This window comes from Anguilla rostrata, chromosome 17, assembly GCF_018555375.3.
Source record: "Anguilla rostrata isolate EN2019 chromosome 17, ASM1855537v3, whole genome shotgun sequence".
Classification (NCBI taxonomy): Eukaryota; Metazoa; Chordata; class Actinopteri; order Anguilliformes; family Anguillidae; genus Anguilla; species Anguilla rostrata.
In genome coordinates this window covers 9,331,783-9,403,871 of record NC_057949.1, presented here as the reverse complement: position 1 = coordinate 9,403,871, position 72,089 = coordinate 9,331,783, and the positions used below count along the sequence as shown (strand labels likewise).

At 43.5% G+C, this 72,089-nt stretch overlaps 1 protein-coding gene and 1 long non-coding RNA gene across 14 annotated transcripts in view; both read right to left on the bottom strand.

Annotated features, from left to right (window-relative positions):
- Positions 1-21,970: 21,970 nt before the first annotated feature.
- LOC135243907 (uncharacterized) lies at positions 21,971-26,803 on the bottom strand. Its single transcript, XR_010326833.1, has 3 exons — positions 26,686-26,803; positions 23,688-23,753; positions 21,971-22,083 (listed from the first exon to the last, which is right to left on the bottom strand). It is a non-coding gene; the product is annotated as an uncharacterized LOC135243907 (long non-coding RNA).
- A 36,184-nt stretch (positions 26,804-62,987) lies between these two features.
- Positions 62,988-72,089, bottom strand: part of rbfox1 (RNA binding fox-1 homolog 1) — a 398,869-nt gene continuing 389,767 nt past the window's right edge. For 12 of the 13 annotated variants that reach the window (XM_064314523.1, XM_064314524.1, XM_064314526.1 and 9 more), the window contains 2 exons: positions 67,644-67,719; positions 62,988-65,951 (listed from right to left, as the gene is read on the bottom strand). In XM_064314523.1, coding sequence (XP_064170593.1) covers positions 65,829-65,951; positions 67,644-67,719 — 199 coding nt within the window. In that variant the 3' untranslated portion in view covers positions 62,988-65,828. Of the gene's footprint in view, positions 65,952-66,021; positions 66,141-67,643; positions 67,720-72,089 lie in introns of those variants that run through there. The other variant, XM_064314522.1, reaches the window with a different exon arrangement.

The following is a 72,089-nucleotide window of genomic DNA, read 5'->3' as shown; positions in this document are numbered from 1 at the left end:
ACCGGACTGTTTGGAGCCTGCCCCCGTCTCCCCTCGCCCATCAGTACAGACCGAGATTCAGCACAGTGGAAGGGTGAAAGTGTCCGGCCCCTTATTTACAGCGGACGTGCGATGGGGAGAGGAGAGGAACATGGGAATTTTGCCCCACAGAGGCCACTCTTGTTTGAGATTGAGTTACATTTTCAGAGAAGAGAGTTACGTTTTCAATGTATCAAACATGTCAAACTTGACCAATTGCCAACAGAGCAGTACATATCACAGAAATTCAAATAAGGCTCAGCTTTACTTTTACTCGACTAACTGTGTTTTAGCATTTACTTTATTCGCCATTAAACTGAAGTTCAACTAAATTCATTGACCTTCAATCTCTTTTTGTCCATAATGCCATCCAGCAGGGATGGTTTGCAGTCAGCAGGGGGACTGTGCTGCTGCGACTGCTCTGATTGGTCAGGAGCCACCGGTCCGCCTGCACCGGCTGCGTCTGCTCTGCAGCCCTCTGATGCATTGACTGCACAGCAGAGTCAGAAGCACAGAAGCACAGCACAGAAGTGAGTCAGAAGTGCTGGCTGCACCAATTTGGGAAGATGGGAAAGCTAATTTTTGCCAACTTTTCCCTGTTGATTTCAAGAATGTTATTAACAATAATAAAAATAATGTAGCGATGTGCTCAACATCTGAAACAAGAAAAATAGGGTGACAAACCCCCCCCCCCCCCTAAAAATAGATAAATGGATAAATGACAAATGGAAAAATGGGACCGCACTCAGGGGAATGTCCGAGGCAGTGTGAAAGACCGTTTCCATTTGTCATTTATCCGTTTATCTGCGTCTTCTCGGACACGGCTGAGCGCACCGATGAAGGCAATCGCCAAAATGCGCGCACCGTGCCCATGCACTAACAAGAGCAGAAACTTAGAAGTATTCTAGTGAGTGACTTTTCCATGAATAATATTAAAAAATCTATTTTAATTCACCATTTAATTGAGCCCAGGGCATTAGCCGTGGTATAAACACAAGAAAAAAACGAAATGGAAGAGTGCATTTAAGTTCTGGCTGAATAAGATCTCCCCGTTTCCGTGACAGCGATGATGGCCCACACTCAAGCAATCCCTCTTGGATACAAGAGGCAGAACCCTCAAATCCCTCAAAGAGGAGACTCTCTGTGTCAGAAGAGGAAGGAGTGGTAAACACATCTACTGACCCCCCTCACCCCCTGACAACGTGTCAATTCCACCACAAGATGGCCTTTCGCCTCCCCAGATTACAGTGTTTTCGAGCTTCCGCCCACAGGGCCTGGGGGAGTGGGGGGGTTGCTGCAGCCTGCCCTTAACGCAACCTTGTGACACCCAGAACTCAAGAGGATTTTCACAGGACAATATAATTCTGCCAAACGAGAAATGACACCGAGGAAAAGACAGACAAACAAACAAAGCTACGATTCTTTTGAATGCCCGCATTCGTGAATACAACCGAGGTCAGAGAATGCACAAATAGAAGCCTGTTGTGCATGTGCGGTATATGAGATGTTACATAACATAACATACAACATAACATAACACACAACACAATGGCTATATATAACGTTTGGCTAACAAACCTGAAAGGCCTTTTTAAAATACAGCACATTCCAATTTTGTTCCTCCCATAAAGTAATCCTGCCTAATGTTTTTAGTTCTCACATGCAGGACTTTACATTAGGATATATTGAATTATATTGAATTTTATTTGTCAGGTTTCCGCCCACGTCTGGATTCGATTTAAATTTTCTTAGATAACTTGAGTTGATTCCAAACCATTTGTATACAAGCTATATGCACACACACACACACACACACACACACATATATATATATATATATACTGTATATGTATATAATTTTATTCCTTCTGAAAAATCATTGAGTACTCTCACACAATGCCCAATAAATAGATATTTGGTTGTCGCACGGTCAATGACATATTTTGACTAACAACAAAAATTAAAAATCTAAATAAACTATAGTCAGTTAAAGGCTGCCAACTGTTCCATTTCATATTTCATTCAGCGTCTACTTCAACAGCTACCCAGTACTCCGTAAGGAAAACTGCTTCTGATCAGCACACAGGCCCCGTTCAACACTGGCTCCAGGTAAAGCTGGGAATTAGCCGTGTCAGTTGCATCTTAGTTTTCCTGTCAAGTTAGTTCAATTATATTATCCACCAAAATAGACAAAGTAGACTTACTTTTAAAGTTTTACCTTTAGGGGTCACAAGGGGCTGGGGGGGGAGGGATTTATTCAAAACTTTTTTACCTTAAAGAAAGTTAGAGAGATTTTTTTGTGTGTGTGTTATGTGCGTGCGGGTGTGTGTTTCTGCGTACTCCTGAGACAAAATCATTAACATGATGAAATCTTATTTCACATGACTGTAATTTGTTCTGAATCAAAGATCAAAAAAGTTGATTCACCACATCTCAATGATTCTGTTTCTATCAAAACTGTGAAATATCTTCTCTTTGGGGTATGCATCTCCTACTGTGTATTTTGAGTTGTTTACCAAATAAACCTACAGTGCCATATTGATAAATCAAACTCGGGGTGCTGATCTAGGATCAGTTTTGCTCGGATGTTTGTGTCACAGATGAAACCCGGTTCAAAATCACAATTTCTGCTATGAAATGCTTTATGAATACTGGCTCCGGAATGTAGTATACTTTTAGATGTTCACAATTATATTTTACAAAAAACGTAGGCCCTATATTCAGAAAAACAAAATAAAGTATAATTAAATGACCACTACATATTTTCACATAACACGTTACATGGGCCTTCATGAAACATGCATTTGTTTATGAATGATTATTAATATGTTATGACACGTTAATAAAGGTGTTGTATATGCTTCATAAAGATTTTAGTTCACTACATTCATTAAAGTGAAACTGTGCTCTGCGGCCATTCCTTCGTTAACTTGACAATATAAAACGCTATTTGGCTTACTGATTGATATGTTTACATGCATAGTTTATTATTTTTCGTTTTTGGAAAATGTACAAGGCTGCCAGTAAGTAACAGCTTGCAAAGCTGTACCAGAAGGCAAACACAAGAAGTAAAACATTAATATTAATGATGACTCATCATTGTTTATGCTCTCCTCTGGTCATATGACACAGCCAGAGATCACTTACCAAGCACGATAAAACGTAAAACAGTCATTAGCGGGTGGTGGAGGTTTGGTCGTTAAACAGAGAGTAACACAACCCCAGGGCAGAGCCATTCACTATGCTCATGGCTCTCCTTGGCTTCACGCAAGAGGCTAAACTGATCCATTTCTTAACACAAGCTGGTCAGTGTGCTATGCTCTTAAAATAACGTCCCGTTTTGTTGTTGAAGACACCCCACAAAGGCGGCAGATTGAGATGCATTTCAGAAGCCTAAACCAATCAAAAATCAAAATAATCCAGCACACCAAATCGCTGATTTGGGACTGAGTTTTTGGGACCCGACTGGCCAATGCAGGGCAGCTGGAAGTGAAAGAGATTACTCTGAAGTGGTCAAAGGACCCTCAAAGGTTGGCGAGGAAGAGCATTACTGGGCTTGGCTGGAGATAGTGATTAAGGGCAATGATCTCTCTATGATAAAAACTGGGAGCTAACAAAAATCAGTCCATTTCCTATCTGCTTCCACTCCTTTTCATGCTGAAGTCCAGCAGCTGAACTGCACGGACACAAACACTGCAAACACGGGGGGGGAGGGGGTGCTATCCTGGTCTACATATACTGTAGCATGAGCCCCTGGGGTCCATCCACATATTACAACAGTTTAACAGGATGAGCCACCCAGAAGTCACACTAATGCACTTCAGATCAACAGCCCATGCACATTAAATATCTCAATAACACGGCGTAATTCCATTAATGATTCATTCCATTGAGCCAAAGTCAACGACCCCTTCACTCAAACTCAATTTACATTGGCAATGATGTCACCACATGCACCGGACATTAGTCTGTAATGTGGCAGGTACCGTCTTGGGGGAAACAGGTTAATTGACGTGGCGCCAGACGGCCAATGAACCGTCTTAATTAAAGATATGTCCAGTTTGGTTCAAGCCTAAGATTCTGTTCTTACAGGATTATAGCATTCAACTGAAAGCTTAAAAGCTGCCTTTCTCCTCTTAGCTGTGTAAGTGATGAATACATAAAAGGTCCAGGAATCTGGATTCAAATTGTGCTTACAGTATATTCCCCAGAAATGACAATTGATTGTCTTCATAATATTTCTTTCTTTTTAACCCAGTTAAAGCCATCAATTTCGAATAAACACTATTAGATTATTGTGACCTGTTCAGCAGGGACAAGGACAAGGGTGGGCGTGTATCCTGCACTCATTAACATTCACATCTGTAAGACACGTCATATGTAAACCATTTCTTATTGCTAGATTAGAGCCGCGTAGAGCAAATTGTCCCCTGCAGTAACATTACACTACCAGACAAAACGAAAGGAAGCAACTTAAACTAGGCTTTACCATCATATAGTTAAACCTGAAGATTATTCAATGTGCAATAACTTTGTAACACCAAACTACTGTGCAGTAACTTTAGACTCTACAGTGGTCGGAAACTCTGGACATTATCCCCCAAGAAAAGGCTTTGATTCCACATGTCTAAGCTTGAAATTTATTTAATTATCGCTAGCTAATGGTGGCCTACTTACCGATCCACCACGCGTCCATTCTACGACGTCTAAGTTTCGGGTGAAAATGGGAACTGACAATACTAACTGTAAGGGTTGTTACAATATCGCAGTGACTGTGGGCTCCAGAAATTAAACCCATTTCTCGTGGGTCTCTTCATTTTTGGGAAGAGAAAAAATTGAATTGTTTTCCCTGCATCCAGAGAAGGGGCAATGCTTTGGCATTTTCACCTTAGCTTGCCTTTACCGCACAAAACAGAGCATCATTTACATTACATGTAGGAAGGATTTCACTGGGAGTAGTGTTTTTGTTATGTAACTAACACCCGGTTAACCCCACCCACTGAAAATCCACTGTTTAACCAATGGGAAAAGCAAACCAATTTCAGCACAAGCTTCTATACATTTCAGAATATATCTGAGTCATTTGAGAACGCAAAAAAGTACTGAAACAACACAGCAGCAAAGAATTCACAGATTTCCTGGACCTATAAGTGCATTATTATTATTATTATTATTTTTCAAAATAAAACTTGAATGCCCATTACTTGGTCAATAGGTTGAACTCAGAAAGCTTGGAAGCACTGCCTTATGGGAACAATTATGATAGGAATAGTTTATCCCTCATTCTACTCCTTTCCCTAGTTATGCTTTTCCCCTTTCTGATTCCCCTCAATCACGTAACATCATTCTCCCCAACCTGTCTACAACATAAAAACTTTCTTTAATAATTAATGGATGACATGTTACACAAGCACTCTTTGCCTGTGGGTAACTTCCTGCCCTGAATTAATTATTATTAATAATAATAATAATAATAATAATAATAATAATAATAATAATAATAATAAAATTAAGAAAGGATTTCCGTCACTGAGTGACAAAACTCATCTTCAACACCTACTGGCCCAATTTGGTGTTGTGCTTTACCAGAAGCATGACTTCATGACTTTACCACTCAATCAGTAACTGAATATTAGTTAATCTGGTTTGCTTGCTTCCATACACTGCTTCCCTACATGCAGTAGGTGAAAGTTGTCAGCGCCCTGCCACGCCCTGTGTACATTTGATTCCATCCATAGTTCAACTGAGGTTGCCCTTTCTGGCTCTCTCTTTAACCAGTGGGCTTTTAATAATATGAGAATTTCCCGACAGCCAATCAAGTGGTAGATCTACGCGTCAGGCGAGGCCAACCGCAGAGCTCTGTGAGGTGCTGCGATCGCACAGCGATTGGGCAGCTCTGAACAGGAAAATCATACACCCAATGGTCAGTGCTACAGATAGCAAGTTATACTACCACGTGATTGAATACAGTCCAGCAAGGCTGCTGCCGGGGTGTCTGCTACAGTGTGTGGCGGCACCACCAGTCGTAGGCGTGAAAAAACATGGGAGGTTTCTCAAAACGCACTTCTGCGGGGAGATGTTGGCATTTTGTGGCTGGGAGATAAAAACAGTTTATAACAGGACTGGAAAAAGAATCCAGATTTAGAATTTGGACTTTAGCATACCGTGTCCTCCTCCCTCTGAGGCCAGAACCACAGAATACTTCTTCCCCCGGCCTAGTGAGGCAGAATTCAGCCTTTCCCCTCATAGCACAAAAGAGAACGAGCTTTGTGGCTACTGAAATCAATGCGGCTTATTCAATAAGGAAAATAAACCTCTTACTCTACAGCGCTAGCGCACAGTGAAAGGGGATCCTTTTCAGATTTCATACCAACTCTTCTTCTTTTAAATATCTTAGAATTTAATCTACCCAAACATTTCTCTGGCCTTTTATGAGCTACACGCTGCAGACTGCGTACGCATCTTTGGCGAAAGCGTGATTACTGCAGTCACTCAGTCGGCACACGCACGCACCGGCCCTCCAGACCTGCGCAGGTCAGTTGTGCTGAAACAGAGGACGGAGCTCAGTTTATTTTGCCACTAGCGGAATTCACCCATGCCGTGCCAAGTCTGGGTTTGAGTTCCAGACATAAACCTGCTGGGAAAGTTAAGTTTGTATACGTTTTCTTCTTCACTTCGGCGTCTGAGTTGGTTTTGCCCGTAAGGTGCTTTTCCAAGCGGCGGCGTCTCTGTCCGATTGCTTCATGCTGCACTGTACTCTCCCCCATTCATTTTTCATGTGTTGCCTAATCCCACATCAATAATTTACACCTAATGAGTATGCGCACTCGCGAACACTGTTGACGGTTGCCCTGGGGCAGAAAAATTACAGCTACTAATTTTCCCCGAAAAAAATAATTATATTTCTGCTGAAACTGACCACATAGGGTCTTATAAAAAAGAGTGAGGCATCAACAGCTCAAAAATGGCAGAGCTGTCATGTGCTATCAATGCACCGATTTTAACCATTCACAGCGTTTTGCTACGGATTGCAAAGTCTTTTCGCTGTTTTGTACAACTCACTGTTGACAGCACAAAATAGTGTATCCCCACACCCACCACAGGGTTCATGAGCCTCACCTGAGGCTAACAGAACAGGGATGAGGCAAAGTGATGTCACCAAGCTGGCAGAAAACACAGAGGCTTCACCAATCGTGCAACAGAAGCAACAGAACAGTGTTGACAGCGATTGGTGGATATTTATTAGGAATACAGAGTACTAGCAGGAAGCAGTACTCACCAGTCACCATCGATGTCATTCCATAGGCTGGTAGCTTACCAATCAACTCCATGACTTGAGGAACTCTGTTTTATGAAAGTAAGATGACTTACACAATTTTATTATCCCTGACCCTCCAATCTCTCAGTACCATCCCAAAGACTGAATTTTTGTTTTCAGTAACATGATGGTTTGAATAAAGTAAGGGAAGAGTTGCAGTCAAATTGGGGAGCTGGTTGCAGTGGAGTTCCCAACATTAAAGCCTGCACATCACACTTCATTAGCAAGGTGTGGGGCTGGGGAAGATTGGGGTTTCCAGATTGGGGACCTCTGACCCATTTAGTTGTATGGAGTGGTGCAGTGATTCCCCAAAGACTAGAAACTGTCAGCATGAATTATTTAGTTTTGTGTCTCAGAGATCTCCATGCGATCCCCCCTTTTTCTCACTGTGTCTCACTGCAGTGTCCGGTTACTGTGGACTGGGGTGAGCTTTGAGCCCCATTCACAAAACCGTGATGTGTTTTTTTTAAATTAAAAAATACTTTATGGGTGTTCCAAAGACGAACAGGAGTCAAAGAGGAAATCTCAGGAATAGCTGAGATAATTTTTACATTGACAATACATAGAATATCAGTGTATGAAACAAAAGAAACGAAGCAACAAACACTGAGCATGAACAAGAATTTTTCATGACACCCATAAAACCATCAGGCTTGAACCGATGATTGGATTCAACCTGAAATATTGATCAGATCAGTCTGAAGAACTGCCAGAAAAGAAGGAAAGCTCCAGAGAGGAGAATCACTGTCAAAATCCTGTGGACGGCGCTGCAGCCTCCACACAAACCACAGTGCTTTTAGGCCCGGCCCCCCTCTTCCACATCTATGAGCAGTCCAAATACTGCCAGCGAAATCCTCCCCCCCCCCGAATCCATCTTTCATTTTCTTTATTCCTAAATTGCAGCACCGCTTGGACTGCTCAAAATTCAAAAATCATTTAGAAAAGCAACTGCCGGGGAAAAAAAAAAAAAGCAATGCAGTGCAAAAAAACGAACATCTTGAGGAACCGACGCGTCCGTTCTTTCGCCAAATTAATAAAATGAGCTCAGCGCAATAAGGGGAAAACACTCGAGTCAGCAGGCGCCTGAAAAATGCAAATACTTCACTAGCAGCGGCAGGAAAACAAGGCCATTCCGTCCTCTTAATTGTATCATGTATGTTGGAGCCCAGATAATGCATAATTAGCTTGTTTCTCCATTCTCACCCTCTTCTTCTTATGATAATTGCGAAGTTGTGCTAATCTCTCCTTCCCCAACCTGTTTGTTTTTTTTTTTTTGCTTACAGAACAGATTAGCGAGAAGACGAGGTTCTTGCCTCATTACGTACGGAGAACCGTCAGAGGAGAAGAATGAGCAGACAGACCACAGACAGGCTGAATCATATCAGGGCCCAACAGGCTTGGTGCAATACGGCGCACTCCCCCACAGATGTGGTCAGAACAAAACACAAAAGCCGCACGCGCAAAATTGTAAGTGACAGACCCTGCAGAAGACTGAGGGATCTTTGGATTCGCCGTTGGGATTTGTTTGTTGCTGCCTTTATGTGTGCTGCGCGCTGTCTCTGTGCGTAGGCGCTGGTTCTAACGGACACTTGCATTGAAAACCCACACACACACACACACACACACGCACATGCGCACACACACGAGCGCGCACACATAGAAACACACATGAACACACAGAAACACACACACACACACACACATACATAAACAAACAAAAGACCCCCACCCCATACACAGAAGTGTTTATATACAGTAAAATATAGGCAGGCAGGCGTAAAGAATACGATTGGGGTTTTGCTGCAAAGCACAGATGAATAGTCATGTGGGGGTGACGTGGCGATTTGCGGAACCCTTCGGAAATCGATGGCCATTTTAACAAGCTTCGATCACACTTTTGCCAAGTCAACACATCCGAACGAAGACAGCCAATTTCAGTGCCTCTCCGCCCCAGTTCAGCATTCCAAAACACCCAAAAACTGTCTGCAATTCTGAAAAGGAGCCAATAGGTGGCAGCAAAGCCATGGAGGGAGACACTGCACGATGGCCTCCACAGCTGCAGCTCGCAGATCATTCTCGCTCTCCCTCTCGCTCTCTGTAATATCTGACAGGCCATACCAGCATACAGTTCCCATTGCTTTCACCATTCCTGCTCATTTGCTATTATGGCTGTGTATGCTGGCTTCTGTTGCTAGTGTAGATCCCTACTCCCCGATATTTTCCTGTGATACAGACTGCTCCCTCATGGAAACATTAGGATCCAATGGCACTTTCACTAGTGTGGCAGTACACACCGTATATAACATATACACCAGCCATATACTGTATACCTCAACCACACCAGCCATATACCTCAACCACACCAGCCATATACCTCATCCACACCAGCCATATAACTCATCTACATCAGACATATACCTCATCCACACTGGCCATTTACCTCAGACGTGACAGAAAATTATGTTCATCATTGAACATTGTGTTGTTTCCCTTTTGCTTTTTAACAAGCGAGCAATATGTCCCTGCCTCAAAATGGTAAAGGGATTATCAGTATGGTCCTAGGCTAGCTAAGTTATAGTCAAATCGCTTAAAGAGTAGCAAGCAACAAACAGCTTACATCCAAACGAAATTGTTTTACAAGAAGTAAAATGGGACAAACAATTAAGACATCCAGAGAGCTGCAGGGTGAGAACAGCTGGTCTTATCAGTGGGTGACGTTTGTTTTCCTGTTTGGTGGGGAGGGGGTGGGGGGTGTCATCAAATTGAACCATTATCATTTCAAAAAATTGGGTTGAGAAACATTCCCTTAAACTGCACAGAAGAAACTAGCATGTGCGATCACGGCAACTGATGGTAGAAGCTAGCAAGACGGCTTTATGAACGCAAAGCTCCATGTAGCCGAGTGCATTACTGCCTTCTGTTAGGGCTGGGGAAGAGAGGGGAAGGACTGCCTGACGTACCGCAGAACCAGAGACTGGGACTGAACAGTCCCCCTGTCACTTGCAGCTTGAAGCATCTATCCTTGGACTGAGGGGGAGGGAGGGGCCACGCTACCTGTGAAATGTGCCACCCCGAGGTAACGATCCCGGGCATGCTGAGAGAGTAATTAAAAAGAAACCTTCAAACAACAGATGACAGTTACATCACTTATCACCCGTAAACAATGCGTTTCTCATTTCTGTGATATTTTTCATTATCCTACGGCAAAGCTACCTAATTAAGGACACACGTGAACACACACACACACACACACGTACAGATGCATCACACACGTGTGTGTGTGTGTGTGTGTGTGTGTATATATATATATATATATATATATATATATATATATGGCTGTGTTAAAAAGAGCTAGATGCACCAGAGGATGCTTCTCCACCATCTGACAGGCAATAATCTGTCAGAATGAAGAATTAACTGCAGCGTGCTTAATTCATCATCCTCCACCCTGTTCCTATTAATGGGTTTTTTAATGTGCGTCGCTCCTGCGGCTGGGAGTCCGGGGGGCTGCTGGGGGGGGGGGGGGGGGGGTAAACAGATCAGCTGACTGCTCACACGCATGTGAAAGCGATACGTTATATATATTTCAGGGGGGGGGGCGGGTGAGCGGCGTGTTTTATTTACGCGGCCGGTATCCAGAGCGCCGGGGTGGACCGCCGAGCGCAGGCGCGGTTCGGCGCCTTTCTGACGGGCGCGTAAACTCTCACCTCACTTCCTGTCCCGAATAAATCCCGAATCGCGCTTTTTAATTTAAATTTTTTTTTTTTTTTGTTGTTTTGTTTCTGCCGCGCTGTTGCCTGGTAATCTGCGGGCACCACGCTGAGCCCTGTAAACGGTCTTCTGCCGGAGCCACTCCAGGCGCTACGGGAAGGAGAAATGGAGCGCGTTTGAGGGGTTTCAGTGGATTACACGCGCCTCTGGTCTCAGATGGACATGGACTGGTGGAGGATAAAATGAGGACAAAAGATTTGCTTTGAAAACAAGCAGTGGTTAAACACTGTAAATATAAAAGAAAACGTGTTTTAAATTCCCATTCCTCACTAGCCAGTCCGAAGTACAACAATACACACTTTAATTATATAAACTGCAATATGACCATGGGGCATTTCATATGTCTAAATTAAATTACAGGGATGCAATAAGAAACTGTGACTCCAGGTGATTCCTGCCCTAATTTGATAACTGTCATTGTGTTTGTCACTAATTTAATCAACAACTTTTCTGAAGTAGTTGATACTTCTGGCAAGCGTTTATGAACTTAAAAGCTCGCTCATGTGTGTGGAGTGAGCAAATTATATGTATTAAAATAGGGGAATAGGCAGCAAAAAAAATAAACCACAGAAAGGTTTTTCGTGGTCATCGGTTAAGCTGTACATGCATGTTGTATTTTGACTGACTATTGTTTAATAGGGTGTAATTTTGCCTACGGTTCTGGACTTACATCATACCCGCTATACTGCCCCATTTAATCTGTGATCGCTTGCTTACAATCTGTCAAGCACACACGGCTTAAACAAACTGACACATGCACACACACACACACACACACACACACACATCCTTACAAACGCATCCACAAACAATGGCCATGTCGGCACGCTCTTCATCATCGTTGCCGAGTGACCTTTGCCTATTCCTGTAAGAAGAAGCAGAGCGTAATGCACTTTCCCCACACAGTGCTGCTCTGCTGGGGAGCAGGACGGGTTACTCTCAGCAGCGGTAATGGCCTGATCCAGGCGTGCGATACGGGGACCTGATTCCGTGCAAGGCTCGGCACGAGCAGGCTGGGTCACCCAGGGAGGAAACGCGTGTCACCCGTTCCTCCAAGGGTCCCCTTTACAAAAGGTCTCTGTAATTGAGATTTGACAAGAGGGCCTGCGAAGTGCGTCCCCAAGCTCCCCCCCCCCCCACCCTACCCCAATGCTATCGCCTGTCCCAGGTGGCAATAAAATGGCCCCTTGAACTTTTTAAATGTCAATTAATTTGTATGATGTTCCACTAACCTTTTGAAACATGACAAGGTGTTCATTAGTATTTATGCATGTTGGGAAATGCGATGTTGTGAACTGAGTGTCCACTACCACGCAACACCCCCACCCAAACTCACACTGGGCCCCACTGAGATGACATTTATTTTGTGACTCCCTGTGGTTGAGTACAACTCAAATTATCCACTATACATAAACCAGAGAGGAGAACCCTGACCTCCATACAGTCTGATGTTATACTCTGGCCACCAGCAATTTCTATATATTACCCTTTGTTTGTTTATACCTCATTTGTATTTGGGATTTCTCCTTTTCTCCGAGCCAGAAATAGGCAGTCACAACCACAGGCAGAACTCAAGCACAAGATGAGCACAAGCAGACAGCTGCTGCTTCTGTGCACTGTCCACACGCTGAGCTGGGCTGTCTGAGCATCTCCAGGATCCCCGAGCAACTCCACAATCACGATTCACTAAGATATGATCATCTGGACCAAGCAAGTTCTCTTCACCATAGCTTGATAGGTGTTATTGGACACCTCACCCCAGGTCAACTTGGACTGCAACAGACACAACCAAAGAAATCAGAAGACATTTTTTAGCAAAGGCCTTTAAAGATTCAGAGCCTGTTTCACCTACAGGCATGTATTCTGGCCACTGAATAGATGACTGGTAGCTGACAAATCATACTTTTGGTCAAAATATCTTTCTTTGAAGCATAGCCGCAATGCAACAGATTATATAAACAGCAGCCATTGTGAAATGGCGCATTGTATCGATGAGAGAATTATCAGTAGGCAGTGGGGGGGTGGAGGGGGGGGGGAGAGGGATGAAAAAATACAAACAAAAAGAGCTCAAAAGATGCATTACAGAGAGCCGGCTTTATTGGCAGCTATCCCAGAATCCACTTCAGGTTTGTATAGCAATGCTGAACAAGTCCCAGAGGGAGTACATTATTCTTCTCAAAGGCAGGAGCCATGGAACTAATTGCCACAAAAATAATGAATCAATTCTGCAAGGTAAAGTGTATTGCGGTAGTTTACAGAAACTTGTGTGTGATTGAAACTCGCATATTTCAAGTTATAATAGGGGAGTGAGATGGAGGAGGAGACGCTTCATTTTCCCCATGCAGCAGACACAATTTATAAGTCTTCAGTTCCAAGCAGATAACATGATAGGGCTTATTAGCAAGGTCCATTGCACTGACCAGCACTACTATACTGGGCAGAATGGTCAAGCTTTACCAGCAGCCATACTACCACATGGCCTTTTCATGCTAATTGGGGTTTGGCGTCGTTAATGCTTGTACTCAGGAGAACTCCTGAGAAAACCAGTGTTGGAAGTGGTGCTGGCCGACCAGTAGGGGGCGCTTTTCCTTCTGGGCCAAGTACAATCCAACGCTGCCGTGCAGATTGTGCCAATAACAGAGGTCTAGACCCACTGCACCAATTAAAGGTCTAATTAAGCTGTTTATTGGGAGAGCAGAGAGTTGACCAAAATCATCTCCCTTAGCCTGACCATATAAAGTCCAAAATGGTAAAATGGACTGCATTTATATAGCGCTTTTATCCAAAGCGCTTTACAATTGATGCCTCTCATTCGCCAGAGCAGTTAGGTGTCTTGCTCAAGGACACTTCGACACGCCCAGGGCGGGGTTTGAACCGGCAACCCTCCGACTGCCAGACAATCGGTCTTACCTCCTGAGCTATGTCGCCCCATATAAGGAAGACATTTAAACAACTGTAATGCATGAATGTGAAAATATATACACTTTAGCCACTTACATGTCTGCTATTTTATGCATGAATAGAATCACGTACGATTATAATGAAATAGGCAACAATAAATCCAAAAGGGCATGTATGAATCCAGCGTGATTGGTCCTTTTCAAACTATATGCTTATTTTTACGTATTTTGACAGATCATGCAAGATAAATGCTATCATAAGTTTGTATTCCTCATATTTTTGATTTAATGTTTTACCAAACTGACATCTATTACTTTTTCATAATTTTGAAAAGACTACTTCAAATGCTCCCAGAAAATTTTTAATTGAATATTGACGAGCTTATGAAAAATGGATAGTAAACACATTCAATATTTAGTGATTCAAATGAATAAAATAAACGTAATTCATGCAGGCTGTCACAATAGGTCTCATCCATTTAAATATTAGCATTATTATTGTTTTACTGCCTCTTGAATAAACCATAAAACACAATGAACAATTTCTTTTAAAGGTCAGCATTATCAACTTGCTCAAATTCAAACCCTCCCTCCACAGCAGCAAATCATGAAAATCAAATGGAGTGTGGGGGGCTTCAGCATTGCACTGCATTCCTACTTTTTAATTACTGACAATTCCGCCAATAATTTTATAATTTAAAATGCAATATCCTAGCAGCTATGACTAATTTACCACCTTGGTAAGGATGGTGTGTAGTCTGACTGGGCTGCGATTTTACACAGCACATGCCCAATTCATCTCCTCCTCTGTGCTGTCTATCCAGACAAGGCCGTCGAGCCAGTGATGTAATACACGGACAGGGTGGGGTTCTGGGGATGGTGGGGATGTGGGGTTGGGGAGAGGGGCTTGTGTTAGGCAGTGGAGGGAGGATTTGGGGGGATGTGGGGTTGGGGTTGGTTGGGATGGTGGAGTCAGTCAGGCGTATATCTGTCGGGACAGCAGACACTCGTAATGAATTCATGCTTATAAAAAGTGCGGGGAGGGCACATGGAGGGGTCACACAGTCATCACGGAGTTTCCACCGCAGAATACATGAACAGAGAGACACACTCAGCCCCTTCTGTTCCCATATGTGCCACCAGGAACTCAAACCTCCCGGCAGGAAATGTTGAGAAAGGCTGGATGCGTCTTTGAAAAAAACTTTTCCCACACACTAGGAGTGGAGTGTTAAAAATAATGCCAAACAAGTTTCAGCCCAGATAATAAGAGAATACTTAAGAGGCGCTTCGCTGCCAGGACAGTCCAAAATGCATAAAGACAGATCCTTACCCAGAATTACTTCACAGGGACTTGCCTGAAATAAGAAAAACTGGAATGCGCAGAGCTCAGAAAACTAAACACCTTTAATAAAACAAGGTGACTATGCTTCAGCGTCTGGGACATCTTCCACAGAGTCAACAGCAGGCAAAAAATAAAAATAAAAAAAGAGTGTTGACTCGGAGGAAGTTTTTCTCAGACGTCCCCGAAACGTCAGTCTCGGGGTTTTATTAAAGGTTTTTTTTTGAGCTCGGAGAGCACCAGCCCTTCTTATTTTGGGCTAGTACCTGTGCAAATATCTGAGTAAGGATCCTTCTTCCTTTCCTAAACACGGCTGGCCCAGTGCTCCTGTGACTTACTCTTAATTTGTCCACAAAGTATGATCGATGCTAATGCTAGCGCTGAGGATTACACAAGCATCTCCTGTAGTGCTGTACATTCACGAACCTTTAGTACACTGTCAGAAGAACTTCATGAATTACTTCTCCCCCACTCTGGGTGACGGTGGCATGCTCTAGCGGGACGAGGAAGTACTGCAGGCTACTTGCCTGGTTTAACGGTTCGCAGTCAGGAGTGAATAATCAGACGGCTCCACCTTAGCGCCTCCGGAGGGTTCACCCGTACATAAAGAGCGTCGTATAATGAACAAAATCAATAGCGTTCTGGATTTCACCCACATAAAACTGCCCGTGTAAGCGGTTTCGTCCGAGCTTTGAGGGAGCTCCCCCGCCTCGTGTTCAGACTTTGGCGCGTGGTCGAAGCGGCACTTACGCGGTCAAAATTCATAGCCCCCATAAACGAGGGAACTGCAAATGAACTAACACCATGCGTCAGAGCTCCAAGAGCACACAGGGCAGTTCTGTTAAAACCATTATTAGCACTCACATTTAATATACAAGTGGCCACGTTCAAATTCATTTTGGCTTTCCGAGGACGTCCGACGCCATAAACACTGGTTTGAAAATAAAAAGCCGGGGGAAGATGCGATGTCAGAAAGCAGGAAGTGCACGCTAACTGCCGTCAAACGCCGTATTTACACACTCGGCGCTTTCAGCCAAATTCTGTCCCCGCGGTTCATCCTCAAACAGTTTCTCTGCTTTCCTCAGAAAACGGAAAGCCGGGCTCTAATTGGATCCGTTCAGACGCCGCCTCCAAGAACTACCCATGATTCCTCACAACTCTGGCTTTGCACATGCCGGTGATGTGCAATGCAGGGGACATTCGAAATGCCTGCAGGGTTCAATCGCCTCATATTTATTTGGCATGTTTACCGTGTGCTTTTGTAAGGCACTAGCTGCAGGTGTGACGGCCGTGCCTTCCCGCCTTGTGTGATCTGATCTGCTGCTCGTTAGTGACTCTGTTCATTTATATGGGAAACTTGACAAACACTGGCAACTGCCATTTGAGGAGCCGACCTCGAGCATGCCATTATGCAATTAATTTACCTGGCAGACACACTTATCCTACTTCATTTAAATAGCTTACATTCTGAAAACTCTATCGACGCACCCAGATGCTGAAAAGGTACGCAAGCTTCATTTGGGAATTTAACCTGCAACCCCAGCACTGTCTGTATCAAAAAACCAGAGCAAAATCACAGGGCTTTCTGCTTCACTTATAAAATGGTGATATAAAGGCTTTAGATCAGGGATCTCAAACTCCAGTCCTGGTGGACTATAGTCTCTGCAGGTTTTTGTGATTTCCTTTCAATAAGCAGCCAATTTATGCCTTGGAAACAAGGTGTGCAGATTCCTTAGCCTATCGGTGGCTTAAATTAACTGCTTAAGCGCAGGAAACACATCAAAACAAACAAAGCAGCCCTTCAGGATTTGAGTGTGCGATCCCTGCTTTAGATGTATTGACAGTAAGGCATGAGGTGAGCTGAAGATGAGGTGATCGGGACGCTTCATGTCCCCCACTGAACCGACCCCCCCCTGTAGCCTTCATGCTCTCAGTGTCCTACAGTATCTGAGTGAAATCTGATATTTTTCACAGATACAATTAATGTCTCCTCAACTAGACAAACATTACACTGACTGACAAGTGCAGAGAGAGACACTTATATGTCAGCGCAGAGCGAGAGAGAGAGAGAGAGAGAGAGATGACAAGGAATGTCAATGAAGAGAGAGAGAGAGACAATGAAGAGAGATGGGAGAGAGTGAAGAGAGAGGAGGTAAGTGAAATGAGAGAGAGAGTGAAGAGAGAGGAAGAGGTAAATGGGAAAGAGAGAAGGCAAGGAACAATGAAAGAGACAATGAAGCGAGAGAGAGAGAAACAATGACAGAGAGAGGCAGAGAGAGAGAGAGAGAGAGAGAGAGAGAGAGAGAATGAATTTAATACACTGTTCAAGTGCTTGAAGAGTGCTCTATGCCACAAGCTAAAATGGTGAGTAATTTAGAGGCAGAGCACTTCAGGAGCACTTTACAGCCAGGTACTTTCTGCCTCTCTCCTGGTGATTACTAACAAGGCATGCAATATTCACCGCGTCAGTCTCTCCACACAACCCAGGGAAATAATGGGGTTTAATAGCAAAAGGGCGACCGCGAAAAGGACACTTCGGAGTGGGAGAGCCGACCCTCTGACACTTTCATATCTGAAGATAAAGACGGAGGCGATTCATTTCCCGTGAATGACACCCCCTCCGCCCCACCCCAGCACTGCTGTAAGTAACACCGCCACTGAGGCCTTCCTCGGGACCTCCTTTGACCCCGGAGCGGGAGCGCTAGCAGGAAAACGAGCAGGGTTGCCCATTGGCGGTCGTTAGCGAAGACCCGCAGACCTGAACGTCGTCTGGATGGGCTGCGCACTCACGCCGACGATTGGACTGACACATCCACACAATATATATGGTATCCCACACAACAGCTTTAAGCCAAGGCTACACCAACTGTGTGGGTGTTGGGTGTCAAAATCCCAATCTGCATGCACCTTTAAGCATCAAGTCAGCGAGACAGCCACACTTTATGGGGCGATGCAGAGTGAGCTGTTAACTGAAATAATGAACATATCCTCATGGGAGTCACCACAAAGCATCCATTTCTATCTAAGGTACTGATATAACCCAGACTTAAAGTAATAAAAAAACTTCTAAAGTATTAAATGGCTTAATTCAAACCATAAATTTAAGTTTCACCATCTCTCATGGGGGACCAAATATGCCCTAAATTTGATTCAATCTTGAATTAAAAGCATGCTGATGAAATGATTTGAGAAAAGCTTGAAATGATAATCTTTTATATTTTTTTTCCAGGACCAGCAGCTTGTCATTTATAAGGCAGCTCCGGGCTGTATCTATGGCACTGACAGGAGTGGGATTAAGGATCAAAATTATTAGGGTCTATGACTGCCCAGATAAAAATATGAATGTTTTTTTTCTGAATATGGGTCTTGGGAATTCACTTGGAGTGCCCACTTAGATTATAGTTCCTGATGTTAGGGCCTGAAACAACCAATGATATTGTAAGGGTTGCAATATCATTGGTCCCTTCACCAAGAACACACTGCTTCCATCGGTTTTACTGTGATGAGGTGGGACTTCCAGATTCAGAACAAACCTGTTGGCTTGGGTACAAACAAATTTCCTTCAATTGTATCTGGTTAAAAGCGCATACTCAAAACACACTGTGGAGTTTTTAGCAACACGCTTGTATGACTGAACAAGATTTCCCTTGCACTCCAAAAGGTGTTCGCAGAGTGACATTCCTCCATTATTTGCTTGATTTTGGGAGAAAAAAAAACCAAACTGGTCCAGCCATATTTTTCCACTTACGCAGATTACAACTAAATATCCTAGAGCAGTGGTGACCAACCCTGTTCCTAAAGATCTACATCCTGTAGATTTTCATTCCATCCTGTAGGATTTCATTCCAACCCTAACAAAACACACCTCACCCAACAGCTAGAGATCTTGTTGTGCCGCCAAAAGGACGCGTCATGTGCGCCAAATTAGGGTTGAAATGAAAACCGACAGGATGGTAGATCTCCAGGAGCAGGGCTGGTTACCACTGTCCTAAAGACCGCAGATACTATGTCAGAGGAACCTGGCATCCGGCTCAGGGTGAGAAATAATTAATGGACTGTACCCCCCCCCCACCCCTCCCCACTGCCCACACAATCCCGAAACAAAAGAGGCCCTCCATATGGTTACAGATGAAAGGAAAAGATGCGGAGGTAAACCCAGTCACCAGTCTCAAGGTGACCTTCTGCCAAGGCTGCTGTCTGGCTCTCCCCTTCACCCCATTGATTGTAAGGAAGACGAGCGTGCTTTGGAAATCCCATCTGGACTATCCATTGGTATAAAAAAATCCATTAAGAAAAAGGAAAAGAAAAAAAAAAGAAAAACGCTACAGTAAGAGCCTGTAATCTATCACCCATCTTTTGCCTGCATTCGATACATCTATTACCTTACGACTTCCTTATTTTCCTCTTTTTTTTTTGGCGCTTTGACAGGCGGCCGAGCAGAGGGTTGAGGGTTTTCATCACCAGCTGTGTGCTGTTGTTCACCTGGATGGGCCGGGGGAAGACTTGTAGGAGGCTGGTGGCTGAAGGGAGAAGCCATTTCCAGGGGGTGCCCGGCTTGATTGAACTTGATACGCCGAGATGGATTTCAATAGCAGCTACAGTACGAGGCCTGTGCTCTTCATTTTCCATGGTCGCCTTGGCATCAACTCCGTTACGTGATTTAGATGTCGGAAATCAATTTTTTTTTTCTTGAATGGGGGGAAAAAACTGCTTTGAGTGTCTTGTCAAAGGGACAAATGTCACTGTTTTGCTTCTGAGCCATGCTTTCAAATAAGCTAGAACTACCAGTGGGGCAGTCTGATTATGTACTGTAGCACTGTGCTGTGTGCACGTGCATCGCACCGTTGAAGGTGACTTCACACAGTTGTGACATGGAACTGGAACGATCCCAGAACGGTTGATTGATTTGTCTTTATCTGTACTGTAATCAAATAGAAAGCACCTGCCACTAATGTGCAGGTGCCCAACCAGATGTTTGTTGCATTATCTTTACAGTAATCCTGTTCTGTGATTTACCGCCGCCTTTGTTTATCTAATCTTCACAAACAAAAGCTCCCCCCAATCATGTTAAAATGGTACGCGTGGCTTCCTTTATGCAAATTACATACATTAAAGTTCGCATTTCAAACGGGAAAAGGTAAATAGTCAAGGCGATCGATACGTATAGCAGCAATACAGATTGTACCCTTGTGGACCTGTGGAAAATCTCTGCCTACTGCATCCCAGCCTCCCTAATATATTCACCAACATTTACTCTTTTAATGTTAAACAAAACCTTAACATTTTATCCTTAAGCAGTTATAAATATTATTAAATATTTGCATTATTCGTATTTATCACTCGGGCAACACCATCCTTAAACCATGAACAATTAAAAAAGTATTTTTTCTTGTGCAGCTATTTCATTAGGCAATTATAATTACTGTCTTCAAAAGCATTACTGGAGATACCAGTTCATAGGTCTCCCCACAATTACTGGACTGGATCATTTACAAGAAATGGAGCTACCGATTGAGTTTCAAAACTCATTTGATGTGTGCCCAGGAGCTTCTCAAAAAAAAAAAAAAAAAAAAAACATTGCCAGCACTAATATGATTTCCCATACAGCAGTACTCTTGCTTTACCTAACCTTCCGTGTTCCTTCTACTTTCAAGATTGAATACCTGCCCAGAGCCTCAGTGTAATTACACTTCAAGGTAATTAGCCACAAAATGGAAATGATACCTCCTGAAGTTATATTTTGCTTGCATATTGCACGTCAAATCATGACACATTGGTCCTTCTTGTGTCCCTTCAATTTTCAGATATTATCATTACTCAGATTAATAGTAACTAAACGCACTTTGAAGATTAGATTTTTTTTATGTCTTGGTTATCCACACAATTTCAATCTTCCTCTAATCCCCTCCAACCCCTCCTAGTTAAGAGTCATCCCACCCACACAAAACAAAGAGATGAAACTAGTCGCGGGGAGAAATAAACTACACATTACCAGGCAATTAGGCAGTTTGTCATTATCTCTGAAGCTGGGACAGGAACTCAATTGTCCCTCAGATATCAATAGAGGAGGCCCATGGGCTCTGATCTTGAAATGCAAACAAAGATTAAAAATCAATTAAATGTTTCATAATTATCTAATTTTGCTCCACAGTTTTTTTTTTTTTTTTTTTTTTTGGGAGCTGAAAAAAGGTGTTATTCAGTAATGGTGACTCTCAGCACAAGGTCAACACACACGCACAAAACGCAGGCTTTTTGTGCAGTGCTGGAAATAAAACCCTCACAATTATAGAATGTTCAAAATGAATACCATGTTCCCCGCACGCAGCTTTGATATCTCCGCTTTTATGCAAGTCAGCGTTTTTGGTGCGAAGACTTTTGTCAAGAAGGCTGCTGATGATGGCCAGATGAGAAAACTCCTCAAAATGTTATATTAAGTACAGTGATACAGCACAGACACACAGGAGAATATCATATAACACAGCAACAGGGTATTAACTTCCACAGACTACATCTGAGAGTGGCACCGACTGAAAAGGAAGCAGTGATCTATCACAGCTCTATGGTAACTGAAACGCTGCCACTATGGCGTTGCATCTTGCGGTGACGCGTTCATAACGCACTGCGTCCACCAGAACGCGAGAGGCGCCATGGCGCACGCGGGCAGCGGTCTTCACCGTGTCATATCACCGAGTCCAGGCCCGCTTCCAGCATTCAATCAAAGCCTCCCAGAGAAAGTGCTGTTCAATAAACAAAGAAACAGTAGAAAAGAAAGAAAGGAGGAAAAAAAAAAAAAGACAAAACCAGATTAAGCCGGTACTATTTCGCGATAATGTGGCCTCTGGATTCAACCGGAACTGGCAAGCCGTTCTACACTAAAACGTTACTCTGTTCCAATGCAATCATGAAGGGGTAGAGTTCCTTCAAGATTCTTTTTTTGACTGAATCCATCGGTCATTCATTATACCTTCCCCCGCCCCCCGAATAATATAATAAATAACAGCTGAATTTCAGTGCTTTTGGAGGCATGGATTTCTTTCGGGATGGATGTCGTGTTAACAGCTTCGACACATGAAGCCTTACTCTTTTACTCTCACACCCAATGGAGCCATTACATTTGCTTACAAAAAAAAACTGATGCATGTCCTACCGCATTACACTACATTGCATTACATTACATTCATTTAGCAGATGCTCTTATCCAGAATGATTTCCGATATAGTACAGAATTAAGGGCATTCATCTGATTAATATGTGCAATCGTGTCAGACCAGGCTAACAACATTTCCTGACCAGCCGCATCGCTGAAGCACCAGTGCAAATCGAATACGAGTACTGTGGAGCAGTATCTCTTAAACAGGCAACAGCCTATTGAGATGGGTGGAAAGCACCGGATGCAAGCTCCGCATACAAGAAAGCCTGAGCTGAAGCAATTCAAAGGAAGAGTGGCTCAGAATTCCCAGGTGATGTGAGAGACTGATGAACACCTACAGGAAACGCCCAGTAAATCTTGAAACCATCAAATAAGTTACTGAAGCCAGGGAGGGACGCAAACTTCCCTGCAGGGACACTAAATGTGATTTGATCTTCTGTTGAGTAGACAATGGACATTTAGCAACTAATTGCATCATCTACCAAAACCACATAACCTTCCATCCATGCCAGGACAGACATGATATTCATGTTCCTGATTCAGAGTTTTTCATTGCACGATAAAGACCTAATTCATGCTGATAATCTAGGTCTAAATCATCACTGCAGCCAAGAGAGCACCCTACTACTCCCAAACCCTACTACAGCGACACACAACAACGCTACAGAGGCAAAAATATTCCATTCCACGTTCACAGAAATCCTAAATGCTAAAATAAAACTATACATGTGAATCGCTCAAAGTGCAACAAACAGACCCACACATGTAAAGAACAATCAAACAAATTTGATATTCAGGAGAAATCACAAAAGATGAAAAAAAAAAAAAACAGTACAAATAAATACACAAAGCCACTGACATACCTCAAGCATGGAAAAAATACATGGCAATAATGGCAAACAAATTTCAGTTAACAGACAACTGAGATCTTTATTTAGGTATTTTTTTTAATTTAGCACAAGAGCAAGATTGCAAAGTTGTCAAAATAAGCTTAAGAATGTTTACTTAACATTTGCTTCAAATAAATGTTTAATTTACATGTTTGTAATCAGAATAATGTAGATACATTCTGGCTAACTTTAATTAAGTTTACTTAGTAATGGGTATTCCGTAACATTGCTAAGCCATTACAATGAAGCAATCACAGTAAAAACAAACAAAAAAACCTAATAATTCATGGACAAATCTTACCTGCTGGATACATGGCTGTTTCGCAGCCTTGTTGATGGAGAAACCACATGGAGAAAGCAAAAGGTCCTGGAAAATCGGTAAACCAAACAATATGAATGCATCTCAGGCTCGATACATAGTCGATACGCGGTCAATACACGCGTGCATAACTATGGAAACAAGGGAGGCCTGGCCAGGTCCTACCGCGCCAGACCGCAAAACAGACTGCAGCAGACAGGAAGCAAGAGACACGGGGGCGCGCGGTCCCCTATTTCCGTTTCACTAATGCAGCCTGCAACCTCCTAAGAGCCAAGGTACGCAAACTACAATAACAACAATATTAACTGTGGTAATACTAATAGAAAAAAGTCAAGTGGAAAAAAAGTCTCTCGTGCGCTATGCCCGACTCTTCTCTCGACAGATGAGGAGCGGGCGGAGAACAAACGGCTCTGGGAAGGGCCGCAGCCGCAGACATCTGCTGGTACCGGCAGCATCTGGACGGCAGGGAAGCGGCCGGTGCGGCGGCTCGGGCGCCGGGGGGTTGCCGGTTTGAAGGCCGCGGGTTAGATTCGTCGGTTAGGCAGCGCCGGTTTTACACCTGGGCAAACCCTGGACCGCCTCCCTAAACATCCAGTCATATAAATGAGGTTCGTTCTCAAGCTCAGCTCGCACAGATAAGACTGACTGCCAGGCAAATGAACAGAGGCCTGGATTCATTCCACATTGGTTCTTAACTCTTGATTCTCTCGAAAGTTAGAAATGTTCTCTCCGACTTGGCAACGCTGACATTTACTGTAAAGGAAATTAAACAGGATCAAGCCAAAATGAACAAAATCCACCAAAATGAACTCACAGGACCTCCAAAGTTTCCAAAGGAAGAAATCTGTATTGCATTTTTTTTGGTCTGTGTGCATTTATTGTACTGTACGTTAAAGGCAACTCTTGACTGAATCCAGGCCACTGTATCTAGAGCCAGCAATGTTATGGAAAATACCAGCACTCACAGAAGAATAATGTGTCAGTGCCAAACCTAATCCAATCCACAGAAAGCTTCAAAATACAGGAAAGTGCTGGAGTAGGCAAACCTCAGCCTGAAGTTCCACTGATGCTTCTGGTTTTTGTTCCATCCAAGCCGGATAGCAAGAGTTTGATGGATGATTAAGATCCTGGGCCTGAACGGGGAAACGTTGAGCATCTCCAGAACGTGGTCACCTGCGTTCATTAAGCCTAATGGAGCTTAATGATGGAGATGGAGCGAGAACCAGAAACATCTGTCCGGCACACCAGGACCAGGGTGACCTAACCCTGGGCTAGTACGTCATGTGTGTACTACATTATTTCCACATCATTTTCAGTCAAATATGCCCCTTTTTAAAACAATGTGGATATACGTGGACATCCAAGTCCTACGTAAAAAAATATACTATCAGTTTAAATTAAGGACAAGATTTAACTGCAGTGCTCTGTCCAAAGCTTCGCGATTAGACTGAATCTTGATTAAAGTGAAGCAAGATGGAGCAAAAGGAAATAAAATGTTCAAAACCGTCACCCCCCAACTGACAAATAATTCCCCAGTTCATAAATACACTCCATGTCCATGCAATTTCATTCTTCTCCCCCCATTCTCCCCCCCCCCCCCTTTTTCTTTGCTTCCTGCCTCCGGACCAACGATGTGTAATAACACAAGAGGGACTTCCTTATCAGATTTTCCATTTGGAGTGGACAGATAGACGGAGAGTTCATACTGATACAATTAGCAGTGTTGCACTTAACAGCACAGCCCAGGCACCCCCTCCATTAATCACAGCAGGCCGGTGTAATAACGGAGCTGATTTTAGCCCCTCAGGCCATCTGCACACTCCCATAATGCCGTACGAGGCCCAGGCAGGCAGCTCAACAGCCCTCCGTCTCTGTTTCAGACCCAGACCCGTACAACCCAATGTCTGTGGCAAAAATGTGCCATTACATTTAAGGCATTTAGCATACGCTCAGATGGCATTCTTTTGACAAACAATAAATTTAGACCGCTGGATATTTACTGAAGAATTTCTACCATGCTGGAGACTACAATGGCACTGACCCTCCTGGGAATCAAACCTACAACCTTAGACGTGCAAGCCCAGTCGCCTATCCTTTATGCTACATAAGAATATTCAGCTAACGGTCGTTGCAAAAATGAAGTATAGCCACTGACTGTCAAGGGGAAAAGAAAATGCCAAAGGATTACGTTTCTTGAAATTGGAAAATGCATCACTGACTGGGCTGGGCTTACAACACTAGCAACTAGAGCTTTTCTACTGCCTGGCTACAGAAATAGTTTAATGGTGGTCTTCGTTTAGTGGAACAGTTAACTTTCTGATGTGATACACCACCTAGCATCCCAAAATTTGGAGCACTATCAGAAGTTTCCCTCCGTGGATATTGGCAGTTCTATCCAACTAAAGGCATATTTCTCCAGCAGGCTGATAGCAAAGAGCTATAGGCCTCCAAGGGGAGGCTACACTACCCTTAACTACTTTATTTGACAATATGAGGCTCTACTCTACTGTTAAATGCTGTATGTGTCCCAGACAAGCAGCTAAGCTACCCTTGGCTACACAATGCAGAATGCTTTGCCCTAAAGTGCTAAGCTATAAAGTGTAAAGAAAGAAACTTGCTAACTTACTTTTTTTTTGCTACAACAGCCTGTCTTATTAATTAGACCACAGGGCTGATAACATTTCAGCCAGAGATTACAGCCCTGCAGCCTGATAAAAGCAGACTTTTTTTGACTTGCAAATAGAAAGTCTGTGAGTTTCTTTCTTTACCATGCAAGTACTTGCCCCACTTATAGACTTTTAGACCATCTGCCTTAAGGACCAGTCTCAGTGGTGATACTGAGAATGTTAGAAATGTAAAGGATATAAATGCAGCTCCCATTCCCACACACATTCCCAGTTCACCCCCAAAACACCCCATTTATTAATGCTGGCTTTTGGAAAAAACCATTTCTTAAAATGCAGGTACAGACTTGACCTACCTGGCTGAACTTAAGAAAGAAAAAGCAAGGGCACCAACACACACATTCAGGAAAAGCTTTACAACTGATCACCGACAGCACTACCTGAATGCCAATTAATAATGAAGTGCACCTGACTGCTCCAGCAAACCAGCTCAGACTCTTATCCCCCTGGGAACTGTAGTCTTAATTCCTCATTCGTAGTTTCTCTGCCAAAATGGCTGCCAGCTCTTAAGAGCACTCTTCTTCCAGTCAGTGTATCAGTCCCTTAAAAATGTCACAACACATAAAATCAGATGCATCTTCTATACATAGCAAATGTGTTGCCATTAAATGTTTATGAGGGAAGGTAATTTCTTAGTTTGATTCCAGTCCGTTCTGTGTTTGTTGGAAGGAAAAGGCTAATGCATTAGTCTGAAAAGCTGGAGTTAGCATACAGGCTGGCATTCAGGCTACAGTGATTTAGGTCCCACTGTTTACAGTACCTTTGCTTAAATTTCTGTAGTAAATGTGTGGCGTTAGGGCCAGTACTGCCCATTCCCTTCCAGCAGCATGCTGTGAGTTGGGAGGTTATTGGCTTTGAGTAGGGCTGCCAGCTGCCTGGTTTTTGACCGGAATGTCCAGGTTTCGAATTAGCTTCCAGCTGTGCATGTTATAAAATTTGTCTGAAAAATTATAAATCTGGCAACCCTAGCCGGAAGTGAGGCACTGACAATCCTGCCACCTCAAACCCTCCCTCCCTAGGTAATTTTTTCTGCACCGCCATGGTCAGGATTTGATACTGGTCCATGGATCGCTTCAGCATGCAGTGAACCCAGCCCCGAGCCTTTGGAAGACGAGCCAAACAAAGCATGAAACTCCGCAGCCCCACCCCCTGTCTGTTCCAGGGCAGTATATGTACAGGCAGTGAAGTTTCATTCCTTAATCTTATTTCCCTTTTCCCAGCCTCTTACCCACAACCCCCCCAACCCCCTCAGGTGGAGCTATGGGAGGCATTTCTACAGCAAGGCCTAAAAAAGAGAGCAGTCGCCTGAGGGAGACCGTACGGGACAGCGACAGGTTTTTACACGTTCGCGGATTTCGGCGCGAGGGAACCGGGACGGCGTGAAAAAGCTCTGCGCTCTGGGGCAGCTGCTGTCTCGCAGCACGGAGCAGGGATCACCGAACGAGCCCCTTCCACAGGAACGCACCCCTCGCCTCCCGGCAGCAGTCCTGACTACGCGCTCCTCTGCGTAATGCCGAAGACAGGGTGCTGCCCCGAGCTGCCGTTCACCTGACAGCACCGTAACAACCGTCGTTAGGCAAAACCCGTCCCTAACCGCGCAGCTGTAGCTCTTATTTTAATAATACATTTTGCTACAGCACATATGCGCCGGGGAGCTGCTGTGTGGCTCGTCTTGTTAAGGAACCGCTGCACTGCACTGCAGGGTCCGGCATCGAATCTGGACTCCGCTAATGCCACCAAGCCGGCCTTGCAGGGCGACACGCGGCTGGCTTTAGGGTCACCCGGTTGAAGGCAGGATTTCAATCAGCTGGGATGACATCGTCACATGGCGCACCAGCGAACCCCGATCGGGGCACCCACTGGTCCACCAGTCGAGCTGCGGATGAAGTGTCCCCGCTCACGTCTCTGTAAGGATGACTTATGAACTCTGGGGTGATAAGTGGCAGCTGACATCACATGCTTCGGAGGAGAGCACACGCTTGACTTCAGTCTCCCAAATCGATAGCGGAGGTTCATTTCCCGTTTGGCATATATCATAAACACATTTCACAGCATTCATATTCTTCTTTTTCTGTACGTAGTTTTATACAGTATATCTAATCTGTACATATTGCAGTCTTTCTTATTTCATGGATTTGCAAACATTTATATGCTGAAAAGGGTGTTCCACAGCCACTCATACATTCCTTTCGGATTTTGGGATCGCTGTAAAAAGGGCTGTGATTCCTACACAAATCAACCGATATGGATATAAATACCATCAAATTAAAGCCGGCAGGCTGCACTTTAACCTCATATTCATTGTTTTATTTCAAATCCAATGCGCTGCAGTACAGAGCCAAAACACCAGAAATCGGAGAAACAGGAGTTCTACCCTCATCTCGTCCCTGTTCCCTTCCCTATTCCTCCGTTTTCCCTGTTCCTTCTCCCACCCCCTCCGACTCACAATGCTGAATTACAGCCATGCTCTTCTCACCTCCTCTCTCTCTCCTTGATTGTTCTGGTTATCTCTTCCCCTCAGTTCCCAGCCCTCTGACCTATCCTCCAGTACTCTGTCAGCTTCCAGTCCAATCTCAGTCCATCCCCCCTGTAGCTGTTCACTCATCCCTCTGCAGCTGTTCACTCATCCCCCTATAGCTGCTCACTCATACCTCTGTAGCTGCTCACTCATCCCCCTGTATCTGCTCACTCATCCCCCTGTAGCTGCTCACTCATCCCCCTGTAGCTGTTCATTCATCCCCCTGTATCTGCTCACTCATCCCCCTGCAGCTGTTCACTCATCCCCCTGTATCTGCTCACTCATCATCAAACATCTTTGTTCTTAATCTTAGTGTCATCATCATCATCATCATCATTGCTGCAGAGTGGAAAATAGCGGTTGGCAGACTGTACATTTTTCAGGAGGATGCATGTGCTAGTGTGCGCCCCTCCCACGCTAAATGCAGATGCTGCACAGACGAGGCAGGCCCGTGATTTGATTGGCCGTTCAAAAGGGGGGGGGGGGGCTGCAGCAGACCCCAGCTGGCTCTCGTGTGACCCCGGGGGCCTAAAGCACGAGCTGTGATCTGTCCCCACCCCCCCGCCTCCCCCACCCCGCTTCCTCCTTCCCGTGTGCGGTCACATGACCCGCTCCCCGCTCAGAAGGAGACGGCGCGCGCAGAGCGGCGGCGGGCGCGGAGGCGGCGAATCGAAGGCGTGGGATTTATCAGGCCTCGCAGCGGTGCGTTTAATAGCGGGTGATGGATGCCGCTGCGGCGGGGAAGCAGCACTTTGATGTGCACGGCCCCTCTTTGATTAATGGGGGAGCTCCGGCGAGAGCCCGCGCACCCACTAAATTACTCCTTAAAAAAAAGGGAGGAAAAAAAAACGGCTGATTTGCACTATTGTACTAATTATTTCACAAGCCCAGGGTCAGTGTAAACCGCGGCCCGCACCTCATACGCGGCTCAGGACTAATAAATTAAGCAGGGGCTATGATGAATCGCGAGGGGTTCCTTAATCATCAGCTATCCGCCACAAGCAGGTTGTTTGGCGAGCAGAGACGTCCCGGGTGGAGGACTGATGCAGGGGGCCATGGGGAGGTGGGGGGCGGGGGGGTGGTGGAGGGAGGGGGGTGTAGGCTTGAATGTCGCTGTTGGGAAATGCAGTCATTCAAAGGCTGGCCTCCCCCTCCCCCAATCTCCACGCCCCGCTCCAGGCATTTATGGCCACTCTCTGAGAAACAGTCAGAATTTCGCCTCACAATTTAACATGAAATGATGGTCGCAGCTTAAAATCAAACGTTGTTTGCTGGGAAATCTAACTGCTGCAGTTTTTTTTTTTTTTAAACGAACCACAGCGAAAGCATTTGATTTGACAGTACGGCACAGAACTCGCGACCTGCATGCGAAAAGAAAATGGCCGACTTTTTCGCACGGTTGATGTGCTTGTGAAAATTTTACCCGGTGTTATTTAGTTGTTTTGTTATTAGAACCCACTGGCCCGGTTTCCCTTTCAATTCGTGGAAAAGCCCCTGCTGTGGATCACTGCTGTTGCTGGAATCTCCCACCCTTTCGCACTGCGGTTGGCTTGGCCAGGACTTCCGCCACCGATTTCATCTGTGCCACTCGCTGTGTGTCGCACCAACTGTGCGCATTGTGGCCAGCGCATTCCCCCCCCTCCCCCCACCCTCCAAGTACATAGCATTAGGTCAAGAAAGGAAAATCAATGGCTGGAGAAAGTGAACTTTAAAGAACGGGAATTTCACGGTTTAACAGGATTTTATGAACTCGGAAAATCTCTGGAGTACCGAAGCTAATCACGCCCATGGAACGCCACATGGCACGGAGATGAAAGCCATCCGTCAGATGTGGAAAATTAAGAAATTACGGAATAAACTGCAGACAATAAAAAAAATCCGGCAGAAAAGGTAATTTGAGGAATCTATGCCAGTGGGGAGCGCAGAGTCCGAGCAGGCCAACCAAAGCTCGTTCAACATTTAAGAGGATTTTCCACCCCAGACATGACCAGATCAATTAATGACAATGAGCCGCATTGTAAAGTTGACATGATGATCTCTATACTAACTGTGAATACCAGAATAGTACACAATAAAGTGGAATGTGCAATTATCCAATCTTCACTTACGGGAAGTTGTCAATACACCGGCTACTTTGTGGCAATATGACCTGCGGTCCACACACATGAAATTCCATACACAGAAATACATACGCACATACGTATGTATGCAAAATAAATTTCACCCTCTAACAAGCAAAGACACTATTTGCTATAACTGGCTGTGTAGGCTTGCCACAGAGAGAGCGAAAGCTAGAGTTAGAATTTAAAAATAAAATAAAAAGTCTTAACAGCTGGTGTGCGATGCGAAGGTACTTCTAGTCCCTGCAAGATGAAGGGCAAAACGACATTACCGGTTACGGTCTTGTTCATTTAGTTTGTTTCTCATGATAACATTTAATTTTCTTTCTAACGCTATCCTTTTGACAGTTAATTTGGAATCCAGGTACTAAAAAAAGTGTTACGTTTATTCTTTCAGATGAATGGTGCATAAGGTTTGGTCTCCACAAAATTCAGAGCATACAGCCAATTCCATTTGCACATTTTCAGGCGCTTGTGCTGCACAGAGAATGTCTGTGCCATTTCTGTGAAGCGCTATTTCTGGTTTCTTTTTTTTTAAAGTAGGCATGCTATAATATAATAAAAATAAACAATGTCAGAACGAATAGAAAATATTCTAGCTGTTAGTTCCTTTTTCATTTCAGGTTTGCACATATAGCAGAGATAAAAATGAATCATTGAAAAAGTGGACAAAATATTAATCTATATTTGTATATTCTGAATGCCCGAATGTATTTATTTACTTTTTATGTTTTGAGGACAAATACAATAAAAAAACCTGACATACTCTTAATAACCAGTGCCCAATACAGTGTACATTTTGTACCAAGACTAGTTTTCAACAAGCCTCAATGATAGCATGTTAAAATCCAACACAACACTCTAATAAAAATAAAGACCAATTGAATAAAATGAAAAATGCTTCTTAAACAAAAAGACGTTCTGCATGCTAAAAAAAAATGCAGCCATTTTGTATTGAGAGTATATATCTGAGCTGTGCTATCCCTGACGCAAAATTTCACTTTCTCCTGCTTCTCAGTTTCACATTTCAGTTTCTCCAGGGGGAGGTGGCAGAGCTCACATCCCCTGGCAGAAACGAGATGTCGGCCTATTTATGCTTCGCACCGAATAAGCTGATGCTGCATTGCTGAACCTAAGCACTTCCAGGGGAGGCAGGTGCTTATGAATATTCATCGGCCGTGAGGTCCTCACTTATTTGACTCTGATTGATGGCTGGGCAGAGAGCTGCTTTTACAGCCAGTCCTTGAGTAGCAGCGCATGCCCCTGGCCTGCCTGCTTGGGAGCGTTTGTGGACAGTAGCCGTCACCCCGGCTCTTTAATTAGCGACAGGAACTCTCCGGCTGTGACAGGAAGGAAAGCGGAGTGTGATATCTTGCCAGTGATTAAATGTCTCTGAACCCGCTGCCTGGAGAGATTAAAAAAAGCATCAAAGCTTGGTAGGCCCAACAAACCCAGGCAGTGTTCCAGAACTATGATGGCAAAGCAGAACACAGAACACAATTGGTGACGCTGTGCATTAAAAGGGAATGCAATCAGGATGCTAAATAATTGGTCACAGCGTGCCCAGGGAGGGAGGGTTTCTGTCGGTGATATATCCTGCTTTCACCAGCTGCGCCGGTGTCTTCCCACAGTGCAGCGGGGTAAAAAGACGTGGAGGCTTTAAGAAACGCTTTCACGACTTCCAAGATGAAAGGCCTGTACTCTGAATTTTAAAATGAAAACAAAACTTTGCTTCCTTTTATGTTTCTAAATATCTTCCATACATTTCCCCTCAGAAAGTTTGGCAAACTTTCCTGAGAACAGCGCTCATAGTTTTTTTTTAAAGGAATGCACTGCACTCCACCCAGGGCTTTAAAAAGCTGGGTTTGAGGGGGAAGCGTTGGAGATGTTAGCGTATGCTGATGGTGCACTTTTTAATGATGCCTGTGGAACGTGCTTAGCCTCAGGCATTTCTGGAAAAGGATTCTCCCATCCCCAAACAAGACATTGCACAGCCAAATACAGATTGACTCATCCTTCAAAAACATTAGGAGCCGAATCGAACACGCTAAAAGATAGCCCAAGAGGCTAGATTAATTAACTCTTTTTCTGATTGCCAAAAAAAAAACTAATATCAACCGTAGATACTGCGGGGACCAGACGCTCCGTACAGCATGAGAATGACGATATGAGTCATTACAGCTTCATTCTTAAAGCAGCAGTTTACAGTTTACACGAAAGGCATGCCAGTAAAATATAATGAAACTCCGAGAGCTCAATAGATTATACTTTCACACAGTGTACCACTTTAATAGAGCGCAATGAGAGATTGTGTAGCACTGAATGACTGGGGCGGCCTCTTTCCCCTTCATCTACCATGCCTTTATTTACGCCAGGATATAATGAATCTGTTCCTGTCCTCATTATCCTGGATGAAATATTTAATTTTATCTTATATATTACATTATTTCATTCAGTTTATTGCACTGCACTGATAGCACAAATTAAGCACCCGTTCTGTCATGTTGGCTTTATGTTGCTTGATTTTACGTAAGACACAAACCCTAAATTAATACACGGCAAGTGGAAAGTTATGATGAGACTACATGACTGCATTTTCAACCGCTCCGCACGGCAAATTTTTTCTTTTCATTTTTATGTACAAAGAAAGCACTCTCTGGGTTACTGGGGACACTGTGGTGTACTTTTTTAAAAGCAGCAATTAACTGCAAAACTCTCTGGGTGCAATATGAAGGTTGCCATTAGGGAAATGCTAGGAACTTCATGAGGCCAAACTATAATGTAAATATTATGTAAATAGTCCATTATGGAAATTGATTATGGATTAAATATCCTTCACAGCTCATGCTACTGAGGACAAGCAGGGCAGGTGTGAGTTTTAAATGTCCAAGAACGATGGGCCCACCGAACAGCGAATCAAATGGTGTGATAAGACCGTACCATAGATCCTCTACACCAACCAGACGATCAGCTCCTGAATTCCTTTGGTTCTGTCTACTTCCTAACTCCACAAAGTTTCAAGTGACAATAGGAGCTTCTGCAATTTTTTCAGTTCATGAATATTCATGAGAGGCTTGCCCAATGACGAAACATATACTGCCACCGATCATACCCATTCATGAATATTCATCAAATGCATTAAATTGGAATGCTTCCCATAGTAGAATGGTAAAGCTTTCAATTCAGGACCAGATTAACAGCAAAAGGCAACCCATCTTGTCCTTGTAGCCGAGGGACATATTCATTAAGCAAGTGTCACAATCACGTATCACAACATTTCTCTATACTTTAACTGGCAGCTGTGAAACTGGCAGGGAGAAAGGTGAAAGTGAAATGTAAAAGGAAACTCACTGAAATTTGTCACTTAAAATACCAGGAATGAGCGCAATGAATCTGCCAAAAATCTGGCCCTGGGTCTTTTCAGGCAAGCTTAATTATGGCCTCCAAGAACAGCCAGCGATGGTCAGTTATAGTGGTTCATCAGCCTTGCATCATTGGTGCATCTGCCAACAAAAGCACATGATGTCACAATCAACAAAGGGCAGTCTCAGCAAGCCGTCATAGACGGAACCCACAGATGGTTCTCAGGAGGGAGGCTGGCAGGAGTACTCCAAGTCCCAGCATGGGCTTTTTCAGTTAAGAGTGGCCATTTACCAGCACAGCAGTTACGCAAATTCCAGCCTCCGAACGCGAATAAACTCATCTGACAAACAGATGCCTTTCCTTTTCTTTTTGCACCCCCTTCCTTTGCTACATCCATGCGCATTGTTTATTTTATAGCTTTTTTAATTATCCTCTCAATGGATATAGAAGTACCGGGCTCATTTAACTCCCACAGAAGGACTGCAGCAAGAGAGAGAGAGAGAGATATACATTGTCAGTCCGATACCATCATTTATAATTGGCACGAGAATCCAGGAAAAGACAGCCGTATAGGCTGTGAAGTGCTGTCGGCCTGCGCCAGCTGCGCATAAAGTCCACCCCTCCAATGCGACGACTGCGCAGCTCAGCCGCCGGACTGCAGAGCGAGGGGACACCACAGCTGGCAGTACACCCTTCAGTCACTCTCGCCTGCAGACCCCCCAAAACTGGCAAAGGATGCGGCCTCCATGAGGTGGGTCTGCAAGTACAAAAATGACCTTCCAAGCCCAGAGAAAATGGATAGAAAATGGGGTTAAAAACGGGGGGAAAAAGAGAGAAAAGTCGAGGCCACGCTGCCGTGAACCCGCAGCTCTCCGGGTGAAGAGAGGCGTGGCCTCTCGCTCAGTGCACGGTGACACGGGGGCCACGGGTGTCCAAACACAGTTCACTGCTAAGGTTCACCGGCCCAATCCATCTGCGGCTGCGGGCTTTCCAATAATGTCTCCATACCGCAGGTCACCACGGAGACCACTCTGATTGACACATTTGTCACCCCAGCCATTAGGAGTTGGCACTTCACTCACTCTATCAAATCACTAGTGAGGACACACACTATTGCACATTTTTCTATTAAGCCCTGTCAGTACATTTATGGCAGATATACCATATCTGTTAGCACGGCATACAATGTTAGGGGAGAAAAAAGTCACACGACCGGTTGAGTTATTAAAAAAGTATGAAAGCTATAAACACTGACACTTAAAGATGAAAGATGACATTGTCTAAACACACATTTAATTGAGCTGGGCAAAAAGAATGAATGAAAGTAAACTGTACAAGTATTTCTGAATTTATCTGAGGGGAATTTGACAGGGTCATGAGAGTCTTACATCTGTCCACATTAGGGAGTGAAAAAAAGGCATCCACTGCCTGGATTCAATTAACATTTACCCTTAACTTTTATTTACAAATTAATGCGTGTGCTTGTTTTTTTCACAAAGACAGTTTGACAAGTTAATTTTGGTAATTGCTGAACCTGCCAAACAGTTTGTGAAGAAAATAATTAACACCTGCAAAAATGCAGGGCTAATGTAGATTGGATCTGGACCCACATATCTTGATTGAATTGTGAAAACAGGCATATCACAGGCACTGCATGTATTTCTATTCAGTCCATGCACTTGGTCTTTTAGGGACACATTTAGGAACATTTATCATTTTAATCCATGTCTATTTATATAGGCCAGCCTCGTCACTAATATTTTCTCTTCCCTAAGAAGAGAGTATGTACTGCGACATATTTAGTAGAGCATGTGATTGTGTCCATGCATAAAGAGCATGTGTATGCGTGTGCTGATCTGTGTGCATTGGTGCGTGCGTGCGCGTGTATCTCTGTGTATCACAGTGTGTGTGTGTGTGCGTAATGTCAGAGAGGGGGATGAAGAGGGGGAGTGTAATCAGGTCTCCATGGAGGTACCAACCTTCTTTTATGGCTTCTTAACTGACTGTCAGAAAGCGGCTGGGCAGACAGATCGATAGGAAACAGAGAGCGATAGCTGCTTCAAAATACCACAGCACTGACCCCCGCCACATCCACCTTGTAATGATCTGAGCTCTCTCCTTCGGCTCCTGCTGCCTCTCAGACGGAGCGCCCGGCCGGGAAGCACCGCCGCACCGCTTAACCGCGCCGCGACAGACCCGCGACCGCGCAGCAAAAGCGCTAGCATGCTGCGTCCAGGGAGAATCGCCGCTAAAAACCCACGACTCGTTCCTAACGATCGAAGCAATTACAGACACACCTTCTCCGGGCGCGCCTAACGCGAGGCGCTCGCTTTGGCAGACAGAGCCCTCTTCTCGCTCGGTTCCGAAACGGTTTAATTGGCTCTCTCTCGCCGAACGTGCGAAACAGTCGCCGCAGACACGGATTCATAGACGGCACCCCCGCGGAACCCCTGTTCCGTTAACACCCCCATTACAGGTCTCTGTTGACAGGGTTCCCGATTCTTCTTCCCCTTTCACACCGTTGAGGGATGTAAACTCTATTTTTAATTGCTCGATCCCTCGCCCACGTCCGCTGTAATATCCTGTGTATTATCGAGTGTTCGCGTTAACTTGGCCGTTCTATTTCCCCTCAGGGACAGTAAAGAGCAATTGATTATACCCCGATCCCCTTGTCGACCTGGAACCAGGCTGACTCATTACAGTACATGACTTTCCACAGTACAGCCGGAACCAGACTGACTCATTGCATAACCGAATGAAAGGAGACTTTTGTTCTGAACACTGTTGAGAATTCAGGCAGATTACAAACGGTGTCCACAGGGTTAGACCACGGCGTCATCGCTGAGAGTGGGAGACACGTTAGCCCTGGTCTACTTCATGGCACGCAGGCGGCCCTCCTGATCAGGCTGAATGTGTAGGATTGAGCGTGACCTCGCGCCGCGGCTCAGCCCGCGTGTGAGGAGATGGCGCCGACGCGCCGCGGGGTCAGCCGGTTTCGGGGCCCCCGGCTCGGGCCTGGGTCCAGGTCTGGGCCCGGCCCATCCGTGGGACGCAGGCACCCGAGACCCGGAGAGCTAATTTAGAGAGGACGGGAGGGGGGGGGGGGGGGGGGAGCAGACCGGCGGGGCGGAGAGCCGCGGTGTCGCTCGTTAGCGGGAGCGGGGTCGCTCCCGGGGGGCCGCCCTCGGACCGCTCCTATTCATCACCGGCGCGCTGACGAGGGCTCGTCTAATGAGAGAGCGCCGCTCCTCTGGAGCCCAGCGCGCGGGGGCGGCGCCGGGGCCTACCGTACGCCTCCCCTTTAATCCCCGGGCCTTTCAGAGAGCCCGATTGGCCGATATCGATGGGCTGAGGGGCCGACCAGCGGCAGCTTTCGGGCATGCAGCGAAGGGGAATAACTGACAGAGCTTTTAAACCAGCCATAAAGCACGGTCACCATGCACGCACGAGAAGGAAAAAAGGCCAATTCCACTCAGTACGGGACATCACACACTTCAGATTGTTAACGTGTGTGCTTAGCACAATATACTGGAATGGAATAAATTGGAATAAATTAGTTGGTTCATACTACTACCGAGGAGTGTAATCCCATCCCGTGGAAGACATGTAAAATTAAAAAATGTCCTGAAAAGAGATTCGCCATAGTCTTAGCCATTCTGTTGAGGGCCCATGGAACTGCTTCAAGGCCTTCAGTCTGTCGATCCCTGGCCTGCAAATTCATAAATGTGCCATAAATGGGTCTGTGATTATTACATTTACATTGTACGCAATTATACAACTGGATATATAGTGAAGCCATGCAGGTTAAGTACCTTGTTCAAGGGTACAACGGGAATCGAACCTGCAAACTTTAGGTTACCCATCATACTACACTGCTGCCCGCATACTATGTGCACATCCAGTGTAATTGTCCTTTGTCTCTTTTAAGATCAGAGGCTCTTGGGCTTGATATTGTGACCGACTGCGTAAGAGGAAAACAAAGACTAATTGCGCGTCTTCTTAGGAGAGTGGATGCTTGTGAGTAAGACTAGAGGTGGCAGAACGGGGCAGATAAAATCTATGACTGCTTTTAAGAGCAGACACACAGGAACAGAGCTCTTCATACTGTTTGCCAGCAGCAAACTTTCTTTGACTGCTACTGGCACATTCGAAGGCAGATCGATTTAACTTAACCTGAAATCCAAAGCATCCAAGAGGCGCCACAATGGCGCCTCCAATGCTGCCAAAAATACTGGGAAACTATGACAAAATCTCTGTGGGGAAAATGTAAATCATGTGAATGCTCGGTCCTCGTGTAAGTGCAGTGTGAAGAAAGCACTGCCGCTAGAGATAAGATCCAAACGCTTTCTGGCTAGATTTGTTTTGCAAAGCATCAGTTCACCTACTTATCATCTCGGAGCGTCAGGCTGCTGACCTGCTGTTCCTGCGGTGTGTCCAACCAAAACATTTACCCGGGTTTCATTCTCTTGCACTCTGACTGTTTGCCTATTTTTCTCAGCCACTGTCAAGCCTTCCCCCTCAGATACAGAAATGAAATGAGAACCAACGTTAGCTGCGGTGCGGCTATAAGGGTAGCAACTCTTAAAGAAGAAAATGGGTCTTTAAGGACGAAACAGGCAAGGCTGCACATGGGCCTCCACTCATTTGATAAAGATACAGAATATTCTAGGACCACTGTAGCCATCAACGTCCAACTGCATAAAACCCGGCAACAATGCGATATGCTCTTAATCAAAGCACGCCAGACAGTGCCTCACTCAGATCGAATGTGTGACTGAAGCAAGACTGCGTTTCTTTACAGGAATGGCAGGTATGACTAGGACGTAAAACCTCAAACAACTATTGCAGGCTACTATTGTAGTACTTTCAATTATCAGTTACGATTATCAATTAATCATAACAAACACAGTACAAAAATAAATAATATCTCAACAAAAATGGTTTTCAACATACAAAAATTCCCACCAGGGCTGGCTGAATTAAAGCTGGGCTATGTTCAATCAGTTTAATCTATTTATTAATTAAATAATAGAGGAAATCAGGAAGGAACGGGAAATACATCAGTATTACAATATTTGACGCTTTGACGTGACACAAAGTTTGAATGGCCACATTCTAAGACGATGAAAAGATCTCATGACGAAAAAACACTTATTTAATTTGTGTGAGCTAAGACAGCCAATATTGTTTGTTGTAACTTGGCCTCACTTTGATATCAATACTTTCGACAGCAGGACTGTTTTTTTGTAAGTTTGTAAGTCTAATTATAAACAGCGCTTTGTATACGTGAGTAACTTGGCATTTTTGTACGCTGAAGACATTTTTTGTTGAAATATTATTTTAACACAAATCTACTCGCGAGCAGATGGGGATTTCCCAGCCTCGCTTCTCGCGAGGGAGCGGCTCGGCGTTCAGCTGCGTATGGCGTTAGGCTCGCGCTGGTGAGAGAAAAGCCTGCCCCCCCCCCCCCACCCCCAGGCGCTGTGACTGAGGAATAGGCAAAGTACAGTAAAGGCGCTGTAACTCCAGCGCTCCTGGTGATGACAGCCCGGTCCCATGTGGTCCGCAGAGCCTTCGTTTTGGATTTCGCTCTTTTTCCTCTCCGCTTTACGGAGCGCAGACAGGGGGTCCGCGCGAACGTAAACAAACTGTACGCGTTCTCTGCCAGACACGCTCGCTCCCACAGCAACACCGCTCTGTTTAGGCAAGGGAGCGACTCTGCGGACGCCATTTCACAAAGAGCTCGCAGTACACTAGGAAACACTAAGGAAGGTTATATTTAGTTTATTGCAAGCAACGTGCTCACTCACTCACACATTTTTTTGACCCAGTTTGGAATGATCATTTCAGGTTTAAAACTGATGTGCATTGAATGCGCAATATGTTGAATATTTAAAAAAAAAAAATATATATATACTGTAATAGTTCCTGTGTAACAGTATCTTGATAACAAATAATATATTAGCTGTGGGCTCTGTGGGTTCTGTGGGTTCTGTGGGTTCTGTGGGTTCTGTGGGTTCTGTGGGTTCTTTGGGTTCTGTGGGTTCTTTGGGTTCTGTGGGCTCAGTAGAGAAAGGGCAGCCCATACCACCCCAGCCAGAAGCCTAAATCGCGCTCGGTAAAATTTCATCCTGATGCAATCTCGCGCCGGACTCGGGTCCACGGGTGTCATTGTCCTCTGACTGAAATTCATTGGGGCCGAGAGTCATAAACAGCCTTTTTTTTCGGGCTGGCGTGATTTATGGCGCCGGCGTTACAATTCCATCTGAGACCAGGCCTCGGCCCACTCACGGGCCTAAATCACTCCGAGCACCAGAATGATGAAAGTGCATTTCTGCCTTCTGCTTTTACACCAGCTCTGGGCATCCGTGAGTTATAGGGCTGTAGACTTCCATCAAACTGCCCACCCCCCCTCTCACCTATACTGTACCTCTATACCTGGCTCATTGCAATGGCAAGCCATCAAACACTCCACTGCAGTCTGTATATTGTATCTAAAAAATCTAAAAGAGTGGGAACACTACTTTCCTTCATCATTTGGTTACTGGAGTGTGTGTGTGTATATATATATACATATACACACACACACACACACGTGCATCTGTGCTTGTGTGCATGCCTGTGTAGTCTGTGTGTGAATGTGTGCAAGCATGTGTGTGCATGTGTGTTTGTGCACATGTATATATTGTGTGTGCACTGTGATGGGCACGCACAATATAATGTATTGGGAAGGGCAGAGACATACGTAACAAGGAAGCATCCCCTTTGACAATATTCAAAATGTGGGGAACACATTGTATTTTATTGGTTTTAGACGACAAACATGTGATTAGATCCCAGGGCTGTGAGCAGCTCTTTCATTTCACAGCGGTTATTGCCTTCTCTTACTCAGGAGCATCTTTGAATTTATTCTCACTCTCTCCCTCCCTCCTTTTCAATGCGTTGACGCTGCTGATAACCATTTTTTCCCCCCCCAGCATAACCTCAATCTCCCTTTTGGGCGACACACCTAATAAAGTCTACCGTTTCCATGCGAACCCAACCCCCCCTCGCCAACCCCCCCCCCCCCCCTCTCCATCCCCCACCCACCCAATGTTGCCAGGTCAAAGTGAAAAGCAATAAAAAACGGTTTTGTGTTCAGATCTGGTTGCAGGCCTGACCTTAGCCACGGAGATTTATTGAGGACTGGGTCAAAGATTAAGGTTGCCATACGGCTACTAAGCACCAGCGGTAATGCATCTCCGCCCAAAGGCAGCAATTCAATACGGAGGCATGGCCGTAGCTCTTGTTTTCCTGAAATAACCTGTCGTGCCTCAGTCAACTACATCATCTTGATTTGGCCTTATTGCGACGATCCATTAATGCACCACGTATAGCTTTAACTTGCGTAAATGGAAGCACCAGTTTAGGAAGAACAGCTTATTTACTTGGGTGCTGCATCAACATAGCAATGCAGCTAGCTTCAGACAGATTTCAAAGTATGAACCTGAAATTTAGTGAGCTTGATGAGACATATATATGCTCAGTATAAACATAAACACACACGCACACAGTCTGTCACTGTTACATCGCTTCAGAGGAACTCCTTTCCACTCCTGCAGCTCACTGATATTTGAGGGCACATATTTATGGACAGCTCTCTATAGGCCCCAACACAACACCTCAATGGGGTTGAGGTCTGGACTTTCATTTGGCCATTCCTAAAGCCTCATTCTTTTCTTTTTCCCACCACCCAGTCATCGATCTACCGGTCAACCTTCTCAGGAGCTAGGGAGAGGAATTCATGGTGGACTCAATTATTGTAGAACCCCTCATAGTTTCCCTGTAGCTACAAAACAGCCCCAAATCATCACCCCTCCACCACCAGTTACGGTTAGCATTAGGTTCTGGTGGTGATATGCAATGTTTAATTTTTGAACTATTACAAATGCGCACTATGGCCAAACAACTCCACTTTGGTCTCGTCTGTCCAGAGGACAGTGTTACAGAAGTCTTCATTCATAAGTTAATTCAGCTGAGGATTAGCTTTGGAACTCTTTGCAATTTCTTGAAGCATCACGCAGTCTGGCCCTTCGGATGAATTTGCTGAAATGCCCACTCCTGGGTAGATTGGTAACTGTCTTCTTCATTTGTAAATTATTATTTCTCACTGTGGAATTCTCACTTAATATTTTTTTTGGCAATGGCTATATAAAATGGTTTAAAAGGCCTTCATAAAGCAAAATGTAAAATCTTCATAAACATGGCATTAGCTCTCTATTAAGCATTAATAAACACGTGTATTGTTTTATGCTTATAGTGCATTATACATTATATAAATAATTTAACAGCGCTTGTGGAATGTGATATCACTCAATGCCCAAAGTCATAAAAGGAAATGTATGCTGCCGGTTCATGCACTTGCAATGCCTCTCACACAAAAGCAGGGTGCCTGCTTTGCAAAAGTTGAATAACTTCATATTTAGCACCAGTGCCCGGAAAGCTAGCAGTCCAGTTTGGATTTCTCAGATTGTAGTTAATGTCAGTATCACGCCACGGTCTTCACGGCCTGTCTAGCTGACAGCCTTCTGTGTGATGACTGATGTAATACTCTGCTGGCTCCTTCCCGTCCACAAGTAATAATGCCTAAGCCCTCCTCTTTGGAAATAAAAAAAGAAAAAAAGAAAAATCCATTCCCCACCCTGGTGGCAGCTCACTAGCTTTTAGTGGGATTAAAGCGCAGAAGGTTTCCAGCAATGACCGCTGGCTAAATGGCTCCCGTGATAGGAAGCAAGGCCCGGGATCGTGTGCGGAGGAGTGACTGACATCTGCGCTCATGGACTCTCTCCATCCATCGCTTTCAATTCCCAGTTATGAAATCTAAACCAACGCGCAGCGTTTCATTTGGGGAGGGGGGGGGGGGGGTCGTTAAATGGGTGCCATCAAAGCGCTTAACTGGTTCTCGTGGGGTTAAGAAAATAAACAGGGGCTGTTGGGCGGCTTATTCGGGTAAGGCACCAAGCCGTGGTGCGCGGATGAGCCTCGCGGTCTTGGATCGAAGTCGACTGTGGCCAGTAGCTTCACAGGACGCACTTTTCGATTACATCGCCCAGGACAGGGGAGGGTGAAATTGGTTAGGGGTCAGTCGTGTGCCCGTGGACTGCATGCCAAAGCCAAATATAACAGGACTTCCTCTGACTCCACCCTATGCCTGCTTAGCTGTGGGCTCAGGCGTGGAAAGAAACAGACTGACGACACCACGTGTTTCGGAGGAGAGCTGTTGATGTCTTCACAGTGGGGATCAGGCATCAGGCGTGGCTACAAATAGCCAACTGGACATTCCAAATTAGGGTGGGACTTGGACATGTTCAGCCCCATGTTGGGCGCCAATGTTTTTATAAAACCAGATGCATGTAGAACAAGGTGAAAGTTAGCACATCTTAGCTAACTGAGTAAACAGAATTCAGCAGGAATGTTTTCTAGAGTTACCTAAAGTTGAAAAGGTAGCAAACAAAGAACAAAAATGGATGCCAAAGGGGATTATGACAATCTTGGTTGTTTACAACAAATTTCAACAAATGTAATATTTGTTCCCAACAAAAAACAGTGGATAAGCCACTGTTCTGGTTGTCACACCAACCTCAAACATCATCAGTGAACGAACCTGAACCTTCAACGTGAAATCGATCAACGGTAACTGTGCCAGCTGCGATGGAACGCAGTTCGGTGCAAACACGCGTGTGCGCACGCACGCTGTCTCTCCAGTGACGGAGGCCGCAGCCCCGTACTTTAAGCAGCCTTGTGCATCTAAGCAGCGCTCATTTGGATGCAGCGTGTAATTGCGCACTTCAGCTACGCTGTGGTGATATATGAGCTTTGAGAGTCTCCGCATTACCGGGAAAAACACCATTACAGCTGAATTATATTTCCAACAACACAAGATGAATTATGGGCGCCTTGGTAATTAAATCCAGTTAGGGTGGCATCAACCGAATATATATTTTTTATGTATTTGTTTTCTATCATCATCCATACAAACACAGTTCCACCCCATTAAAAAACCTCAAACATCTTGAAAATGATAACATGATTTATTGGCAATTAATTATCTACAGGTTGCATAACCTGGTTGGCAATACTTTTAACATTTAACATATTCACTGCAGCTTGTGTTCAACCCCTCAAGAACAAAAATGTGTTACATAAATTAGTTAAGGTACCTATACATTTCTAGATTTGATGTATTCCTTAAACTTATTTATTGCATTAACTGATAAATATGCAAATTATTCATGCAGTACAAATTCTGGTTTGAACTGGGTTTTCTTGGTTTAATTCCTTTCAATAAGGAAATAAGGTCTAAGAAATAATTACGTATATGCTGATATCAAACCCTAACCTTTCCAGTGATGACTGCCATCATGCTTGGAACAAAACTGACCATACCACCACCCCGGAAGAGAGGTTTTAAGTTGGTAGGATTGTTCACGTCATCCTTTGGTTGCCAGTAACATCCTTTGGTTGCCCGGACACAGGCACGACCTCCAAATCAATTCTCCTCACTTTCATTGAGACAGGCCTGCAAATACAGCTTTTTCAATTTAACACAATGTACTGTAATCCACGCTAAAGTAAAAAAAAAACTGCAGCTGTAAACAACTTGTTGATTCAGTGTTATTTTTTAGGAGGGAGCGTCCTAAAGCAGACATTGAACCAATGGGAATCTTACAACAGAATAAATTCTAATAAACATGTCAGATTGGACAGAGCTGGCATATCCTTTACCTGCTGGATGTAACTGGGCAAGCCAGCCAAATCCACACGGGCTGTTAGCAGGACAGATGTTAGCGCAAGACCTCTGACTTTAAGTTGGTCATTTGTCCCCAGGTTTTGGCATGGATTCATCACCCACTGGCATGCTCAGTACAGCAGAGTTGCTGTGGGCCATAAGTCAATTTTCTGGAAGTGCTAATTTGCTAATTGCTCGCATCGCTCAGTCGTAACCTTTCAAACAATGGTTTAAAATGGCAAAACATGGTCACGGCATAACTCACAAGTTACAAATCAAACAATGGCTTCAAACAGCAGAGCTTATCTATTTTCTGCTAACACATCCTATCTGATATACATGAGGAGGCTTCGGACAAGAAGAGCGTGTGTCTACCTCACTGTGCGTAGCCTACGGCCGGGCTGTGCTGCTGTGGAAAGGGCGTAGCAGAAAGCCGTGCGCGTGGTGCAGTTTCTCTGCGGAACCTAAAGCAATGTGCTGCCTCCTCTCCAGTTTTATGTATTTTTTTGTTTCCTGCTAAAGTACGCAGTGGGGGCGTGCTTAATCGTTTAGCTGTGTGAAAACACGCTTGGATCAGCACTCCACCCCTTGGCTCTTCACCTCCGACATATTCTCAGTCTCTTTTAAAGAAGCTGCCCGGGCACCACCAGCACAATTGCAGAGCAGGCCGCCATTCAAACGCAAGACCCCCCGTTCCGCTGTTCCTCCCGTCCGACCCGCCGCGGTTTCCACGGCGTACTGTTGCCAGGATATTTCAACTCCGGCTTTTTTTTTTCCCTTCTTCTTCCTTCCCACAGGTTGACGACTTAAAACTCCTCCGGAAAAGTGCGGAGGCTTGAATGACAGCGGTTGTCCTGAATTAGCACGCGTTCGAAGAGGCGGTAGTAACCGAGAGACACAACCAAAACGACAGGAGAAAAACATAGGCCTGGAATCAACTGACATTTTTTTTTTTGTTTGTTTCGTTTCACCATTAAATACAAGTGCTTGTTTTTGTCCTCTCTTCCCAAATTTGGTGAGTTCAGTGTTCATCAGAATGACATTGTGAAACTATATTTGTGAAGAAGAAAAGTAGGGCTTGCATTTATTTTTATTTCAAAGTTATGGACAAACGTTCATTCTAATCCAGGCCATAAATATTTTCAGGGTCTGAAACACATGAGAAAGAGGATATCAACCAAAACATAAAATGTAATTTTCTACTGACTGGCTTTTGACATAATTCATAAAAAACCAGAGGTCTGATCCAGGAAAATACATCATTATGTATTTGTTACCTAGAACACTTTGTGGCCCAAGGATAACTAATTTACTGGCATAATCATTTATCCAATCATTGATGTTTATGAAACTGTCCCCCACTCATCTCGGTCCAGTCAAAATAATAGCCTGACCTGAAAATGGAGCATGTCATTTATATTAGATTATTAAATGACTGGATCCCTACACAAAGGTTTTAAGCAACTGTCCTTTCTAAAAAAAATTATGCACATTCAAAGTGCATAAAAATAAAGCGAAAAATCTTAGATAATATAAATATATCATCACAACAGAATAATACAGATTTAGGTGTTCCATTTTTAAAAACTAATTTACTATAAATAATGCATTCACTCTGAAACTAGGCCAGTACCATAATCCACCATTTTAGCCCCTAGATAGGCATTGTGTAAGGGCTCCATCTTAGGCAGCACATTGAAATTCAACTGATGAGAGACCACAAGCAATGCAGGAGAAGTGTCTTACATAAGAGAACATGCACTCGAATTGAAATAACTATGACAGGCTATCGTTGTGGCTCAGGGTACACTGTAAAACAAAGAAGTTCCATTTACTCAAATGGTTTGAGGAAACCTATCGCCTCCACGTGAGTAGAGCAATTTAATCCCTTCAAGTGTTCACTGGTCTTTTTTTAAACTCTTTTTAATTAAGTTAAACGACTTCTTCCATTTTAACTTCCCACTACCCCGTTCATTAACTGAAATTGTATTTAGCTACATTTTACAGTGTTCAGAAAACATGCATAGGGTTTCCCATTGAAACTTCATGGAAATATAAACGCACTAGCCAAACAAAAATATTTATAAAATGATAGGATTATCATAGATTATAGATTCCAGTCTTATTTATGATGTCCAGTTCTACTTTAACAAAAAATCCTTCTATAAAGAAAGGCATGTACTGTACAGAGCACAAAGCACCCTGACATCTAATATGTAATATCAAACAAGCTGCAAATGGAGGCTAAAATATATAATAGAATGCAATAATAATTGCTTTGGCATTACTATAGCACCTAGCATTTAATCTTAAGAGCAACATGATACAAATATGAAAATAAATCCAAAATCACTTAACAGGTTCATGCATATAATTCCGCAGTTAGTATTTTATGATCTAATTTAGAATGAATCTTTTCTTAATTGTCTACCTTAAAATGTCTCTCTATAATATGCTAAAGTAAAATGACCACAAACACTTTTTAAACCAGCCACACATTTGTAATGCTCAAAGTGCATGGCTGTTAAAACAGATACAACAAATGCAAACCATTTGCCAAAGGCTAAAGAAATGAAACAGACACAAATATTCTGAACATGTTATAGTTGGTCAGATTACGCCACGATTTTTTGGTGTAATTTCACTCTGAAAAAACTGCCGAGAGGGAGAGGTTAGCATTCAGCCGTTCATAAAGAATTCTCCCCACATGTTTACATACAACACTCCAGTAAGCTTTTAACCAAGATATACGGCAGATTTTTAGACACCACCTATCCACAAGGTAGTTAATTGCAGGCCCCCTCCAGCTATGACCTCATTAATTAAAATAATTTACCAGCCGGCACAAAGACTGAATCAGCAAGCTGCATATTTTAACCTCGGTAAATAGAATTTGGTCATTAAGACCGGAGTTGTTGGTATTCTTGCTAACTCAGCGCAGTGCCTCCTCTGAATAAGACAGAGAGCGAAGGAAGCGGTGATGGGATTTGCGGAAAGAGGCTGCGTTTTATCATGCCAACTTTTCAGCGCTTTCATGTTTCCTCGCAACTAATCCCATCAGCTGTCAACAATTAAGCAGAAAAAAATGCCAAGACCCGAAGCGCGATAAACATTAGTTTAATTAAATGACCAAAAACCGAAGAAAAAACACTGACAGTTATTTTCTGAGATAAAACTACACAAGGGTTAGAAAGTAAAATAAACAACATTAAAAAAAGTTTAGAGTCAGCTTTGTGTACTTCCGCAACTTGGAAGAGGAGAGCAGCATAAGCATTGACAAATGCTAATAAAGACTCAGGGAAAAAAAAGCCAAGAAAAACCAAGCATTACTCTTTGCAATGAACCTGCTTCATTAAAATAATCTATTTTTCTTTCACTAGATTGAGTACAAACCTTGGTAATGATTTTTCAAATAACTGTAAAATAACCCCAATTTAATACTCAGTGATTGGGAATGCCTTTCATAGTGCCAGAGTACTGCAGTATATACTCTATTCCTTTCCAGTTTCTGTTTTTACATCAGAACAGACATTTGGTTAGTAAATACCCTCCACAAGAGTGAATTTTTACATAGTGTACAAGATGCTGTCCATTTATACAACTGGAAAACATTTGGAAGTTTACTGTATTAATGTTTTGGGATTGAACCCCACAATCCTCTGGTTAATATTACACCATACTGTAGTGAACAGTACAATTTTAACATGCCATTTGACCTGATAATGCACAGATGGCATTTGGTGTGTTTGTCCCCATGTCCCCTGATGTCCCAATGTCCGGAAATGTCTTGTAAAAATGATGTCATTGATTCAGACAGGTAATGGCAAATTCCCACCTCATACAACTTCATTTTGTAATGAGCATCTGTCGCCATTCTGAAACACTCCTGACTTCTGTTATAAATATCAGGGCTGTGTCGTCGTGGATAGAGAGATTATTTTGTACTTTTGATATTCAGAATTTGCCAACCCAGGAAATATAAGAATCTTGCAAGAAAAAAATACAAAAACTGTATATTTAGATGCTTGTCCTCCCTTTGCGTCACATACTTAAGCATCCAGGAATGATTGTTCGGAAAAAAATTTTTTAAAGAAAGAAAACACCACTTGAGTGCGAGACTATGTGAGATACACGCTCTGAAACCTGGGTTCCGTTGGAAAGCTGAAGCTCTCCCCTGCATTATGCATTGGTATGCAGAACATGGACATTCGGGAGGATTCGTTAAAAGGCGAGGAGCTGAGGAAACTTTCTCTGCAGCGCAGCGTGATGAAGGTGGCCTGGCTGGCAATGACTACGGGAAACAAAAGCCCAGGCGTTAATCTAGATCAGTGCGCAGCGTCCGTGCGCTCCGCACGCCGTCCGCACTTCAGCGTGCAGCGCATGGAGGAAAAAGAAGAAGAGACTCCATTCTCCATTCTCACAAACAGCGTCTTTACGGTGAACTGACAACGCAAAGCAAAACAAAAACAAACAAAACAAACAAACCATCACATTTATGTTGCAATCATATCAGGAACTATGGCCTGGAGTCTATCAATGTTTGCCATTAACTTTGAGTTAGAATTAAATAAACAAGAACAAATGTTTTTTTTTCTTCCAATTCAGTCAAAGTTAAGGACAAATGTGCAATGGATCCAGGCCATCATTTAAAAATAAAAACCAGCCAAACCCTTCACACACATCGCACGTGAGAAAGCCAACACCTAGGCTCAGAACCAATCAGATTTGCCGTGGGTCTGGATTCAAGGCAGAACGCCTGTATGGCCCATTCAATGAATCTCAATGATCAAAGACGATGTATTTTCCAAACCAAAAAAAAAAGAAGGGCAATTGCTTCTATGGCTTCCCATGCATATGTAAAGTGGAAATTTGTCAAAACAACAAAGGCATTCAGAAAGAAGTGTGACACTCCGGGGGAGTTCCTTTCCCCGGACCGATGAGGGCGGTCTGATAATGCGCCCGTCATATTGATCGGTGCCGCTCTAGCCTAGCGTCGGAGATAGCGTCGGCGAGCTCTGGTTAATGAGGTCATTATTCAGGTCCCATTCTTTACAAGAGGAACGAGCGGAACGAACGACAAGCGAGTCACGAGAGTGAAAAGGAAACAAATAGCGGACGGAGAGACAGACGAGACGGTAAAGAACGAATGCTAATCGCCGAGGAGTTTAAAAGCTGGAAATGTGCTGACTCCGCCCAAATGTCAGAAATCCTCATTTCCCTCCAATAAATAAATAAATACAAAGGTGTCAGTAAGATCCCTTTGTGTTAACCTCTTTCTCGGAGGTAGCTATTTTTGAAATACTGCTTCGGAACAGAGCAGGAACATCACGTGACCCAGAATGTGAACAATTTTTGGCCAAACCTGGCTTGACTGGCTCATGGTGGAATGTTCCACATTTATGTTCAACTTATGTCAGCTTCCTTACAAATAAAACATTTAACAAAAAATCTATTCAAACTAATCGTAATGCATATATGCTTGTAACCTTTAGTAACAAACTAAAGCAAACTATTCCTATAAATGAGTGAAATCCTGGTCATTGCAATCAAAACCAAAAAGCAAAGAAACCCTGTTTCCTACAAACCACTCATTACATTGAGGCAAAAACTCAACTACTGCAATATCTGAGCTACTTCTGAAATCCCAAGTCTTCTTATAAAAAGTACTTTAAAAACTATTTCTGGTTTAAAAGTTTCAAGAGGAAAGACCTGGGGTCTCATTTCAAAATGGCCTTACGATAAAATTGCATCTTAAATAGTGGCTTTTCGCAGAAAATCATAACTAAGTAGTTACTCAGTGCCCTGTGTTCATGCTTTGAAAATAACATCCAGTTGATAATAATTTTAGGAATGAAGAGTGCAAGAAATGTAAACTTATTTAGAGGAAAATGGATGTTATTGCCCATAATTACAAGATGGGGTAATTGTAAAGCAAGTTCATCTGAGTTCAGACTGAAGTTCATTTGAGATTTATATATTACAGGAGATGCACATAAAACCAACCTAAGAAACTTATTTCTGGTCTGTTATCTTTATAAATCAAGTGCAAGCATCTTAAGGATCTTAAGATAACATTTAAGTTTGAACCCAAGACCCTTTTTTACAGCTGGGGCCCCAGTAAAGCCCCAATGCAGGCTTAGTATATACGAACACTTTAAGCACAAATGTTTATCATAGACGCTCGATTATGCAGCCACAGTAGCTTAGCTTCTCTGGAGAAACCATGGTGACCCATAGCTGTGTTTGCAGAGGTAGCCGCTAACCCACTCTGAGCTGGATCACATTGTGCCGTTGATTCCTCGGGGGTGGTGTAGGAGGTGGCGGGGCTCCTGTGGGGCGGGAGGGGGGGGGGTGCCATTCCTACATCATCCTCCAGCAGGGCGCACATAAAAAGCCGCAGTTCCCGCGCACACTGGTCCTTGCACCGGCGCTAATAATAGCCAGCGAAGCGATGAGCGATTGCCGCCGTGGTTACAGCACTGGAACCGGGCCAGGTGCTTCCTCCACCGTCTCACCTTATTGCTTTACAGCTCTATGCATGCAAGTGTGTGTGTGTGTGTGTGTATGTGTGTGTGAGAGTGAGGTGTATATATATATATGTGTGTGTGTGTATATGTATGTGTGTACGAGTGTGTGTGTGTCTGTGTGCGTGTGTGCATGTGTGTGTGTTTGTGTGTGTGCACATGTGTGTGTGGTGTATAGGTATGTGTATGTATGTGTGTGTGGGTGTGTAAGCGTGTGTGTGTGTGTGTGTGTGTGTGTGCATGGCACTTGCTCTCAAGGAGCCCGGAAAAGGAAAAGGTGATTTTCAATCACTTTCTCTGTGGTTTGGAATTGCAGGCTATTTGGAGTGCTGCAGGTACAGGGCAGGCACGGGTGCTGGGAGCAAATGAGAGCATTATTTTCCAACAAGGACATTATTTTCCGTCAGACAGAGTGACGGGGGCTCGGGGAGGGGTAATACGAATCTAAAACAGGAGCGTTCGGGCAGCAGCAGGCAGCGGTCCAGTTCTCCTGAATCTGTCAGAGAGTTGGGGCTACCGAGCGCTGCAGCAGCGGGACTGTGTGCTGAGGTCTAAGCGCTGCGCTCAGCATTTAGCTACTGTTTGTGGGGAGGTTTAGTTTCAGATCTGTCCAATAACAGACAGCCTCGTAAAATCACCATGTTGCCCCTTAACTTTCTTAATGGATTATTACTCCAAGTGCATCTACTAAGGCAGAAGATGGGTTACATTACATTACATTACAGGCATTTAGCAGACCTCCTTACCCAGAGCGACTTACGCAACTTTTTACAGTTACAGTGGATATATACTGAAGCAACGCAGGGTAAGTACCTTCAGGTTACAAGCCCACCCAGCTCCTTACCTAACACACTACACCGCCAGGCTCACTGGTGGGCAGGAATGTGTGGGACACCAATAGCATCTCCTCACGACAGATCTGCCGTCTGCAGTCAGCGGCGTTCCCCCCGATCGGCAGGTTTGGGAGAAGCTGGCCGCCCGCCGCTTGCAGTGGGAGGGCTAATCGGATGAATATTTTACCGCCATGGCGGGGGGGCAGAGGCGGGAGCGGGCCTCGGGGGTGGGAGAAGGCCGTTGGTGGTTTTTCGGAAAATGATTTCAAATTTCAAACAAATAAGGTTTTTATATTTCATGAACAACTATCGTAAGATTAATACTTAATATGGGGAAAACAATGACAACCAGAATTAGGTCCATAAGGAATTTAACGAAATGAACTAGGTGAAAGAGATTGGAAAAACTATGACATTTTTTCTGTGCCTGACTAGTGTGGAAACATGGTTTTTAATTGAAAAGTATATATCTTATATACTGTATTTAGAGGTTGTGGAATTTCCCTCTAAATTAAAAGGACAGGAAGTACTATGCAAAGTCCTTGATTACATACCAGTCTATTTTTCAGTTTTACTGGCTCCATTATAACTACTCTGAGCATTTCTAATCTTGGCAAGTAACTCAACTAATTTTCTCAGGAAGAACCCAAAATGTTCTCGGTCCCCAATTACCTTTTTAGCAACTGACAGTAAATACCCTACTTCTGACAAACACTCCCTGAAATAACAAAATCACACAAACCTGAGCTTCTACAGACTTGAGTGGGCTGCAGTTTGCTTCCAATGATCAAAGAACAAAAGGTGTATTGGTTACAAATGTGGGACCTGCGCGCTAACGTTAATTCTCGGCTATGCGTTGCAACACTTCAGTTGTTTTATTTAATATTACGCACATCTGTGTCTCTCACATTAGCATGATTTGAAATGCATACTTCATACTTACATGCTTTTCTTCCTGCCTGTTTGCAGAAATTGGTTTACTTCCGTGACTAACAGCTTTTGAGAAGCGACTACATATTTGTACAGTACATTAAAAGTGATGGTTACAAGTACTCTGGTGTACAGCAAATTAGGCTAATTGCTTGGTGGCAAAGGTTGCTTTGTTTAAATATTAATGAGTTCAGATGAAATAATAATTTGTGGATCTTTCCGAATGCTTGATCTTTCAAGTATCCCAACAAGGTCCATTAATATTTACAGGACGTTTGTGCTAATAAATAGGATGCAGGAACAAGAAAAAGACCCAACTGGACTCTAATTCCAAAAAGTAAACTCTAATAATACAGCCTTCCTCATTACTTATTTTAACTGGAATGAAGGCAAGCTCATTTTGGACACCAAAGTGATTCAGAAGGCTGATGTTGACAAAAGCAAATAATCAACAAATATACTTTTTTATGAGTAAAACATATTACCAACTAGCAAAATGACTGAAGTTGTTTTAGGCCGATTTAGCAGTGTTGCAGGGTCGTAATTCTGGCCTGAATTGCAAGCCAGCCGTACTACAGCATCATACTCTGTCAGTCCCGGAGGGTGTGGCACATCCTTAAAAATGTGTACAGCCAGCTGCCACCCGAGTCCATTCCACAGTGCGGCTACTGAACCACAGGGCTGCACATGCTCATGCGCGCTGGCAGACCGCAGGTGGCAAAATCGTCCAGAGGAGGCGCTAATGTGCAAGGAGGAGAACCCAGGCGACTGAAACCACACCCGCCAAATTTGAAATAATCATGATATACTGTATTTCTGCATGATACAGAATCTACGACACTGTCGGAGACCTGCAACTAGCTCTCTACAAGACATCACACACACCCACCCAGACCCAGCACAGATGAGGTTCTGCCCATTAATAATTAACCATGTATACACACACGGCGATTCTATATTATCTCTGTGCAATCTGCACAGGGATTTCAGCTGTTTGTGGACCAACCGGAGGGCATGGGTGCATCACATATCTTGAACTCCCCTTGGCTCCTTTTTCCCTGAATCATGTACAGTACAGGAATGGACACTTTAAGACTTTAAGAGAAACCTTTGTAATCCCCAAAACATCTTTTTTTTTTTTTTCAATGTTTCTAGAATGTTCTAACCATCAGAACTTGCAAGGGCATCTAACTGGGAAAACCAGTTTATGATGTCACACATTCCAAAATTGATAACCACTGAACCACTAGCAGCTGAAATGCATGTGGAAATGTTAACAGTATGAGCCGCTCATGAATGCATCATGCTGAAACATTTGCTGAAACCGCTTCCAAACACAAAACAGTTTTGGGCTTTACATCTCAGGTTTCAGCAGTTCCACTAATGGCCAAGAAATGTTTGTGTTGTGAAAATCCTCCACTATAAACAGGCCTCTGAAAAGACCATTTGGATGACAGATGGGTTGTGTCATGAGCACCCAAAACAACTGAAAACAAACAGATTTTAGCAGAGGAATAAAACTGTTTTTCTCTTTCTTGGGAGCCAACACCAATCACTATGCTAAAACTGCAGTACCATATAGTTTCATGTTGTGATACATACCTTTCACATTAGTTCTTAACCTTCAGTTATAATTAAACAATTAAATTCAAATTAAATTGTAATTAAGTGTTTAGTTTGTTCTTCAAAAATACAGTTTGGTGAGCTAATTTTGGTGATTGCTTAATTGCAGCTCAAAACTAAAACATGCATTTCATCAAGTTAAAGACAGATGTTGATTGAATCCAGTTGTCTGCAATTACGAACAGCTGCGCCATAGTAAGATGGAATCAGAATGACGCCGTTCCCCGCTTATAAAGACATGTCCCCATGTCACCAACAGGCCAGGAAACCCCGTGCACACACTCATCACCAGGTAACTTTAACCAAATTTGCGAGCTGGTCATTTCAGAACATTGACAGAGACCCCGGGTTGGTCAGTTTGTGCGGCCAAGACTGCATGAAATGTACAAGCCATTTCATACCAGACTGTATGACATGGCTATAAATGTACATATGTATATATATATATATATATATATATATATTTAAATACTTTTTATAATTTCCCAGTAAACATTACATATCAGTTAGAGGCCTGCATTCACTGGTATATATGGCCAACTAGAGTCTTGATTAAAAAACTCCCTTTTTCCAAAAAGAGTTGAAGTATACAAAAGTTGTAATTTATCTGACACTTTTTCAAAAATTGCATAGTATTGACAGAAAAGCAAATTAATATTGAGTGCATGGCAATCTCCTACTGCAGCAAAATGAGAATATGGTGTCAGAATAGCATATTTTTTTAATGAAATTTGGAATTACTAAAGACAGTATGCATGTTCAAAGGAAATTATGGTTTCCAAAGTTCCTTGCAGAAGAGTTGACTCATCACGACTGCACAAGCTCAAAACAGTTGTGATATCTGGTCTAATCTGGAGTATGCAAATAACAGGAACAAATAATGTCAGCAGTATTCAAATGGGACCAGCTATATGCTTTGCAATTAAATGAAGGATGCAATTATCCAATGTGCAATTACAGAAGGGCTGGCTGATGATAATATCCTAGGATTCATTTAAATTATTTCATATTAATATTGTGTGTTTTCCCTCAACGTGTACAGCTCGTAGCCAGTCAAAGGATTGGGGGCGGTGGGGGGGGGGGGGGGGGGGGCTGTGTTTTCTCCATGGAAACAGGCCTTTCTTCATGTTCGCCGGCACAAGTCCTTGAGAACGCTGCCAATTAATCTGAATGTGACACGTCCCGACAGCGGGATTATTAAAAACAATATGAGCCCGGCCGCGAAAGCCTCGTCAATTCCGCACTTCCACCGCCGGCTTTGGAGGAAGATCCAATTAACGGAATTACGCGCACCCCCAGATTAAAGGAAGCCCCGCTAATGCGCTCTATTAATGACCTCACTTCACAAATGTGGGAGAGTAAATATAGAAAAGCTAACAATTCGGGTCAAGCTTACAGACATTATACAAGCACACCGATGTGACTGGCAGGCCCAAACTAATTAGCAGAATACAAATATGAGAGTCCAAGCACTGAAGTCTGAATTTTAATAAACACTTATCTTTCAATTTGACTCACAAATAATTTACTGAGTAAGCTGATCGGATAGCGATAGTTTCAAAAGGACTGCACAACCACCCTTAAGGCCTTTAATTAGGCATCATACTACGATAAATATTATTCAATTATTAGTTTTCCAGGATCCATACCACAGACGGCATTATAGTTGCATACATGTCACCACACATACCAGCTCTCCTCCAGGTACAAACAGTGTACGGCTGTAATTGGTTAGAATTTCCTTTTTTAAATCACCATAGATATGTAGCAAAAATGTAATAAAAACTTTCCATTTCATTTAAATAAATTGAACATTTTTATAACAGTATGAAGTTGGACATGCTTTAAGTCCAACTCAATATTGCTGTAGTTATATAGTATAACTGCAACAATATGAAGTTATATTGGACACTTACAGGGTATGTAGTTGTCATGATAGTTGGACACTTTCTTTCTTCTGAAATGTACAACCTGTATTATTTATAGTTGGAGCCATAGTTATTTCTGTCGGTGGAAAAGGCGCTGACTCACTGCGGAATGGGTTTGCCTGGAGTGGTGCCCCCCGGAGCAGGCCACACAGGACTGACTGCAGGGCTGGCACCGGAACTGGAGCTGGTTCAGAGCACAATCAGAGCAGGCCTAACAGTCAGCACGTCCCGCGCAGCTCAGTCTGCTCCCGCTAACACTGGCGCTGAGGACCTGAAAGTGGAGGGGATGAGGGAGACTGCCAGCGACGCTGATCATAGCAAAGGACCCCACATTCACGCACAAGTTCCCATGCATGGTAAGTAATGGGCGGAGTCCTGTTCGTCTTTGGGAAAAGAGAGTACCAATAAATCCCTTTTGTTGCTGTGAATATCTTCCCTTTTTTGGCCACTTTCAACCGCCATGTTGTTTAGATTGTTGCCACCCTTCACCTGCTGAGGAATTGTAATGTATCTTTTAAGTCCTTTTAGTCCTGTCGTCTATCATACCGATCCATATTTTGTGATTTTTCGAGTGAGTCTTGCCCATACTCTCACAAAAGAATAAATAAAAGGTGCTAGCCGGACTGGGGCAGACAACAGAATTCAGCAAGATAGAATGGCCAAGGACCCGGTTAGTGGGTAATGCAATGCTGTAATCATACTGTTCTCAGACTGCACTGGCTCCATCTCATGCCAGCGAGGGTTTAACTCAAACACAGGTGCTTAAAAAAGTCCAGGTATCACCCTGGGGTCTGGGGTCAAACTCTAATGGCCACACGGTCATGTTTGGCTCAGCGTTACGGGCCAGTTCTGCAGGCTGTGCACCCAGTCCCATCTGTAGTCCGGAGGACGCGAAAGCAGAAGAGAATCAGAACGTACCGGATGTTATGAATGCCTAGAACGCGAGTTCGAAACCCATTATGTGTGCATGAATCATGCAATTTCATCATGCAAGATTCAGCGTCCATCTGCTTTGATGCAGCAGGGCGAAATTAAGCAGGAACAGACACGGCGATTTTCCCCCCCGCGCACCCGCCCCGGCCCCGCTCCAGGCCACCCAGCCGGAGCCGCCGGAGACCCAGCACGCCGTCCGCATCAGAAACCCCAACGCCGTCCAATCGAAGCTAACGATCAACCCCAAGACCTCTGGCAAGGTCTTTTTCTGAAAGGAAACTGGTACTGAATGCACCTTGTGCAATGACTTTGATCAGCGTAAAAAACGGCAGAGTCAAAGTCTAAAAGAATCCATCTTACAGTAAAACTGTCGCAGCAGATCTTGCAGTGCAATATCCCAGATGGTTAGGACTGGCCAGTGACCTGGATTAAATGACTTAACAACGACAACAGCACCTGCCAGATTTAGATCACGGGTACTTCCACCGACCTCCAGTCAAGGTCCCTAAACATTTGTGCTTTAAGACCCTTTTTCCTCCATTAGCACAGATGAACAGCCTAGAGCCATCTCCAATCTTACACTGGCGATTGGTGTTTGCAGCTTCTACAGAACTAAGAATTCAACATGCCCAGAAGTGTGAATAATCCCTTTAACAGAACTAAATACTTAAAATTTTCTTCCTCGTTCCTCTATTCAACCAAACACGCATGTACAAGCGTACGACCTTCAAATGAAATGAGTGAAATTTTTAAGTTCAAATCTCATCTTTGATTGCTTATTGAGGGCTTGCAGTTGCCGTGATACTGTGTTGGTTGCTATGGCAAAGCTACTCATGGTCAAAACTCAGGCTTGGACCCAATTAACACTTGACCTCAACTTTGACTCGAAAATGCCAATTTCACTTTTTTCCACAAACGGGATTGGATGAGTTATTTTTGGTGACTGAGGAACTCGCAAATCATGTCTGGGAAGAGAAGAGAACACTTGTATTTATTTGTGGAGGCAAACTCAAGGACACAAGCTGACCTACGACTAAGCCTCAGACTCTGATAGTTCCTTGGCTCCGGCCACAGAGTTTGAGCACGCTGAACTGGTAGAGAGGTCTTCAGCGAACAACAGCTCACAAGCAAGGCATACCTGACTTGAGGATGCTCTCTGTTATGGTTTCTATGGAGAAGTGTGGTCAGAGTTAATGGGCACACTCGAGACATGACTGCTTTCACCCTGGCAAAGCGTGGGTTTCTCTTACCCTGGTGACCACTGTAATGATGTCCATTTCTATTTATTTGTTTAAAAGGGACGGTATGCAACAATCAACATATCAGTAAGCGCATGAATGCATCCAGATTTAGCACAAGCACTCATTTTTATCTGCAATCCCCTGGCAGGTGATCCAGATACTTATGAACAGCGAATAAAATTACACCTGAAAAAAAAAAAAGAGTCAAAATTAGACGAAAACAACGTAAGGATTTTAGGACACTGTGATCCTCGGGAGTGGTGGGGGAGGAGCAGAGAGGACTCTTCATCCCACGACCCACCGAAGCCTGAAAGGACTTCAGGTCCACGGACAGCGGTGGCCTCACCTGCGGGCGAGATGCTGGCTGGAGGCGCAGCTGCTGCTTCCGTTGCCTCCATCAGACCTGAAACGGAGGCAGTTTGCCGAGCCTTTGCGAGAGAGAGGCTAACGTGGATATCCTGTGTGTCTGTCACTTATAACGCCCCCCTTTCAGTTTCACCAGCTCACTCCTGGTTTATTTTCTGCCCCCAATTCATGACACACAAAACATATTATACCACACAGTCCTACAGTAATGTGTGCGCTACAATGAACACCATACCCTGGGGACATATTAGTCATAATTCCATAAGGTAATTTTCCATTATCGTTTCTGGATCACTTTGCTTTGGATCACTTTTGATTCCCAGGCTTTACAAGCTTTTATAGCGCCCAGCATTGAACCAAACCTGACCAATCAGCGCCATGAGCATTCTACACATTTCACTCCTCCTGACTGCACCTAATTATTTCAGGTTAACTGCACCACGTCCTTCTGTTGCTGTGTTACAATGCGATGTCTGCTCTTTGTAACTGTATCCTTGTTTACATATTTCTACGTTGCTGTTTGCTGTACTGATTGCAGTCTGAGAGGTGTTCAGTAGGAATCCCGTTGGTAAGGAAACTACAAAGTAAAACTGTATTGATTGATTGATTGACTGACTGGGATCCGTTTACATTGCATTCTAGCGTCCATTTTGAGGTGACATGCTGTTCTGGGCTTATACCGGAGGTAGATGGAGTGTACTGTTTATCTAGCAATTACCTTCTATCTTCAGAGTAGTACATGTTAAAAGATGTGTGGCCCCCAAATTACTGGGATGTGCACCACTGCGAAACAGACAGCGAACAAAGAAATGAATAAAAACACGTGAAACAAAGGAGTCCTATTGGTGGCTACGGTAAGCTGTCAGCGCAATGCTGTTTGGGCCTCCATTAAGGGGAATCACTTTAAACATAAACCAACCGGCAGCTGCTAATAAACTCCCTCCACAAATACCAGCCGCGGACGTGCCAGCCGACAGCAATAGAGATGCAGGCAGCCACTAATTACAAAATGAAGTCTGCAACGCTGCGGTCAAGGTGGAGAGGATTAAATATTGAAACAAGGGCACATACCGGGGCCCTGGGCTATGAGAGAGAGAGAAAGAGAGAGAGAGAACGTGAAAGGGAGATAAATTAAGAGAGAAAAGATGAGGGGGAAAAACACTTGGCTTTCATAATGAGCAAACACCCGACTGCAGTTGCTTTTATTTTTAAACAAACAAGTGTGAAGCACATTTCGTATGGTAATGACTGAACTTGCCCACTTTGCTCCATGGAACGAACAACTTGTCAATTTACAGAAATGTTCAAATAATTGTTTCGCTTTTCATTTTGCTCTAGTTGATAGACATGGGAAAATGTCGGGTAACCCCTGGTCAGCACTGCAAAATGATAATGATACAGTGTTAAGCATTTAAGCGTCTCCAATGTAATCTTACAAAGTTGAACTTGACAAGACAATTATGGGAAAAATCTGATATACTCTTCGATCTGACTATTATGACCTATGTAAGCAGCTGTGCATGCTTTATTACATGGTACTACAGGATGTAGCTGCTGTTTTGGCTCTACAAAAATCTAGATAAAAGCTTGAATTAATTACAGGAAGTAGAAATGTGTGAGGTTAATTAACCAGTAGCAGATGTCGACAGAAGCAGTGGGGTGACCGGCAAGAGGTGACCAGCCAATCAGAGCTCAACCCCTTGCAGCAGACTGACCTGCAAATGGTGACATGGCAATGAGAGCTTGTTGAGCCTGATCTCATCTTAGCGATGGTATTCAAATAAGAATATGAATTCTATTTGTGTTTGCCTGGGGCTACATACCATTTTCATCCCCAATTAGCCATTAGTTAATGAATGAGTTATTTCTAGAAATTCACCTGCAGTTCAACACAGAAGATATTTTGCATCCTCAAACAAGACAAGAAAAGATCTAATTAGAAAAAAAACTGGCTTGTGTAGGCAGTGATTTCTGACCCAGTTTGTTTCAGTAACAGACCTCAAGACAACAGGCCGACGCCCAGCCATTTAACACGGGACATAATACAGGAAATTAAATAAAATAATTAGATCCATTTTTGGACAGTGACCAAGTGCTGCTTCTAGAAAAGGGAAGCGGAGAAGGCTTCCGCACCCCCTCTTTCTCTCTCTCCTTCTCTCCCTCAGGACCGGCGCGAAGAATTGTAGGAGAGGACTGCCGCTGCTAATGGAATTAATAACAATTTTTTAAAATTACGTCTGTGACGCGCGACTCCAGAAGTGTGTTAATTATTGATCGCCCATTTCTGCGAGGGCAATTCGTAATTACCCCGCATAATGCGGCTCCTTCATCACATTTAAACATTTAGATTGCTTCTCTTTTCCCATAACCTCATTGGCTGTGTTTTTATAATTACACAAATCAAATTGAAACTTGGGGGCTGTGGGGTGGGTGTATATAAACTCTATACATATTTTATACCGCTTCATTTGTGTGTGCTATTCAGTGACTCATTTCCTGCAAAATGGCTGTGTAACCTCACAACATTCACCTTTTAAAATTAAGACAAATTGTTACATTTGTGAAAAACAAATACGAGTAGGTAAATAACTTAGCAGCTGGCTAGCTAATCAGTGCAGCTAATTGTCTTTGTCAGACATAACATTAAAAACAAAGCGAGTGATATTTTGCCTTGAATACCAGTGGCGATGACCCCTTTTCCATTTGAAATACAGCCAATATTTAATTCCTGAAATACATATTCACATATGATTAATATTTCATATAACTTGAAATCTTAATTATAGTAACTGAAGAATATTACCAGCATGTCAAGGAAATATTATTACTGTAATAATATACTAATTGATTTGTTAAATATTAACCAATTGATTAATAACCCATTTTTAAATGTAGTTTTTACAGTGATAGAATGTACTAATGCACTAAAGTGTTTTCGAAAAAGGCAAATCAAAATTTGCACCAAACTTATCCAAACTTTCAAACTTGCCGCAGTAAAAAAAAATCAACAATTCTGATGTGTGATAAAAAAAAAAAAACTTTCAAATTCTCCTTACCTCAAACGTTTTCATTTGACCTGACATAGTTAGCTCTTCATGTAGCCTGCCTGCAGATTAGAGTTATCTACATGGCTGCAATCCCCGTGTTTCCCCGTGTCATTTTTCCTGATTAATAACAATAATAAAAATGCACACTGCACCTTTACCAGAGACATTTATTTTTTAATTAATTTCCACAAAACAAAAGAGAGAAACATGAACAAAGAACCATACATGCAGGGTGAACAAAGAAACCCAAAATAGGGATTATATTTGGGGTCTCACCCTACAAACAGCGACTCTGGAGAAAGGACATATTATACTCACCCCCCCCCCCCCCCACCCACTTTTTCCAAAAAATAAAATAAAATAAAATAAAATAATAATAATAAACAAACCACACCAGCACAGCGTTCCCTTATCTTGTGAAACTTTATTGATGGTTATTGGTTAGCGGGTCATATTGCATGCACATACGATGACAAGGAGAATGCCTGGTCACAACACATTTTCTTTTAAAAGCAGAAACTGTATAGAAGAGTCACGGCGGCAGGTAAGATATTTTTTTACGGAGTTGCGCGATGTGACACGCCAGGTACACATGAGGACATCCGCAGCCGAGATCTAAGCTGCTGTTTTTTTTTTTTTTAAAGTTGTGTTTTATTTTTTGTTGTTTTTTTAATAAATACAAAAAAATGAGATATGTGACAAACACCTCAACTTAAGTTTTACTTGTAAACAGGACAGCATGAATGGAGTCTTTCTATATGCACAGACAAGCTGCAATTCTTCAAGGACACTTTGAGCCCTGACAACTTGCTTGTGTGGCACTTGTAATGTCCAAGTTATCATTATTTATATTTATATATATATATAGATATCCTTTTCACAAATTATACATATGCTGCTGATCAAACAGTTTCAAAATGTAAAGACAATGTTCTATAAAATAATACAAAGAATGTGGCATTAAATATAATATCAAAACAAAAAGGCAAATGCACCAAAACAAATATAAAAAAAACTAAATTAAACAGAATAATGTCTCAAAAGCCAAGAAGCTAAGAAAAATTGCAGGTTGTGTGTGCAACAACAATAAAGTCTAAAAAATATTAAGCTGACAAAAATACCATGATTATCTCTACATAATGATTGTGATACCTGTAAAATGTTCATATAAATCTGAATATGATTATCATGTAATTTCATAAAAAATGATACACCTCTCTCTAATAGGTCTACTAGGCTAACTCTAAAACATCATATGGTGTATTTTGTATAACAGAACATTTCCACTGCACAGATCAAATTGTATACATTGTTGTAGGTTTTCTTTTTTCTTTTTTTAAACTGGTACAAATAATTCTAGTTTTATTATTTTCCTTCTGAAAAACAAAAAGAGAAAATAGAAACAGTGCTTTTTCACCGTATTTGTTATTGTTTTTTTTTCCTCTCTCCCGTAATATAAAAGTCAGTAATAATATCAATTTATATACTGGAAGCAATATAAAAAGAACAACCTTTTTAATGGCCTAAACTAGTAAGGATTTGACTAGAGAACTAGATAAAGATTAAACAGTGAAGTACTGCCTTGGTTCAAAATCTTTAGGGGTTTTCCTAGACAGCTTCTATGCAAAATCTGAATATACAAGAGTAACAACCCAAGAACATAACCTTTGGCTTTGAGTAATGGATAATAGAAGATGATTAATATACTTAAAATACAGTGGTGCCCCTCCCCTCTTAACTGCTTTAATGAGGATCTACACTCATTCTCCATGCTGCACTCCAGTAATGCCAGGGCAAGGCCCCTGAGGAACCCCGAAATGGGCGGAGCTAACATAAGCTGTCAATCAGCTCCTACCAACCAATGAACAGCAGTTGCAAACTGAATGACGAGCATGCAAGTCCCCTTGTATGGAAGTCCCGCTGGAAGTCTCCACCAATTCCACAACTCTGTGTGTGGTGTTTTTTGACAGAGCTGGTTGCTTTACTGCACCAGACTGAGAAGATGGCAAAAGACCATTAGCAGTAACAACACGAGCGAACCATTAATTGCCTTTTGGGAAATGGGAGGCATACCCCATCATTACACATTACTTATGGTAACTTACCTATTATTAACTATCCTACCCAATGTAAACAAATCAAACACCATTAACTCTACATTTTCGTGATGCCTAGCTAGTAAGGTCCGTTCCAGTCAGAAAGGTAAGTGTTTCGTTGATAATTTAATGAGTAAGTCTTTCCCCAGTTAACCTTTTTAAAAATGCCAATAGAAGTGCCAGACATAGAGTTCATATACACCAGCAAAGCTACATTTCACTTGCTATTTCCTTCCTGCAGCAAATCGCTCGGAGACAGCTGCGAAAAAGCTCATGCACAGAACACGTGCTGTAGCCCAGTTCCTGCAGAACACGCGGTGATTGATGGAGACTTTGCTTTTAAATGGGCCGTGACTGCACTGGCCGTTAAAAGCGAGTGGGGATTCTAATAAGACCGCGGTCTCGTTCCGTCTACGCCTTCGACACCGTCCGTTTCCAATCCAACGGGTCATCGACGGCACGTGACAGCTCCGCCCATTTCGCGGGCCCGCCAAGCCTAGCCTTCCCGCCGCCGCCCATCCTGCCACCATCCCCCGCTCTCCAGCGCGTCCAGCTCTGAGGCTAGCGTACCCGCCCCCACCCCAATATATTCCCTTTACACCCTTCATATACAAACCAAAATATTATCAAATTAAGAACAATTAAAAGCAAAAAAACGAAAAAAGCAAACAACAATGACTCTTGTAGTCACTTACACTCTTACAAAACATGAGAACCCCAAATGACTTAATATTTATCATACATAGTTTAATTTACAATGAGAAAAGCACACGTGATTGTGGCCTTAAATTGTGTTTCATATATATTTTTATGTATTTTTTTTTTTTAGATTTTATATCTAGCAGCTTTCTAGATCACCACAGAAACCTCTACAGCCAACAATCTATGTATTGTAACCTTAAGAAAAATTAAAGACCCCACAATATTAAAATACACCAAACAAAATATCAGAGGTATAAGATGAAAAATATCTGTCCCTCCCCCCTCTCTTAAGAGGTGCTAAAATGATGCACTACTGCATGTATTGCAATACCCAGGCCTCAAAAAAAGTTTCTCTTGTTAATCCCCAACTGGAAGGTTCTCAGATCTTTTTTTTTTGTTTGTTGTTTTTCTTCTTCTTTTTTACATTTGTGTTTTTTTTTGGGTCGTTCAGTATGGCGCGAAACGACTGTATCCCCCGCGATATATACTAGCCTGCAACGAAGAAAGAACCAGACCCACATCGTCCGCGTGGCTCCGAGTCTTGGCATCGGTCAGCGGTGCGAAAGCATTCTGAAACAAAGCGAGAGCTTTTTAATCCGCTTCCCTTCGGCGTGACCCCCCCCCCCCCCTTCCCCCCCCAACCTCCTCCGGACGCCTCGCTCTCATGCCATTATACATACCCCCGATGACATCACCCCCGGTCCGCCATGCAGCAAGCACACCACAAGCCATCGCATGCCAGGCAAGTGCACTTAACTACTTCAAAAGTACAACAGAGAACAAACGGTTAACGGATGGACGTATGGAAAAATGAATCGAGACGTCGACAGAGCATGACCACTGGGATCTTATATAGCAGCTATATCAGGGCCCTGGGATCTGAGTATCTACATACTTTTGGGGAACAGACAGAACTGCTGTGCTCCCGATATTAGCCATCGATAGATATGTCGGGCCTGTGAACTGATTAGAAGCACACTACCCAAAGTGTTGCTGACCAGCTGCTGCCTTTGATGCAATGCAGCTAGCTGAACTGATGCAGTAAAATACTGAATTTTTAACCCTTTTTTTCCACAAGCTATCAAGATATTTTCCAGGTTCCAGAGGGTTTCTGGTACTGGAAGACATGCCTTTGTTAATGTTTGCTGGTATTTAAGTTTTTGTAAATTAAAACGTCACTTAACAGAAAATTAAAAACTATTGTTAATGCTGAAATCTAGTAAGTTAGTGCACCTTTATTTTTTCTAAAATAGGAAAAAAGACACACGAGTAGTGCAAAATGTTACAGCATTAAAACAACTCTGACAGAATATATTTATTTCTCTTGGACATATATATATATATATATAGACATATGTTTCTGGTAGCTAATAATGGTGGCAGACCAATGATGCAGAAGACGTCAATATAATCTGTAACCACAAGTGCTGAAGGCTGTTTCCAGAAGCTTCCATAGGCACTGCTGAGGGACCTCCTTCTCCCATATTGTTTTACCAGCTCTCTTTTTTCCCCATTCAGCCATGGCCACTGCACCACTTAGGTGATGGATTTAATTATCAAAATGACTAATTATTCCATTAAGGAACACGCTCTGCTAGGTGATGCTCGCAAAATTAGAAATATAATAACCAACATGCACCACACCGCAAAAGGAATTAAGACATTTATCAAGTTTACGGGGAGGATTAATGTGACATTTCGGGTGCCGTTAGCACAAGAGACAAATTCAATTAGTTTAAAGTGAGGAGACGTCAGCCATGATAAAAAATCCATGCGCACAGAAGAATAGCAAATAAAAATATAAAGAGAGCATGTTACAGGGCTGCACACTGAGGGAGAGAGACAGAGAGATAGAGTAAGCAAAAGAGGGAGAGGGAAAGAGAGTGAGAGACGTCAGGTGTGATAAAACCCATGCAAACAGAAAAAAATAATAACGTGGAGGGCAATGGAGGTGGAAGCGGAGAGAGGAAGAGAGGGAGACAGAAACAGGGAGGACAGAAAAGAGAAATATCAGAAAAGAAAGATGGAGGGGAAAGAAAGGCAAAGGGAAAGTTGGAGGGAAAGGCAGTAAGAAGAGAGGGAGGGAGAGATAGAGAGAGGAGAGAGAGACAGAGAGACAGAGAGGGAGAGAGACAAAGATAGAGAGAGGAGAGAGAGACAGAGAGAGAGGTAGAGCGAGAGAGAGACAGAGAGAGAGAGAGAGAGAGAGAGGGAGAGAGAGAGAGAGAGAGAGAGAGAGAGAGATGGACATGTTTTGCTTACCATGGCACCAACGCTGTATGCGGCTGCCGGAGCAAGTGTGTGGTGGTAGGGGTCGGCAGCATAAACTCGTCCGTAACTATGGAAACAGAGAACGTCACGCTCAACAGTCACTTCTTTCAGTTTCATTAAAAGAGCAAAAACAAAAGATTCAACAAGAAAATACTTAACAATAGCTCCTTAATGGACCAAACAATGTCTATCCAACTATCAGTCACAGCATATTACTACCTTTACAAGGCAGTAATATATGCTAAAATATGGAATCCAAATTTCAGGAAATATGCCAGATAATAAGCAAAATTAAAATAATATGTATTTACTCTGTACAACATTCTGTAATTCTTTGGAGAGGCTTTCCGCAATATTTATAAAACTCATACAGTATGTAGGGAACATACATCTTATATTTTGCTTTTCATATTTGACACTATGCTATAATATAATCACTTCTTTAAAGTTAATACAGCAAAAAAATAAAAAATAAATAAAACAAACAAACAAACAAAAAACTGAATCATCTGATGACCCAACAAGATGGAGACACGGAGACATATGTAAGGTGCAGGACTATGTATGATCTATGCAATCATGCAGGAGCGTGCAGGGGCTGGGGTGGGGGCAGCTTCTCTCCCAAAAAACAAAATTAGGAAAAAAAAAAAAACTACAGGGCATTTTACGGAGGCAAAAGGCAATTTGCAGCTCTGCGCAACAGTCCATTACCCACAGTGTAGGTACGGCAACAGAATCAGAAGACGCTCTAAGCCCCGGTAATAAGCATAAGAAATGAATGGACAGAGAAGGCGCGGTCGCGTTTCTGTCTGGCTGAGTTTATGTGTGCCGCGCGGCGGTTTCACAGAGGCGGCGCGGCTCACATCAGCTCTGAGGGCGCGTGTTTACCGGGACGCCGCTTCGGTGTACAGTGCGTAGCGCTCTGCCATTTTCCCACTGGCCTCAAGGGGAGAGGGGATGACAGAAGTGCGTTATTAAGCCGCTTGCCGCAGCGATGCGATTCGCCATGCCACATTATCGCGACGCTGCCCATAAGCATTATCGAATGCAGTTTGTTAAACTCGCCCCGCACACCACTTGAGCAATGTCAAAAAGCACTCGCAGGTGTCAGATCCATGATTCATGAAGGCCAGACAGCGCATGGGGGGGGGGGGGGGGGGGGGTGGAGGGTGGGGGGGGGGGGGGGGGGGGGGTTAGTGGGGAGAGAACCTGCAGCAATCGTGGCAAGTGCTGAAAATACAGTCAATGAAAAACGAATTTCTGTAATCGAATGGCGTGCGTTCGATCTTTCTTGACGAAATCTAAATTGCCAGTCTGCGTGCACTCAAGTTCAATACAGTGTGGGGAAAAATAAATGAAATACGATGGTAAAAAAAAAAAAAAGCTAAACTAGAATTCAATTGTCTGTTTGGGGTTTACTCTAACAACAGACTAAAAAGCAGTTCTGCTATCTTCACGAGACAGAGCTTATTTTGGTGAAAAGACCAAAAAAGAAAAGACCCACAAATTCAGCAATCTGAGTGTCAGAGAGCCAGGAGGGTATTTGTCTTCCTCTCTCAAGTGCGACTGCTGCAGCTCGAATTTAAAGTTTGTATAAAAATGTAAAGAGGATGCAGGCTGGCTCTGGGAGAAAGGGAAACTCGGGGAAAGTGCTTGGTTGGGCAGGATGAGCATTTATTAAAGTGGACTCCGAGGATCCAATTCTAGTTGGGTTCAACAAAGATTTTCTACGTTCTGTCCCATGTGGCAAAATAGCAGTTATTTAGAAAACAGATTTCTGTCTACCTCACAGTGGTGGTGTAGGGGCTAATAGTCACAGTAGATGTATATTTGCTCAGTACATTGAATACATGCAGAAACTTTGGATGAATCTTTCTACAAGCATACGCATACCGCATGTCCACTCATAAGGCTGCAATGAACTAGCAATCATAAACATGAATTATAAAGGACTACTGTTATTTTTCAGAGAACCACCATAGCCACCCTCTAGGCACTAACTGACCAAAGTAAAACTTTATAATAAAAGGAATAAATAAGAATTATGTCAGCTATTTTTTTTATTTCTTCTGTCTGTAATTCATTTTTAACCAAGGTAGCACCAATTTCACCAATTTCAACCACAGCCAACAAAATTTAATGCTTCTGACAGCTAAGTGCATTTCTAAACTTTGCTCTGTCCTTCAATGCAATTCCGCTCAATTTTTGGACAATCCCTACAGAGTCAGTTATCTAGATTGTTCTGCATCCATTGAGCAAACAAGCTCCCTTGTTTCATAACCACTAAATCATGCATTACAAATGTTGTAGTCCAACCATAACTTTTACCATAAACCATTACATCATAGCCCTTTCCCAGAATGCATGCTTCTCCCAAGCATGCCTCAGAAGTCATTGTTGCACCGACAGCATCCAGTGCATTTAACTGCAGCTGAAGTATGAGCACACATCTGTTGCACTCCCCCATAAGCCAGTGAGCATGACATGTACCGACATGTACTTTCCACATGACATGTACTTACAGGACAGCTAGTGGCAGTCAAAGTGGACAACGGGTAATCTGTGGCTGGTTGGGAGGAGCGGTGGTGTCCTGAGGAATTTAGCCTGACTTAATCCCACCCTTCTCATAGGATACACCCAATATTGTGGCACCCACCATTGGACACTCCCAGGCATGAACAGCCAATGACACTGTGGGACCAGTGGACACTCCCAGACATGGATAGCGAATGACAGAGCCAAGGCTGTGGTGATTTGGTTACAGGATCCAGCCTGCACTTGTTGTGAATGCCTTCACCAACTGAGCCATTTGGGAGCTTCTTCAATATTCCCTCAAGAACAAATCAGCGATAGAAAAGCACAGCCGGTAACTGACAAACTGCATATGCTGCAGAGACGGCGCCGCAGAGATCACGCGCGATGTCAGCGGGGGCGATCCCAGCTAGCGCAAAAACCCGACCGCACATTTTTTACAGCGCTGACAGTAAGGTCTCGCAAGGTTGAGGTGAAGGAAAAAAGTGGTAGCAGTATTTTACAATGTTCATTTTTTACCACCCCAAACCACAACTTTTGAGCCGCACTGTAAATAATTCCAGTTCGATATTTATGCTCGTCTTCCCCACAGGGAAATGTTTCAAATATGCGTTTGCGACCTGACAAAATCAAGAATACAACAACAACAACAACAACAACATTTTAACAGCTACATTTTAGTAACTTCCCACAACTTCAAACAACCTTTTTAAAACTAGGAAGGGTCTGGGAGCAGCAGCATCCAGTCAGGCCCTTCTGCAACGTGCCAACATCAGTGCTGTGAGGTGACGAAGGCGAGGGTTCAGCCTGGCTTCCGCTTCCCTTCTTTATTACTAAACGCGCGGCTCATCATTTTTAACCCCCTTCACCCCTCGTCTCACTCTCTCTCCGTCTGTAGTGTGGGTTATGGGAGTGGAGAAGAAAGCCTCGCGTTTGTTTCTGGAGTTAGAGAAAGAGGAACCCCCTTCTTATTTTTCTTCTACTCTTTCATTTCTTCCAGCTGTGTCACTGCCCGTTAGTTTTCCTCTCTCTCTCTCCCTCCCTCCCTCCCTCTCTCTCTCTCTCTCTCTCTCTCCCTCTCTCTCTCTCTTTCTCTCTCTCTCTCTCTCTCTCTCTCTCTCTCTCGCTCTCTTTCATTCTCTCTCTCTCTCTCTCTGTATAGTGTGAGTAATATGTCTTGGAATGTAATTAGGACTGCAGCCTCGGCTCTTGATTAATCACAGGGAGGCTCACGATGTAAGATGGCTCCGGGCTCTGGGTCTCTATTGCAGGAGGCTGAGCGGCAGGAGCCTGAAGAACTGAGCCAGGCAGTACCAGATAACGAATTACAAAGCAACAAACAAAACGCTTGAGGTCAGACTGGATATAACAAGCCACAGGAGGAAGGAACTGTCAGACACTTCCCGGGCTGGTGATTGAGTGGGACGCTCCCGATGATGAGAAAAGATAGGGTCAGAGCTGTCTTTGCGGTTTTGTTTGAGTTTTTTTCTCCCCCTCCCTCCCTCCTATACTGTGTTCTTCTTCTGCTGACGAGTCAAGACATTTTGGTTGTTGAGGTTTAATCTGCAATCTAGGCCCTGGAAATAAATTACCTACAGATTTAAAATGCTTCAACCTCAATCTAATTTGAACCGCAAGGTGGAGAAAACATATTAAAGCAAGGAAAATCAATCGTTATTACTTTTTATTCTCGCCACACACAAGATTTTAATGTGAACTTTCCAAACTTCAGCAAAATGTAAATACACATACACACATGCGCACGCATGCACGCAGAACAGTAGAGAGATAGACAGATAGATCTACACACACACACACACACACACACACACTACACTCAGTTAATAGAAACTTAACAAAAATTAATAGAAATAACAAAATGTAAAATTGCACTAAAATTTCTAG